The sequence below is a fragment of the Balearica regulorum genome, chromosome 4 (assembly GCF_011004875.1).
Source record: "Balearica regulorum gibbericeps isolate bBalReg1 chromosome 4, bBalReg1.pri, whole genome shotgun sequence".
In the NCBI taxonomy this organism is placed as follows: domain Eukaryota; kingdom Metazoa; phylum Chordata; class Aves; order Gruiformes; family Gruidae; genus Balearica; species Balearica regulorum.
In genome coordinates, this window is record NC_046187.1 from 40,665,748 (window position 1) to 40,737,836 (window position 72,089).

The following is a 72,089-nucleotide window of genomic DNA, read 5'->3' on the forward strand; positions in this document are numbered from 1 at the left end:
AATAGAATTGAGAATGTTGTTATTTTCTTTGATAATGCCTACCATAGATGAACACTGGCATTTTATACTTAGTCCTACAGTGAGCACATTTTACTCCTATAAAACGATAGCATCATTTAATAAGGCAGCCTTTTACCTTAGAGCAAACAGAACTTTGGTATTGCTGATAGTTGTATCTGAACGGCGTAATCAGGAAAGCCTTGTAATCATGTGTCGTGGTTTAACCTGGCCGGCAGCTAAAACAACAACACAGCCACTCGCTCACTCCCCCTCCCTGTAGTGGGATAGGGGAGAGAATTGAAAAGAAAAACATGTAAAACTTGTGGGTTGAGATAAAGACAGTTTAAAAGGAAGAAGAAGATGATGATGATAACAACAACGATAAAAGAATATACAAAACAAGCAATGCTTGCTCACCACCTGGAGTCATTGCTTAGCTAGGTCCTGAGCCACATTGCCTCCTGGCCAACCCTCCCCTTTATGTACTGAGCATGACATCACATGGTATGGAATATCCCGTTGGCCAATTTGGGTCAGCTGTCCTGGCTGTGTCCCCTCCCAGCTTCTTGGGCACCCCCCACCTTCACCGTGGCGGGTGGGTATGGTCCTGGGAACTCCCAAATGTGCTGGACTGGTCTGGGAGGATGTGTCACAGGAGGGCATGGGTGTTCCTACCTTCAACCCGACAACTGAGGTCCAGTTCAAAATACTTTATTTATATATTTAAACCAGCACACATTCTTCCAGCAAGTGAAAAAGGTCACACTTCTTTTGGTACCTGATCAGGGAGAGACCTTGTTTTGTATCAGCCCTTTCAAAAATACCTTACTCTGAATTATGTCCTAGAGCATAACATATAAGCAGGTGGCTTATATCATGGTTTGTGTTTTGTTCTTGTTTCTCCTCCCTAACTTTTGAAATAACTCAAAATAAATTACAAAAGATTAGGCATGAAGCTAGTGATCTTACGGTGTTTTTTATTTTTACCTCATAATATCATGTGGTGATAACTACTTCTCTTCTGCACTTCTGGATTTGTTATTTTCCAGTTTTGTTCGTGGCTCTGTTTTGTACTCTGCAAGTGTATTAATGGGAATGATCGGTTACATTTTATTCCTCCCTATGCCTTATTTTTTCAGGCATGGGGTTACAAAAGTAACTTGTTTTTATACCTTTACTGTGACCTGTCCCTTTGCTCTTCCCAGAGGAGGAAAATTTCTTGTCTTGTTCAGGAAGACTTTCTCTGCAGCGATCCACTTTCATCACTCACTTCTGAGGGAAATTCCTTCCTGAACTATGTCATAGATGCACCATAAATGAAACAAAGCCACTGATAATGTGGTTGCTATATTATCTTACACAAATGCAAATATGATTTTTCTTGAAATTAACAGCATCTCTTTTGGGGCTTCATTTCCTCTTTGAGATTCTCTTGGCTTTACAGTCTAGTCTCCTGATGTAAAGGTCTTTCCCTGCCCTGCAGCATGTATGTGGACAGTGTCTACATGTGCTTTATTTGTGTTGAAAGTATTGTTGCTCAGGCTCTTCAGTGATGTGTGCCACAGAAAGCCTAGCCACATGGCTATGCTAAGCCACGGGCAGATACGTCTGCATAAATTATTGGCAGGTGTGAAGGGAGTGAAACCCACACCTCTTGTGATCTGAAGGGAAAATTCCACAATGAATTCAGAGAAAGCTAGGTTTAGAGGGTTTGGCACCATTGCTTAAAAGTTGCCAAGCTCTTTAGGACATGAAGAAATGACGGAGCTGGTGAAAGCCCCTCTGTACCCATCCCTCCCCCCCACAACTTGCAGAAAAAAAATTCCATGTGTAAGTTGAGGCCAACTGAGAGCACTTCTTACAGATAAAAGAATTTTGGTTCCTTTCTTTTTCTGCACCCCCCACTGCTTTCCTGCCCCTTGATTTCCTATACATTTCCTTCTAACTCCTGAAATCTGGAGAGAGGGTGTTGCTTCAGATGATACTGATGAGGTGAAACTCTAGGCTGGAAATGAAGAGTCGCTGAGCCAGGAGTAGAAGTATCTCGGTTCTCTGTCAAAGCCTAAGAGGGCTTTTGTCTTCAGACAGAAATATTGGATGACAAATGGATTAGTGGGACCCTGGGTGAGCCAAAGGCCTAAGGGTCGAAACAATTGGTTTACAGTTACCTTAATAATGTCAGATGCTTCAGAATCTTTAATTCTTTTCCTTTCTATGCCAAATAATCTTATTTATTTCAACTTTCTATTGTGTGAAACAATGATAATTTCTCTAATCGCCTTTGCTGACCTCTCCTGGCCCATAGCTTCCCAGCTGAGACGGGGCAATAAAAAACAAATCTACACCACTAATTAGCTTTTGAAACATCAGTGTTTACCATTCACTGTATGAACTGACTATCAGACATTATACCACCATGGAAACAATCTACAACTGCATGTCATGAATGTAAAATAATACGAGGCACAGAATACAGTGCTGAATTGCACAAGAATGAGAAGATACTGGGAATGCTGTGTGACCTTCAGCAAGATTCAGTGTTTATGTCAGTGAGAAAGATGAGCCAAATTATTCATGAGGCTGAAAGGGGGAGAAAAGACATGTGATCTTGGAGCAGTTAGAATTATGTTATTCTTGTGAGAAGAAATCAAGATGATCATGTTAATATTACCATTTCTGTTACACTCTCACCAGAGTCAGAATTTTAGGAATGTGTCAAGCTTTGTATTTATTATCCAACTGCAAACTACGATAGGATTTTAAAGCATCAATCGATGCATTTTTTTATTCCTTTTTGGGTTTGTATTTTTATAAAGCAAATGCTTTCAGAAACAAGGTGAATCAATCGGTATGAATCATCAATATGGTGTCTATAGGATGGGGAAACTTTTAAAAAGTGTAATGTAATCACAAATTAATATGTAAAACTAAAAAAATATGACAACAAACTATTAAGGATTTTATGAAATAAAAACAAACCCCAAAACTATTTTCAGTGAGTAGTCCAAAGCTATGTTCTTTAGTGATGCTCTATGCTTATCAGAGGAAGTTGAGTATATTATTGCAGGAAATAATAGGAAATGTGACTTTGAAGATACTGTTTGTCACTTGGAATGAGACTTCTGTTTTTCTGCATGGTCTGCAGATGGGTAGTGCTGCTGAACGGCACTGGAGCAATAAACACAGAATTTGTCCTGACACTGAAGGTGTGCCAGGCTGGGCTTTCTTACTTTTCAGAAACCCTGTGTGTCGTCACTCTATGCATTTTCTTATGAGATCTTCACAAAAGAAAGCAGGTCACCTGTTTTTACAAATAAATCTAGTATTTCCACTAATCCTCTAGTTCCACATTATAATGGTGAAATTAAATATGTGAGTAATTTCAGTGAGGCAAGCCCAATCTGGCACAGAGCAAATAGGAAGCGGAAGTATTGCGTGTCTGATGTCTGAATCTTTTCTGCTAAATAAAACTGTATAAAATGTGGTCTGGTATTTTTTTCCTGCAGCCATTTCAGTTTACCTGCAGTGTACAGAGGTTTGACATTAGTGGTCATTCACAAATATTTTTAGAAAGTGTTGACACAACCAGAATGACCACATTTATATCCACCTCATCAAAGCCCAGCTATCCTTCAGGGAGATGCCCATACAACCTTGGAACACTTAAAAGGGAATTCGCTTAGTAGAGTCATTATAAATGTTTGCGATACAGTGGGGTGCTTCTTACTGCTTTGGCTGGAAAAGCAGATTCAGAGAACGGTAGTTTTAAGAAGCCAAACTCTCTTTCATTTGCAGCCATTTATTATTAAGTTATACTGGGCTGAGCAGTTCAGTTCCCAGCATGTAACAAAACATTCCTGAGATCCTCAGAGTGCGTCAGGCTTTCCTCCCAGGTTCTGATGGGGGTCCCAACCTGTGAAGGTGTTATCCACCTGCTGAGGTCGTGATTTCTCGTATTGATAAAAGTGGTACAGAATTCCCTTTTTGGGGTGCTTTTCTTTTGCTCAGTCCCTAGGAAGAGGCGAACACTACACTGTCCAGCTGAACTGGTTTTGGTCCTGAAAGCCACTTTTGCTGATCACTTTCAGTAATATTTTTGAGGGCTTTTTGCTTTTCCCATGACTTTATTCTACAGCTGGCAACTCCAGTGGATTCTCCCATCGAATACTGTGTTTTCTGTCTTGTCAGTTTTGTGATATAAACAGTTGTCTAAATGTAGCTCATTTTTAACGAAGCTAATTTTTAATACTGTACCGAGGTTAAAGATTTTTCAGTACCTTAAAATATAACTTCTACATTTCCCAGCTTGCATTAGATCAGTTAACCCAGCATGTGTTTATGCCTTTTCAGATATTAATTAATTCTGCTAATTAAATATACTTAATCAGTACTTGAACCTTTATCCAACAGCCCTTGCAACTTGAGACTTCCAGCTTTGTCACAAGGTAACCCTGCCACCTACTGGGATGTCTTTGGTAGTGGTTTTTGGTCTGTAAAATTGGGGTGGGATGCCTGCAGTTTTCACCTACAAGAAAGGCCACTTCTGTTCTGAAAAGCACAGGCTGATTTCCTGTTGTTCAGGGGTGTCCTGGTTTCAGCTGAGATAGATAGCGTTGATTTTCTTCACAGTAGCTAGTATGGGGCTATGTTTTGGATTTATGCTGAAAACAGTGCTGATAATATAGAGATGTTTTTGTTATATGGAGGTGGTTTTTTGTTGCTGCTGAGCAGTGCTTACACAGAGCCAAGGCCTTTTCTGCTTCTCACACCACTCCACCAGTTAGTAGGCTGGGGGTGCACAAGGAGTTGAGGGGACACAGCCGGGACAGCTGACCCCGACTGACCAAAGGGATATTCCATTCCATATGATCTCATGCTCAGCTTGTAAGGAACTTGGGGAAGAGGAAGGATGGGGCGGGTGGGGTGGGGGGTGGGCGGTGGCAGCGTTCAAAGTGATGGTGTTTGTCTTCCCAAGTCACCGTTACGCGTGATGGAGCCCTGCTTTCCTGGGGATGGCTGAACACCTGCCTGCCCATGGGATGTGGGGAATGAATCCCTTGCTTTGCTTTGCTTGCGTGCACATGCTTTACCTATTAGACTGCCTTTATCTCAGCCCACAAGTTTCCTCACTTTCACTCTTCCGATTCTCTCCCCTATCCTGCTGGGGGGGGAGTGAGCGAGCGGCTGCGTGGTGCTTAGTTGCCAACTGGGGCTAAACCATGACAAGGGGAAATATGTATCTGAGATGCACAGATAATGAGTTACCTGGGGAGGGATCAAATATGTAGTAAACAAGGGCTTTTCCTTTCCCTCTTGGGCTGTCAACCTTTTCTCCATCAAAGATTTTCAAATGTCTTATCCTCCCCTCTAGCAACTTTTTGGGTGGTATCTCAGGACTAGGGAGGATTGCTGGGGAGTCTTCTGGCCTCCCAGTTCTCTGCATGGTTGGGAAGGTTGGGAACTCAGTGGGCTGTCGGGGATGCACAACCCTTTTGACGGCTCAGAGATTTCGCACGTGTGGGTCTGATTTCCAGTTGAGCGTGCATCTGGACCCTGGGGATCATGAGGTATTCATCTGGAGAGACAGAAGCAGCAAGCATCTGGATAGACCAGCTGTGGTATAGACCAGCTGTGCTATAGACCAGCTATGCTGAGGAAGCTGTGCATCTCTCTATGTTGCCAGTGTCCGCTTGCAGGTGATGCTGTGGAAGAGGTCTTGGGGCTATCTGGTCCAATATGAGGCTTGTTTGTCCTCTTTTCTGTAAGTTACTTGGCAGCTGGTAGACTGCTGGCGTCTGGCAATACTGGGTCCAGTAAGAGATGGAGACTCTTCTTGGCTTTCTGAGCTCATGTTTTGCATTCCCTGTGTATCTGAGAGGTGCAAAGAAATTCTTGTAGCTCAGACATATACTGTTATGTCTGTGCTTCTGGGAGCATCTTGCCTTGAAGGCATCAGAGCCAGTGTCTCCACTGACCACAGACTCACTCCATGTCATGCTCTTCCTACACCCACTCTTTGTGGGTAAGTTTTTCTTCAGTTATTCTACAAGACTGGTTTTCTGCCTAGAATTAAGCCTGTAACTTTGTATAAAAATCAATCTAAAGAGCAAGAGGAGTTATCTCCTCTGAAAGAGAGTGAAACAAAACCCAACGCCCAAAAAAGTAAAGCAAAGTTTGTCCCATAAAGGTGTGGAAGGAGTTAATAAATCATCTGGAATTGGTTTGCAAGGACTGGAAGCTATGTCCCTGTTTTAGTCAACCATGTGGAGATTCCCAGCTAAATTTGTCTGTAGGGGGTCTGTACCCCTTAGCACAATGCAGGCAGCTTCACCAGCTCCGATACAGCCGTATGTGTTGCAGAATGTTCAGTTCTAGTGAATAAACTCAACAGTGACTTTAGTTGTGCTTAGCAGGACATGGTATTTGATCAGACTTGCATCCAAGCATCTTGGGTGGTGTATCTGTGTGGGGGTCCCTGCTGAAGGAGCTAGGTTACGTGTGCCAGCACCTGGCAATGCAGCTGTGCCCAAGTAGGACTGGCTTAGCAACTGTGACAGCTTCCCGTTAGCACGCAGAAGTTTCTCCAGAATGATTTTTAAGTGTAAACAGCTTTGCAAGTGAAGTATATGAAGCATCTGCTTCAGTTTTGTTTTTAAGACTAGATTAAAAAGCAAGATACAACAGGAGAGTAATTTTAAGGATTATCATGTAATGGCAGATATGTAATCAAAGTCTCATTAGTGCTGTCTTTCCTCCACATACTATTTTTCAAAAGACATGATACTTCTTGGTAGGAAACACTTCTATGAGAGGGGAAATAATGTAACTTACTTTTTGCTAGCACAAAAGACCAAACCTGTTATCTACTCTCTGTTAAAATTGTCATTTTACAGCTCACCTCCTCACAGAAAGACCTTGAATAGGGTTGGTATTACATCCAGATATCAAAAGAAAAAAGTAATTGGTACCAGAACATTGTCTGGATGTTAATAATATTTCACTTTTACCTTTGTTGAAAAAATACTTTATTCCTACCATATATTAGAAGGGAGGAGGCTTGGCACAATCATAGGCTTACTTAAATTTAAGCTCAAAACCATTTAAAGGTATTTAGTCTTATGAAGGATTGTCTCCTACACTATAGTAAACTGCAGTTTTAGATGGCAAAATTTTAAAGCCCCAGATATGGGATATCATTTATCTAGGACTGAAATGGGATGAACTGCAGAAGGTACTGTGCCAGGGATGGGACCAGTGGGGTCAGCCTCTGGGCTTTGCAGAAGAATCTTTGCATTAGGCATAAACAGGGGTAGTTTTGCGTGGAGACGACACAGGAACTCATTGGGCTGCTCACGATCAGAAGACAAAAAAGAAGGATATTTTGAGTGATTGCCAGTGAAATGGGTTCTAATTTTCTGTTTCAGCACTAAACTAGCACTGCTTGTACTTAGCCTGAGAGAAGGGTGGGATGGGGTGGGACAAGGTACTGTGATTCTGCTATGCCCCTGTGAATGCCATGTTTTTTTCATGCAGTCAGCCAACTGATGTGGATTGGGTTATTTTTTTTCCTCCAGCTGCAATACATCTCCACATATTACACTGAAGTATTTCTTGAACAAAAGCGGGATGATTTCAGTCATGGCTAGATCCTAAAGGGAACCAAAAATATTCTGGTTTGACTTCTGTCATCATGATACAGTGTGTGGGCCAGTAGTAGAAAAAATCTCTTCCACCTCCCCTGCATTTCACCTCCTGAAAGACCAGCTGCTGTCTACCTTATGCAGAACATGTTATTTTTTGCCCACATATCCTTTTTTTTTTTTCCTTCTGATAGTTTTTAAAAGCTCATTAAAATGGCTTCTTCCTTTTCACAGATGTCTGATATTTATGTATTATAAAATTTTCCTTTTGTCTACAACACAGGTTGATTTTACTGCCTACTCTCATTGTTCCCAGGCCTACATTAATGAGACACTGTAGGAGAAATCCTAACAGATACTGGCAGATTGCCTAAGAGGGAGAAAGTGGTACCATCTACTAGAATAAATAAAATTGCAAGAAATTCCAAGACTCATAGACTGCCAAAATATTCATTGTTACAAAGTTAAATACGGTAATTCTTGTTTGCAGAAAGCTAGCTATGTACGTTTAAGAATAGATAGATGCATTAAACTTACTTCTTTGAAAAACAGGAAGAACAGAGCAGAGTATCCATCTGCCCAGCCTCCCACCAGTAACCCTTCCTCCTCTGCAGGTGGGAATGGATGCTGTGAACACATTGTGCATGGTCAGGAAAGGGTAACCACGATAACTCCAGCTGTCAGAACAAACAGGGTATGTTTGGTGTTTCTTCTGTGTTCTGTAGAGTTTTATTCTTTTATTTTCATTTGTGCCAAACACCCATCATCTTTAGCACTTGCACTGAGTAGCAGTGAGTTGTCCCTCCACTCTGAAGAGGAGGATGGTCTGTTCTCGTTTACAGTAGAGAAGCTCCAGAAAGAAGCAATGCAGTGGCAGGGGCAGTACATTCTTCACGTGCTTACAAGCCAGGAGTCACCTTAGATAAACCCAGCTGGTGTGAGCCATGTTCAGCCACCTCACAGGTGCAGTGGGGTAAAAATATTCAAGCTGTGCACATGAGGTATTTGGTGAGAGATGTAGCTGAGCATTTCAAGCAAACAGGTAATTCAAGATAATTGATTCCTCACAGCAACAGGAGCACACGGCTTTTCACCACACATGAACTGGTATGTGGGTAATTGGTTTCTCTTTACATGATATATATATAGCTCATGTATTGATGACAAGCAGTTGTTGAAGGTATTTGCAGCTCTGGAAAAATAAAGCACTTCCACTCTTAGTGCTTATTGTTCGATGAAAGATACATAATTTTGCCTGAAGAGTTTATTTCTGGAGTCAAGAGAACAGCTTAATCACTTTAGAAGGCTAATTTATGAAACTGCTGGAAAATATCACAGTCCATAGAGTAACTTAATGTGTGTACAGCATGGCTCATAAAATCAAACAGTATTTAAGTATAAAAAGTGAGAAAACTATTAGTTAGTATATCTATTATTTTAAAAAAATTAGATAGGAAATCAAGATGTATTAGAAAAAATAGTACTCTATTCTTTCTTATTTAATTTTGAAAATACAAATCGGTGGTAAAATGAATTAGCTGTAATATCTATTGATTTTAAAGTCAACTGAGACTTTTAAAAGGTAAAAATTAAATGGTTATTCACTCAAATGTCATTCATTCTCATAAAGATAAAGCAAACTGTCATTTTGCCTGTGTGGGGATTTCCTATTGTTTGTTTGCTTGGAAATAGTTTATGAAGATATTTTCAAAACTAAACCTTTTATTTTGAAACAACATTATTATTAAAAATTACCAGGACGTTAAGGAAAAGGGACTGTGCACCACAAGTGACATTTAACTTTGGTGGCATTTCTTTATGGAAAGTAAGGCCAAGCACATCAGACTTGCTTAGGTCCTTGTCCTGGTTTCAACTGGGATAGGGTTAGTTTTCTTTCGAGTAGCTGGAATAGTGATGTGGTTTGGATTTAGGATGAGAATAATGTTGATACCACACTAATGTTTTTAGTTGTTGCTAGGCAGTTGTAGTCCCTACATTAAGTCAAGGACTTTTCAGGTTCCCAGGCCCTGCCAGGTGCACAAGAAGCTGGGAGAGCACAGCCAGGACAGCTGGCCCAGCCTGGCCAGAGGGATAGTCCATACCATAGCACGTCATGCTCCACATATAACTGGGGAAGAGAGCCGGGAGGTGGGATCGCTGCTTGGAAACAGACTGGGCATTGTTGCTGGTTTTTTTTTTCCCCACAGATGGTGAGCAATTGCATTTGTGCATCACTTGTTTTATACTTATATACTTATATTTATTATCTTCCTTTGTTACCCTATTAAACTGTCTTTATGTCAACGCATGAGTTTTTTTCCATTCTTCTCCCCATCCCCTTGGGGATGGAGGGGTGAGCAAGTGTTTGCATGGTGCTCAGTTACTGGTTGGGGTGAAACCACACCAGTAGTGTGTGGAGGTACACAGAAGTGCTGACTGTGTACACAGCTACAATTCCATTGCTACCACATCTGGAACTGCTGAGATATACAGTGCCTTGCCTCAGCTATTACTGACCACTTTGATTCTCACACCCAAACATCCCCTGGACTTTCTGCCCCATAGCATGAGAACCAGTATTTTCAGAGCATTCCTATGACAGAGGAAAGTAGTATAGGTGTTCATGTGTGCTGTGTCAGCTGCCTGAGCAGTCTTGAGAGTTCAAACCTATGAAGGAGAGCTTCTAGCTTTGTCCTCAGAGGCAGCCAGCCTTGCTAGTATGGTACCATACCAGAGCTACTGACCCTGTACTTTCAGTTTATGCATGTCACCACTCTAAAGTAGCTTCACTGCTAGGAGTGAATAATAATTATGACCCACTCTGGATTTTACTCTCTAAGCTCCCAACTGTAAAATGAAGATTTTACCTACGTAGTAGGCATGTTGTGAAAATATCTACATCATGTATTATCCACCTTCAACAAGCAGAAGCAATGCAGCTTCTGAATTTGTTCAGGATGCCACTTCTTAGGTCTTTGTGACTTTAAGTAATTACTGATATGCAGGACCACATACCAGCTTTAAGCTTTTAAGAGAGTTTTTAATAGCTAATCTTACAACTATCTGGCATCTCTTTCATCTGTCTTAGAGCTACAATGATTCAGGCTCAAAGTGAACAGAATAGGCTATAATGTCATGACAACATCCAATGTGATTCTAGGCTATAAATAACTAACTAAAGGGTTATCACAGACCCTCTAGGCTGATGGACAGAAGAGGTCATGGTTAGCAGGAGCTTGGAAAGAATATAATTTCTTCATTTAAATTGGTAAAATCCAAATAACAAATTTAGAGAAAATGAATGCATTTTGTACAAGCAACTCCAGTGGGGACATACAAACAAAGCTGTTAATTGCATTTCAGTTGCCAGATGATTGGAAAATAGATGTAAATATTTGACAGTGGTGCAGGGCGACCATTGTTAAGTGTCAGTTTATATGACTTGGGCACTCATCAGTGGTTTAAAACAAATCATTTGCATGCAAAGGCAAACAAAAGTAAGGAGGATTTAACAGGATTCAGCAGAATGAAAAATAAGCATCTCACTCATCAGCTTTATTTTTTCTCACAACGTTCTCATATTTTTTTTCAACTAGTTTAGGTGTAAGGGCCATTCCTCCTTTGCCACTTGTGGAGATTATGGCTCCTTGTGTCTGAAGCTTAATCTGAGCTTTACAGAGTTTCACATAAGTAAACACAAGTGTTTTGGGCTAGATTCTGACAAATAACCCATACAATTATTTACAGAAATAAATGAGGTTTTTTCTATTTTGTGGAAATATTATTCCTGTTCAGTAGTGAAGGAAGAGTTAGATGCTGCTTTGGTTATTTTATGAATGTCTCTTGCCAATACAATAGCGAAGGAGAATGTGTAGCAGACCTAGAAACCTCGTGCAAGGACCTTTTGGCTAATTGATCCACAGTGACTGTAGGATTAGGAATGTGTGTCTAGTTTTGTCCTGGAAGTCAGTCAGTCAGTGGCTTGATTACAAGTGTTTCTGATGTTAGAACAAAAAATTAAAGATGGAAAGAAAGCTAAGACTGTTGCAAGGATATTTCTTAGACTTTAGAACATCTGGGGTTTTTTTCTTCACTCTAAAGGGTTTTGTTTCTAGTTTTCTTTTGGTTTTGGCATAATGTTTGTAAATCGCACAATGTTCCCAAGTATTTATAAAGAAAAAGTAATCAATAAATTAATTTTTGGCTTCCAAGAACCAACAAGCTCACACTATTTAAAATTCTCTATAGTATGTGTAAATACATTTTTCATACTTACATCTAAGGTGCTGGCCAGGTTTCACTGGGGCTGAAAGAAGCCAGTGGAAATGCTGTTATTTGAGACAGCATTTTTGAATACGTGGGTGTGGTCACTCTGAAGACTTTCCAGGCTGATAGTGTCCTTATAATATTATATTCATACTTCTTCTAGTGTTCTACATTTTTTAGTGTAGAAACTTTAAAACTGCTAAAAGTTCAGGCCCTAGTCTTGCTAATCTTGTTATCTCTTTGATGATACTTCTTGCTACTTGCTAATCATGTTACCTCTGCAAAGAATCAGGTAAAATAATTGGTAGAACCTTTTTCATCAGTAGGCGAGAGAAACTGGTACAAAGATTCACCCATCCTGGCTTTTATACATGCCTGGGGAGACAAGCATTTTTCTTTGTGGACATTTTCTGTGTCCATCTCATTTAATGTAATTTTATTATATTACATTCCCAGAGGAAATGATGTGCAAATAATGGATCAGATCCAAATCATTAAAACCCATGTGATTTCCCCTTCCCACCCCTTGAAGTTTTATTGTCTTCTGAAAGAAAACAGCACTTGACTCACAGCATATTCAGAACAACAAAAATTCACAATACAGGCAAAACTACTTGCAGAATATTTTTTTCCCCTGAGTGGATGGTTTTTACTTACCCCTGTCTCCATGGCTTCTCCCATGATTGTGGGCTGTTGTGTTTTGGAGGTTTCCTTAATTGTAATCTACAAAACCATTCTAGTGGAATGACAGTTCTACTCTGCCAAGCCTGACAAAAGAAAAGATATAAAATGAATGCTTTATTGATTCCACAGCTCTCCAACACTGTCAAACTGAAAGTAGCTTCAAGATGGGCAAGATTTCGTCTACAATACCGTGGGTAATTTACTACACTTCTTTTTTTACAGCCATGTTTTATGTGATGACCAAGCAATTCTTTTTTTTTCTGGAGCCTGGGCTAGGTTTCCCTTTGTCAATCATTGATCATTCCAAATCAGTGATGTATGCAGTTCGGCATAACTTAATCAATGCTTGTTTTAAATTAAAAGTTTTAAAAAAATAATTTAAAAAGCATAGTTATCCTCCATTACTACCAGATGCATAGTGGCACAAAAGGGTAAAGAAATGCAGGAATGCTGTCTTCATTTGCACTGGTAATGGTCATGCTAATTGGATACTTTTCTGTGCAGCGTATGTGTGTGTATACAAGGGTGCACGCGCAGACCCTCAGGACAAATATTCAGAGCCTGGCAGCTTGGTACATTACCTCTTTCCATCATTTCCTTGGATGATCTGTGCCTTCTGCTAAATCATCATATTTACAGAAAATCATGGTACCGGTTTGCCTTGTATTTGACTGTGAAAGCTGTAACTTTAAAATTATGCATCCTCTTGAAAAAATACTCCTTCTACACAGCCTGTTTGCAGCTAGCACCTTTCAGTGAGAGGCCTGCTAAATTAATGTGCTACTATCTGCTTTTACACAAGTGGTGGGCTGTAGGCTCATTGACGGTGTCAATTTAGGGAGAATTTTAGGTCCCTAGGTTTTTTTCCTAGCAAGGCAATACCTTCTGATGGTCAGCATATATGGCTGTTTGAATAATAATTATTTCTTCAGAGGATTTGTTTCATTCTTGTCTATTTTCTGCTTGTTGTCAAAGAAGATAAACAGTGTTTTGTAGAGGGTCCAGGTCACCAGGTTAATTTTGCGTGGCAATTATTTTTTTAAATGAAACAGCATCACAAAACAACTTCCTGGGAACGTACACAACTGGTATAATTACCTCTGGTTAAACTTATGCCATGAACGTAAATCTCAACTGCAGGGTTGTTTGATACAGTTCGATATCTTTCTAAATAGTATTAATATTTACAGCACAGTTCTTAAAAAGGAAACACCAGCAGTTTTAGTGAGATGTGCCTTGCATATCTTATTTACCCCACAGAGAGAGACTACCTCTACGGTTTAACAGATGAAAAAATATTTCCCTGAAGGAAATGAACCCACTGTGCTCCATGCTATGCAGCTTGTATACAAGCTCATAGCCGGCAAACCAGCACTCGGTTGCCTTAGCAGTGCATTTCAGACACTGCCCATCACACAGACCAACTCTAAGGCAAGCAGTTTGTGTCCCCAAGGCAGTAGGACAAGCACAAAACTTTCCTGTTCTGAGAACAGGCTGCAGGGGTTTGTGAGTTACTGACCATTTCCTCTGCCAAAAGCAGGAATTTGGATTTTTTTTTTTTTTTAAAAAGATCTATTCAGCTTATGTTTTATGCTTTGTCTGGAAGTCAGTACTTACCTAGGGAGAGACAAACGTAGCAGAGTGCAGTCACTTCCCACCACCAGAGTGACTCCAAAGTTAGGTCCCTCCAGGTGCTTCCCTCTCTGTGAGGCTCCCGCTCTCGGCAGAGCTCAGAATATCTTTTAGATCCTCACTAGGCAAAAACTTTCACTGGAACCTCCTCCAGTCGCTGGCCCGTAACAGACAGCAGGACAAGCCTTGGCAGAGCCGAGGGTGATTTGCCTTCGGATCCCCGTGACGCTCCTGCTGCTGATGAGTCTTCTGCTTTGTGAGCGCTGCAGTCTGATGGGCTTACATGCCTAGCTCCTGCCTGTGCATTGCTCTCTGATAGCTTCTGGTAAAACTGCAGGTATCACTTATAATCTGTGATGACCTGGGTGATTTAGGTTCTCTGCTCTTTGCCTCTGTCTATCCCACTGTTTTATGCGAGTAGCTCCCTGAAGACACGTGGCAGGGTGTCCCATTCAGGAGGGGCTCTCTCTCTCTCGCTCTCTCTCATCTGAAATCTCCCTAACTTTCATGATCAGAAAGCTGTGAAAATTGTCCTGGAGTTCATCCATGTGTAGTCCTTAGTGTCTGCCTGCACTTCTGTGTGGAAGTGACTTTGTGCTCCAGGTGAAGAGGGGCTTTTCTGCCAGTGTAATTTCTGGTAGCCTGGCGAGGCATTATAGTGAGTGTGACCTGTAAATTTAAAGCCAGAGATGATTCTGCTAATTTAAACCTTTTCTACGCAGTTTGGCTGTATGTATGTGTAAGTATACATACGCAAACTCTCACTTCCAAAGGCAGAGGCTGCATCACCTCTTTCCCTCCTTTGATTATGTGGCTCACCACTGCTGCTAACGGATTATATTTGCAGTTATTACCAGCTGCTCTTAGTTATAATTTAGTCTTGTTAGATGCTTGGTGTGATGCAGACAGAAAACAAAACAAAACAAGGCAATTTGTTATCAGATCACAATACTCTTTCTTACCTCATAAAACGCTTCTGATTATTACCTTTAAGTTAGTCAATAATCTGTTCTGATGCTATAATGTAAGTGGAAATGTGGCATCCAGAGTAATACGAGACAGTACGCATGCACAGCAGACATTGTCTCATCTCTAAAACATCACTGTAGCCCTACTGCAATAAAAATTAGTTAATTTACATACAAACTCAAAGAAACTCTCTGTTTCTTGTCAAGCTTTGAGAATTTTAATGTGTTTGAAATTCTCTGGGCACTGTTTCTGCCTTAATAAAAGACACAATTTACTGCAAGATAGGCAGATCTGAAAGGCTGGTGCTCCTGACTGTATATTTCCTTCCAAATTAAGGTTACGTGTCCTGGTGAGAGTAAACAGATTTTGCATAGAATTAGAGGTTGTTTATGTAAATTTATAAAGTCATGTAACAATTAACAGTAATTAACAGGGCCTGCTAAACTAAACTGAGAGGTGATGCAATCCAGTGTCATTGTGAAATGAGCTCTGAGACGGCAGGTTGAGTCACTGGGTAACGTAGTGTGGTAAAGTAGGGTTTGACCTCCAGAGACAGATAAAAGAAAAAAGGCAAAGCTTGAGTTCATAGCAGGTTACTAGGGAAGCTTTTCAGAATTCAAGAATAAAGCACTGAGCTGGGTTTATGTGGGGATCCTAAAGCAGTTTTTAGCTTTGTCTGGGATAAAGGTAAGGAGTCAGACTGAGTAAAACCATGATTTAGGCAAACTTAAAAGGTAATCCTAAACTCTACCATAATCCTAGCTGTAATTTCTAGCTGACCTAGAAGAGGTTTGGGGCAAAACCACATCTAGGAAAAAGAATTGGGGTGCAAAGGCTGGAGCTAGAGTTGGGGCTTGAGTTCATGGAGGAAAGTGTCTGCAATGGGAAACAGAGCTGCTGTCCTCTGTTTCAGCTGGCAGGTTGGTTGCAGGCTAGGAAAGTCCACTGTGAAAGGATGGAGATGAGATTGGGACATATGTTGAGTCAAGGCTGAGGTGATGACTTGTTTCAGACTGACTTAAGAAATTATGCTAAATTCGGTTTCTGAGCCACCTTTTGCTCTGAGGCTTAAATGCAAGTTTGGGGAAAGGTTAGTATTAGAGCTGGGGTGTAAACTGGGATTTGCTTCTACTAGTGCCAGTAAGTCTTGCTGACAAGTTGGTTACAGAGGTGGCCAGACTATGTTGGATGTCAGTGCCAGTTTGTGTCACAGTGATGTTCATCCATGGGACTGGATGGTGTCACTAGGTTAGGGGAAATGCTAGGTTGTACTTAAAATGAGTCTGCAAAAGAAAGGGTGGAAAAACTCAGATGCAAGCCTATTTAAACTGAGGTGGACTGTCCTGCACAAATCCACAAATAAAAGTTAGCAATGATGGGTATTTTTCAGGAGGCTGAGCTAAACAGTCTCCAAATATAATTTTCTTATTTGAATTTGCTTGGATCTTGGCAAATATAGCAGCAGCACAGATCCTACCGATGTGCACTGAGCACACTGACCTTTCAGCAATTTGCCTGTGTGTCAAGCATTGTATCCTTCTGGGCCCTGGGGAATCCCAGGATGCTGGAAGCAAACCCAAGTAAAAGTATAAAAAAATCAATGCTCTTGATTTCAAAGAACAACAAAGACATGAATCAGTCACAGAGATGTCATTCCTTACTACCCTCCCTGTCATGTTCAGCCATAATTTCATTGGAAATCAATTTTAAGTGCTATCTTAGATGGAGCTGCTTCTGACTATATTTTCCCCAAGTCCTTTGATTTTTTAATTCATGCAAGCTTTAAAAAAAAGAACAAAGTTGGTGGCTGACCACTGGCAATGATGAGTTAATTGAAGGCCTTGTTTTGGAAGGAAGCAAGCAGGCAAAAAAATGCAGCTGAGATAACTATTGCCTGATCACTGGACAAACTGTCCAGTCTGTTGGCATCTGGCAATGGAGCCGCACAGCCCTTGGGGAATAGCTGTTTCTCATAGTATTATCTAAAACTAAAATAAAAGGCAATGTTAAATTCTGTTGTACATTACATGTGTTCTATAAGTGCAAGTTATGGTAGACTTTGGTCTATAATGCACCGCTGATTACAGGGTGAGGAAGGTCTTGTCACTGTGTCAGAGAACTGAAAATCAAAAGGTCTAGGTTTCCATCTCTGCTACAGGCTTCCTCAGGAACCTTGGACAAATCTTTTTTTTTTTTTTTTTTTTTTCCCACTGTTCCAAACTACAGAACAAAAATATTTCAACTATGAGGTAAATGTACAATTTTTTTTTGTAAAGAGCATCTTCTGCTTTTTCTAGGTCTGCCAACATGTTACATGCCCATATCCATCTGGGCTTATAAGCCCAGACATGAGATAGTTTACTTTCTTGCCTGAAAATACGTACTTTTCCCTACTTTTGCTCTGATGTTGTGCACAGAGAAAAAGAAAAAGCATCAAAACAAATGTATATAATCTACAGCAGTTTATATTATACTGTGGTTTGGCTTCATTAGAATCTGTTAGGTAGATTTCATCACGTTTGGGGAAGCTGATGAGTCACTGCACTTGTGATGAGTGGATCTTTTCGTGTTAAATTATAGTCTCCTATTATGTCATATGCATATTGCACATTACGTGAAGCAGCTCTGCCTTAATTTGCTTTATCATTAATCATTACAAGTAAAAATTAAATATAGAAGGAGTTATCATGCACATGGAGTGTAAGGTTTTGTCGATAGACTGAGGGGTGATGCCTATTTGGTGTTTGCCTTTGCTAAGAAGTATAAAGCCTGCTTGCCAAGGATAAGCCCCAAAAGAATCACAGATCTACAGGTTTGGGTTTTTAAAGTATAATCACTAAGAGACTGTGGTCTCTCATAGGTGGTCACTCTGTGGTCACTCATAGGTGAATTGAGAATGAACAGTACTTGATTCCTCAAGGACTTGTCAGGGAGAAGACTGTTAAAATCAGCCATGCTACTTTGAAGCACTGCAAAGGGCATACTGCTCAGGAGCGTGGCATCAGGGAGAGAAGATGTTCAGATGAAGTACTGAAGTACATCTTCCAGATGAATTACTGCTGCTCCACTGATCTCGACTATGTAACTAGAGGTTTGTTTTATACAGTGCATGACATTCTGGCTTTAAAACATTTTTTCAGCAAAGACTATTGAAGACTTGAAGCTCTCTGTTTATTTCAATAGTGCAGAAACCATTAACATGTTTTTGAAGCTGGTAATAATGAGAAAGTATTTTGAAATTGTGCTTGTCCAGCAGAGATGATTTTGGAAAAAAAAATTAAACTTGACCACTTGACCATCAATATTCACGGAAAGAAAAGATTAGGCTTTTAATATTCATTAAAAAATAGCCTAAATGGCACAAAAATAACATGGATGGCTTTTCTGGGATAGGGTAAGGAGGCAACCTCTTTGACTTTGTATCTCTGTGGAGGGTCAAGTGAAGCTTAAAAGAACCTCACTGTGCTGAGCTAATATCTGTGGGAACAGACCTCCAGGGACGCTGAATTTTAAGGCAAGTTCAGTGATGAGTCTATGGAAATTCTCCTTCTCCAGCTAGTTCGGCTAACTTCACCTGCTGGGATCTTTGAGGAAGGGAGTGGTGCATTCAGCATCCCTTACCGTGCGTGTTACCAACCTCCCACTGTCAAGTGCACTGCCAGGGCTACAGGAAGCCCTCAAGGTGAGTATTGTGTTAATCAATCAGCAGAATTGTCAAGGCAGCCTCATAGAATCAACACCCACCACCTACTTTTCTCTGCACTGGTCCATGCAGCAGTTGCACTTTCCAAACATAAGCACCAGTAAGTTTAAGCTGCTCTTGAGTTTCTATATATAAGATTGTATACATTTCACTCTTGCAATAGTATAAGTGGGTTTTGTGGGCTCAAATTCGACAACTGGTGAATGACAGCTTGGGTGGCCTCTAACTGCCAAATATATGTTTAAAACAAAGGATTCTTTCAATGTTTGACTATTTGCATGTTTTAACTGGGGCAGATGAAAATACATTGCTTCTTCTGAAAGAAAAATTGTTCATGACAGGAATACTAAAAACCACAAGCAAGTACTTACCTATTTCTACTGAAGAATATAATATGGATCATCCTCTGTCATAAGGAAATCAAAGTCTTGCAAGCAAAAAGGAAACTGTATTTTAAAAAGGAGCTATATTCTACATTTTCTTCATATCACTGAAGCATACTGACAGAAAAGAGGTAGTGTGGTCCGTGACAGTGCAACGAGAGCCAGTGGAATTAAATTCTGTTTTATTCCTCTCACCATACAATCACTGGGGAAATTGAGGAATGGTTATGGGCTAGGTGATCTGGGGGGGGGGGGGGGAGGGGCAGGTTTCTAACACATACACGTGTAGAACTAATATTTTTCTCTCTGAGTTATATTCTGGTTGTATTCTCCCCTAGGACAGACAGAAAAGAAACTTAAGTCTGGTCAAAGTTACATTACAAATTTGTCATTGACAAAAGGTGCCTTTCATTTACACGGACTTATCGCTGCAAGTTTTCTGTGACTCAGCAAACTGAGGGGTTTGGCTGTCAGAATAAAATAGTCTCTCATGGCACAACGCCAGAGTTCAGTGTGCTTTCACTTAGCGTTATCAGAATCTAAAGTCAATAAAATTTATAGCAGCAAAATTTTCCAGCACGTCCATGACCTTGCTGGAGAAAGTTGTGCATTCAGCAGTGCCAGCAAATGTCTTTCATTGCTCAGAGGTTGAGTCCTCATTGCGCTTTGTACCTAGACTACCTTTTGTATGGGTGGAAAAGGATGGAGTTTCCTGACATTTTAAATTCTAGTCTTACGACGTGGTGCAATAGATTATATATTATAAAAACACTGAATTGGTCTCTCCATCTTGCTTTATCACAAAGTGCAAGGCAACAGCTCTCTGTAAGAACTTTGAAAAGGGATAATTTTCCTGTCTGCTAGGGGAAGTAAGAAAAAGTTTCAAGGTGCAGAAATCTGGCTTATTTTTCTGGACAGCCTGGGTATTGCTTTCTAGCTGGAATAAGTTCCATTACTTTATTATGAGCCCAGTCCTGAGGTTCGTGAAGGCATTTGCTAAATTTTCTGAAAATATTCTGAAGAATTAATATGTAAATTCAAGAAATCCTATTCACAGGTTGCACAGCCTAGAGAGTGCACACTTTTTCACTTCAACAGACTGATGAAACAGACCCTGCATGACCTCGCTTTAGGCTTCACAACGTTGGCCATGGCTCACTGATGGGGTTTCTAAAGCTTCCCATTATCTGGATGCTCTGTGGTCTCAGTATTCTGTTCTTTTTCTCTCTCTTCTTAATAGGATGATTCCTCTCTCTTCTTAATAGGATGATGATTCCTTTGTTTTCAATAAATCAAATACATTGCTCACAAATCAATTGGTGAAAAACGTCATCCCCATTTTTGCTGTAGAAACACTGCAATGGATGCTAGTGTTCTGCTCTATGTTTTTGGAACCTTTCCCATAAAGCATTGAATTATGTTTTCTCTTTCCCTGATTATCTTCACCCTTATCTCGATCATTTTTTTCAGCTGCTTCATCTGTCTGTATAAACTAGATAGCAAAGCGGCATAATCCTTTGGCTGGCAACAGTGTTCTATGTTGTTAAGGGACCACTTGTTTTGTAAATGTTGAACCTGGGTCCCGAAATACATTCTGATTAGAAACTGTGCTATTAGATGTTAACAGATGATACGTGCCAGAGCTTGGCATCAAACAGCAAAGACAAGAATTTAAAAAGTGCCACCTGTTTGTAAATTCTCTTGAAAAGCCCCTGAAATAAGGTGGTCTCTCAAGTAGATGAGCACAAAATTTCTCTGAATAATAAAGGCAATTAATATTCAAGTGCAAAACCACCTTCCTTAAGTTATACCTATTGCAGCAATTGACCTATTTATCACCTCAGACTGAAGCAAACCAGACCTGGTTTGATACTGTCTGGTGGAGAAAATAAAATCTCATTTTGCAGATAAGATTGAGTGAAAAAATATGGCCTCAGAACACAGTATAAATACAAACATCGTCTTCTGAACGACATTATCAGATGCATCTGTTCACCCAGGGCTATTCATATTCAGCAGCACTGTGCCCACTTGGTCCATGTGGTTTAGAGATGCACTCTGAAGGAAGATTATACAGAATAAATAGGATCTGTGCTACCACTGAATGCACGACCGGAGAACTGCAGTACTTCAGAATTAGATTCTGCAATAGTTTTCTTAAGATCTACCTTAACTTGAGATACTTTGGTCTATAAAATGAGCTATAAAAATAATTTGTGAGCGGTAAAAATAAATTTAAAGGAATTAAAGTGTATCGCTCTTTGACAGCATCAATACATGGAATTATTTTTTCTTACCTGCTGTTCTTTCCAATACCTCTTCAGATCAGACACTTTCTGAAAACTTGAGTTTTCTTCTTACATGAACAGGAACCAAATTATGTGAGAGCAGAATTCTGTATTGCAGTGGGATTGGACAGATTCAAGATAAAGGAAATTTTGAGCCTGTAAGTAAAACTTGCAAGACAAAAAATAAAATAGTGTCAAGCAATTCCCGATGTAATTTTCACTTTCAAATGACAGGTAATGTTCCGAGTGGCAGATGTTTGGAGACCTCCCCATTGGGAAGTTTACATCTACGTCTGTATTTATTGTTACTTTGTCTTTTATCAAACTAATGTCAGTTTCAGCAATGGAAAAGGAAAATGTTATATAGTAATATAAGCACAGCACTTAGCTATGTGCCTCAGGAATCCTCATTTCCATGTCTGAAGAAGCTGGGATAATGGTACCCAAGAAAGAATTATCATTATTAATGCTTCATAATCTGAGTGCTGCTTTGTCAGTTAGTGATCTTCTCTGCGTTTTGAGTGGCAGGACACCAGTTCTGTGGGCTAAGCTCTAGCTAAACATTATCACCTGGAGACTCGCTAAAATGTTTTATCTTTCTGCTTCTTTGCTAGTGTGGTGAATGACACTTTAGTTTGAAACCACTCATTGCTTTCCAGCCCATTTTATCTTTTAATGTGAAGGCTCTATGTATTCATGGTCTTCTAACACAGGCATTATGGACCATACTCTTAATGCTGTAAGACTCAACAGAAAAAGCTTTGCTCCTTTAAAATTTTCCTTTATTGGCACAATATTGTTTCCACATGTCCTTCCCTTTTCACAGCTCTGTAACCCTGCTCCTGTTTAACCTCATGCAAGAAAGCAGAGCTGACATGCATAAAACGGAAAGGCATTTCTTTCTTATTTGCACATTAGTACTCGCATGTGAAAGTGCCAAGATATGCTCTGAGAACTGCACTGATAATAAGAGCTTTGGGATCAGTTAAAAGGCCCAATTTTATTTTTAATAAATCTTAGTTAAGTAGAAAACTGAACTCTTTAAGCCTGATATAAATGGTACCGTTAATTGCAAACATGACTGGTTGAGTGTATGGACTTAACAATGTGACTGGAATGGAGTTACACCTGTGAGAAGAATAATCCAGAGTGCTGGGAAACACAGCTGTCCGCACTCTGTAGAGTTATTTCCTAGTCACTATTCTGGAGCAGTGTTCATCCAGGAGGGAAAATAGCGGACGTATCACGCCCTCAGCTTCCACTAATAGAAATATTGGTGCCTAAGACATGAAGGGGAAAATGAAGTTATAAATGAGCTAGTTGTATTACTACCAAACCCACCATTTCTATCATCTTTCATTAACCAAGAAAACAAAAAAATATTGCAATAATTTCTAAAAACTTTCATTAGGCTGTCACTAATACACATCTCTAACAGGAGATCCAGTGTCACATGGAACAACAAAAATGTAATGTCATGAAAAGAACTATGGAAGATGAGATCCTTCTCACAGAGCTTTTGATAGCTAAGATATAGTCCTCTATAATGAAGTGAGTCACTGTAAGCTCCCCTTAGGGTCTACAGAAGGAAAAGGGAACATTAGGAGTACGATTCATCTGACCGATTTTAAATCTCAGCTAAAAAGAAGATGAATTGCATTGAGTGATGTGAATAATTCAGATGCAGATAAGTACATTGTGGCCTTCATAAATTGACATCTGTGCAGATGGGGTCCCAGAACAGCATCTAGTAAATAAGCCAGTTTAAAAAGCTTTGTAAATATTAATAACTTAATTTTCCTTCATAATTACTGTTAATGTATTGATAATTTTTTTCCCCATTTCCTGCCCTATGCTTCAAATAGAATCGAAACGAAAACACTTTAGGACCAATTCTTGCAACAGCTCTCATCAGGGAGATGTTTTTAGGAGGCGCTTATGAGGGGATCTACAAATGATAGGCACTCTGATTCAGCGACATTGCTGATGCTCTGCCATGGTGAGACTCCTAGAGCAAATGCCGCTTTAAAATGAATCTGCTTAAGAATGTGACAACCATTATGGCCACCTAAAAGGCATGTATACAACCCTGTAGTATCCAACTGCCTCATTTAACACAGGATTAACTCAAGTGCATCTCACTTTCTGCATTCAGAACTGTGCATTATGGGAGGCTGAGTTAGGAGACTGTCTTCATGGGCCCCCATGTACTTGGTGGAGAGAGATGGGATAATTGCTTTCAGGGCAGCTAGAGTGACTCAGAGCAAAGAAGCCTCCTGATCTGGACATGCCTCTCTTTCTCCGTTGCTTTCAGAGTGACTGGAGAGATGACCCTCTCGGCATGGAAGTGATACAAGAACTACTAGTTTAGATTCTTAAAGACAGGGTGTGTATTCTTATCTTTCTGCTCTTCTCTTCCCCTCCCCTGAACACTAGTAAATTCAGAAAAGGACTTTTACCTCTTTGAATTACAAAAGATGATAAGAAATCACAAATTTCCTATAAGAAAATAATATTTTGCAGCTATGAAAAAAATAATCTCAAATAAATCTGCATTCTTCCTCAGGTTCTACTAAGTAATTGGATGATGTAAGTACCTGGGAATGTCAATAATGTCACTGTATATCAAAGTTCTTTATAAAGGATGGTAGCTATTGTTATCCCCATGGGGATGCAGAGAATGAAGGGACTTGTATGAGGTTACTCAGAAAGGAGCAGGAAATCCGGGTCAAACCCTTTTACAATGCTCCGGCCGCTTGGCAACACCACTAGGATTCTTTTCCCTTTTTTTCTTGTAACCAACATGTTGTTCCAATGCAGCTATTCATCCCATCCATACTCAATGGCAGTTAGAAAGGGGAAATAAGAAGTTGTATATAGACTTTGCATGATAATGTAGCCATTGGCTTAAGTTGAGCACACAGAAGCCAAGCCAAGATTGGAAAAAATGTGACCTAAAGAAAAGCTTGAACTTTCTTAGCAGTAAACTGACTTGGTGCCTGTGCAGGAATTGAGGTTTACTTCTAAAGCTTGTCCCTAATTCTCACTGTCACTAACTTCCTACACAATAATCTATCTTGCCTGAATTGTCCTTGCTAAAACCAGAGAGACAAGCTAACATAAACACCTGCATTGCCATACTAGTTTAGACCTATGTTTTTTAGTCCAGTGTAATGTCTCTGACAATGGTCAAAGCAAGAGCATAAGAAACGGGGAAATATTTAGTGATCCTTTGAGCTTCTCCATCATTCAGGCAATCATTGGATTAGGAACTCCTGATCTGGACCGTGCAGATCATGTGTTTAATAGTCTTTTATGGACCTGTTCCCAATTGTGTTTAATCCCTTTTTCAGATCCATTTGTACATTTGGGCTGCACAAAGTCCTGTGTAATGTTATGGTGTATGTAACACTTCCTGTTTTATCAGCATCCACGGATTAATTCCCCCCTACTTCTTCTGCTATGAGAACAGTGCACAACCACTCCCTATGCATTTTGCCTATGCCGTTGGTGCTTTTATAAATTTGTCTTGCATACCTTCAATCTCTTTCCAAACTGCAGTGCCTGGCCCATTTTATACATCTTTAGGGAAGCTGTTTCGTATCCCTGTATGCTTCCTAATGCTGTGATGTTGGCTGCATGTATAAAACAGTTCTGATTTTCTGAATAAAGAATGCTGCATAAGAGCAAGAGAACAGGTTTTGTTGCATGTTTTGGTTTTTGGCGGGGCAAAACATTTGAGTAGCTCATTCATCACAGGATATTGTGTCTTCTGTGCTCTGTGAAACTGTTACTGGTAGCAAGCTGTGGCAGCTATTAAATTTCTAGTTCAGTGGTAAAGATCTTAGCAAAGCTATTAGAAGAATTCTATTACAGCTTGGGGAAAAAACAGAGTAAGCAGTATTTTCAATGAGATTCTTTGAAGTGTCTGTAGTTACATATGATTGTTTTGGCCTGATGTTTATCATCCTTAATATAAAAATAAATTTTAGAGAAAGAAAATATTTTTGTCCCTTGAGAAAGAAGGCCACTTCACAAACAGAAAGTGTGGTTAGCACTGCGAGTGAGTATTAGAAACATCTCTAACAGAGAAGTCTCTTTCAACAATTTGTATGTGGCTTTGGGGAAGATTTCTTGTCTGTTATCACTGGACTTTTCTCATATGCTTTGTCCTACTCCTTTCCTCCTCTGCTCTTGGACTTTTCTCCAGGGTTAACCTCACTTCATTTGTCCTGAGCATCACCAGTACTTTATTTTGATCAGTGAGATAAAGGTCAGAGCATGCTACTAAGCTGTTTGCAAAGATCTTTTCCACTGTCTTTAGACCTCAGAGGCAACATGTGTGTGTACATGCAGTCATGGCATTGTAACATTTCATTCAGGAAGCTCACAAGAATGCTGCTAAGATTTCCTCTTGCCCTTACAATTCCGAGTCATGAAACTTTTCTATGGGATTTAATTAAAGAGGATATCAAAACCACATAATTGTCTTAAGAATTTTTAGTTTCACTTTAAAAACTAACTTGGTCATTCAGGACTCTAATTTACAAAAATAATCAGTAGGACTTCACCTTCCTGAATACTTTACCCACTCTGACAACCAGTTATACTTTTAAAAACACTTAGGGCATGGCAGGAAATTTTTACCCTGGCCCACCTCATGGCTTTGGTACCACAGCTAAGTGCTTCCAAAGAATTTTTCTGAACATCGTTTACAAAATATCCCAAGGCCTAAACTGCCAGGATGCAAAACAGGCATATCCAATGGCCTTTAAAATAAAATGCTACTGACATCAGATGTCTATGTTGTTTATGATAATATGATTATCATAAAAGGCTCAAATGTGATTTTCTTATTTCTGACATCAGACAGCAAAGGGTGATTTGCCAGTACAGAAACTATTTCCATTGGTGTATTTCCTACCCGCTCTCTTACCTACTTTACAAAACCCTCCTGTCTCAAAGGGAAATTTCATGTTTCCCTGCTTAGGATAGGTTTTGAGGAGACTATGGAGACTCTTTTGAAAACTCATTAATTAGGGGAGCAGCTCCAGACTTCTGAAGTATAGCCTTTTTATCCCTTACCTTTGGCTTTAGGGAATTAGCTGAATTCATACAAGTGACATGACTAGAGAGAACCCGATGTAATGAAGGGCTCTTTAATCCGATAGATTATTCTGGTGGGTTTTCCATCATTTTAAGCCTTAAACCCAAGATAGGATTTCTTTCTCAGAGATAATGAAAATGTGTGGCCTTCATTGTAAAGCTGATGATGATCTCCTCTGGCTTTGAAACTCATGTGTCACTGGGATTCTTGTTCACAGCAAACACCACTTGCAAACATGACTGATATTCACAGCGTTCAATCCCTGAATCATTTGTGCATGTTGCTTTCTAAAAGTCCTCTCTGTGGTGATCTATTTTGTGGGAACTAATTTAACATCTAAGGGTTATCGCAAAATTGCTAGGGAGAGAATTAAACGTGGCCATAGAAGATTGCCATTGCAATCGGCTTCATAAAAATACTATTGCTGATAACTTAATTCATCTTGAGAGTAAAAATAAAAAGTTCATAAAGGTATCCAAGAGAAAAGTTTAAACAGAGCAACACAAAGTAGTTAGTTTCCTGATAAATATGTCTAGTTCCTAATTTATATGACTGGTAATAAATAATAGTAACGAGATAGCAAGGAATAAGAAAGATAAAAAATAGGAAACATTTTAGTATGCCAATTATTAGGAATAATACTCTTACTTATTTGGTATAACTGCTGTTACTTGAAGATATAGGCAATATTGTGTTCCTGATAGTTACCCTTCTGAGATACATCTCCCAGAGTCACTGCTGGTCCCCTACAGTGATACTGGCTGCTTTAAATGAAAAAGTGTTTGGGTCAGACTTGCCACCAGCCAGACATTAATTACAGATCAGATTAAGTATGATGTGACCTACAAGAAATGCAGAGAATAAGGTAAAAGCATACTTGGTCATCAAATTAATACAAGATAAAAAAAATGGTGGCAATTGTAAGAAAATAAATAGGCCAGAATCACTGGCTTTGATTATTGAAAAAATACATTACCTGAGGGGCCTGTGGAGAGTATGATTAGAGAGATCCCTAAAAAGAGATGGAAGGTCAGATGAAAAAAAAACACACTGAGATGCAAAAGTGTGGGTTAGGCACTTGGGGTGGAAAAGGTATGAAAAAAATTGGATACTGTAAGAATCATGGCTATTCTCTTTTGGTTTAGGTTTGGGATGAAGTATTTCTTTTCTTATGTATTTCTAAAGGGCCTTTTGCTATTTTCCTTCATGTTTGTGGGATACCTAAAATGTTTACAGTTTCACTGGCTATGCCCTTACAAAGACAGTAACTCAGTCTTTCTCAGAGATGCAGGAACCAGCTTATTTGCTTATTAAATAATGTCTTCCAAGTTCTTGGAACTGTGCTGAAAATGGTATTTTACATAATCTACCAGGAGGGTTTTCAGGCTGGCGTCACAAGCAGGATCTGGTTAGAAATTCCAGCGTGCAACATGCAGGAGACAAAATCCCGAGCCAGGCCAATGGTATTCTACCTCTGTTAATGCCTGATTTTTTTTAAGGAGAATGCAGGGAAATCTTTTTAATCTTTTGAACCTTTTAGGCTCAAAGTTTATTATTAGCCAAATGAAGAGAAAGATACAGTTCAAAGTTCTATGCAAATCAGGAAACCAAAATACCTTCATGTTAATTTTTTCCAGGTCACATAATGGCAAATTCACTTGCTATATCAATCCAGATCTGATTTCATGTAAGTTGAAAATAAAAATAAAATAAAATTTTGAAGGTATTCTCCAAATTCTGTGCAGCTAGTGAGGAACCTTCTAGCAGCAGTCAGATTGGTTAACACATTTCTGGGATATTAATTCCTGAAAAGAATCAGCAAGGCCCTTCTCCCATAGTGATATCCCAGCTTTGCAGGACCACACAATAGCTTCCACAGCCATTATGAGAAAAGTGAGGTACCAGTATTCCTGGGAGCAATGTTGGAAGAATGAAAATGTGTGTTTCTTTGTATTTGCAGAGTCCTTTTCATTCAGAATGATTACAGTTCAAACGCTGCAATCATTCTGTTCCCATCTAAGACACACCCTACAGTGGGCTGCTCAAAAACTGTTATTAAATAATTAAGAAAACAAAACAGATTAGGGCATGCACCAGCACAGCTCAATGGAGTTCTTTTAAGTATTTACCCCAGTGTATCACAATCCAGATTGTAAAGGCGGAACTGAAAGTACTGCAGATCTGTAGGATGCAAGGTTTTAAAATACAAGATTGCACACAGAGCAAACGATTTTTTAAAGGATTAATTTTAAAATGAAACTTGCCTTCAGAATTTAGGGGACTACCCCCAAAAGTAAACCAAGTATTTTCCACAAAAATGCTATAAATTCTTGGACACCACCACTGATGCTCAGGGACTGACATTCAATTAGGTGAAATAATTCTCTGCATGCTCACAATTTAACATAAGAACTGTCATATTGTATATACACATACATTCTCTCTTCCAATGAATTCCCCGTAGAAATCTGTTTTCCTCAATAATTCATTAATCACAGCTGTGGAGAAAAGCTCTTGTTTGGAAGTAAAGGGGGATATTTTCCTTCAGATCAATGACCTGTGTGGACCTAAAATTTGTAAATGTATTTTATGCAAAAGTTCAGGAATTATGTTGAAGTTGTTATAGTTAATATTTCCAGTCTTCCAGGGAAGAACTGCTCCCCCTTGCTACATCTGTACAACTCTCAAAGCAAAAGTGGGATGCATTGTATGATGAGTCTTAATGCGTGCAACAACAGGTGCACACATGATGGATGTAGGATGGGTTGTGATTTATGTCTCTTGTACGGCAGAATTATTCGTGTCATGTACAGTGGCTATTTGCCCAGAATTTCTAGGTGTTTTTTGTTAGCCAAAAGCTTGAAAACCCAGTGGAACCAAAGTGTAGGTACAACAGAAAGGGCAATTAATTGCCACTCAGAAATAAGTCTGGAGACCTAGCCTGCCTGGAGCTGCCCACATCAGGCAGCTTCCTACAGCACTGCTGTAAGCTCTTCTACAGCTGCCCCTGCCTAGGACCAGAGGATGTGCTACCACACTGAGCCCTTTCCTTCCCTGTGTCCTCTCCTCCCCAGTGGTAGCTTGCCTTACTTGCATCAGATGGCTTAAACCCAGCTATGAGTGAGAAAGGTTATTTGCTTTTGGATGGATCAAACAGAAAGGGAAAACCAAACCTTTCGTGTGGCACACCATTCCTTTCTATGTGAACCTGTTGTGTGGCCTTTTCCTTTTGTCTCTAAGTGGCTTCCTCCAGGAACATTTAATCACAGTGAACGCTCTCTCCCAGGAGACCAGACACTGTGCTTTCAGAGGTTCAGGGAAACAGTGTGTGCATATAAGATTTCACTCCTGTTGTTCAATTTGCATTGTTCAGGATATTAATTTAATTTTAGATGCCTCACCAGAGTCAGGGAAAAAACCAAACTCTCTAAAATAGCTGATAGCAAAAGCATCTAATGTGCAGCAAATGGCATTGCATTTTGCTTACATTCAACTAAATTAACATTCAGATCTCTGAAAGTTACGAGGTGTATTATTCAACACATCACCAATATAAAGCTTGCTTAATAATGATATTTTGATTATGTTTTTCTAATTCAGGTCTGGCTGGATGACAATATGAAAATAGTATTTGACAATGACAATAGTATTTGCCTGAGAACTAAAATCTGTCTTAAATCACGTTTACATTTATTCCTCTGTATAAATATATTATTCTAATTAAAGACACACCAATTCATTCTGTTGTATAAAATAATTTTCTAAATTGAACTCAAGATAAAAATTGCTTTACTGATGATAGCAAAGTCAGAGCTTTCAAAATTTCTACATGTGGTTAGGAAACTGAGTTGAAACGTGAAAACTTGGTGTCAAGCAGCATTGCACAGAGGACACTGCTAGTTTAGACCCCCCCCGTTAGCACCATCAAACAGTGTCAAAAGTGACAGGTTTGTCTTCAGAGACACTGTTGGTGCCCTGAGAGCCACTTCGGGACTGCGGGCTCTCCCCACACTATGTCACCTCGTGGTCTTGGCTGCCCAAGGCCAGCCCAACTCCATAGCGGGGCTGACCCCATCCACTGCATCAGCTTGCCTGCTTGCCCACTGGCAGCAGCCCCACTCCTGCTGCTGACAGGGAGGACTGGAGGGGGAACCTGAAGATGCGGGTTGGGCTGCAGATGACCTGCGGTGGGACAACAGACCCAGCCTGGTGTTTGCAGAAGGCAGGCTGGAGTGACAGACAAGTTGGGACCATACCAAGTACCTGGAATGGGTGTGAGAGGAAAGGTGTCATGTACTGGTATCAAATTGGAGAAAATTAGTCTGAAAATCATTGGGACTTGACTAAAAGTCACAGTAATCTGGGAAGAGGGGAAAGGATTGAGCTTGGATATGCTGCTCAAGAAGCTGCAAAGTGCAGAGATGGCTTGGATGTGTGACTAAATTAAAAGGCTTGAGATAAAAGGTGATCCTGGACTGAAGGCATTGGAATGATCCTGATGATAGGAGAGATGCCGGGAAAGGCACGCATCTGTGCTAGTTTGTTACAACACATGGCATTTATAACTAGGGGGAAAAGAGGAAATGGAAATTACTAAAACAATGACTCTTGTGAAACTTCCAGTTAAGCAAGGTTGTGCCTGACCCATATTTGCTTGGGTTATCTGAGCTGCTAAAGGACCGGCTGGATCCTGGAATGTGTATTTTTACTTGAAATTCTGAACACTTGCACATGATGAAACCACCATGTGCTATTGGTGGAAAACTACAGCACTTTCACCCAAGCAGTAAATAAAAGTTCGGTCACTAAGCAAAACAAGAAGCCTTGGAGATCTGTACAGTTAAAACTGTAAAAAAAGATCTGTACATGTTGCCAAGTATCAGATGTTTGGGATGATAATAACCAAGGGACTAGAGATCAAAACATTTCTTTATTTTTTCATTTTGCTTGCTTTGTACATCTGGCAGTGTCAGGGTATTAATAGTCCATTCCGCTACATCCCCTGATCAGTTACTTAATGCTCGCCATTCAAAACCACGTCTGATTAACAAGGAGCAGAGAGCAGTTCTGTTAGCACATCCACATGCCTTTGCATACCAGAGATTTTCTAACAAACACAGCTACAGAAAATTATCCACAGACTTAAGTGAAAGCAATCAGAAAACCTTTTACAAATCAGAGAATGAGCCGCGAAACCCACACAAATTGCAAGGGACCTTTGGCCAAATAGTTTTATTTGTAATCATAGCCTAATTTTGCTGGATGTTTCTATTTTTTTAACATCCTTACATCAGTTTTATCTGTCAAAATTTTAGTAAAACTAAATACTGATATTCAAATCTTCCAAACCAGATGCCATACAGCAGAACGAGGAGGGTGTCACACAAAACCAATTCCAACATAAGGTGTTGGAGGAATGTATCAGTTTGGATTAAGTAATAATGCTTAAGATCACCTCAGGTGCAACTTCCTAAGTAACTGATTTCCCTGTTTCCCAACACAAATGGAAAACAAAAACTAGAAAAAAAAAAAGAATTAAAATCAAACAAAAGCATGGATTTGATGGGAAACAGAACATTATTGTTTTGAGTATTTTAAATGTTTCTGAATTGGAATGAATTCAGTAATGCAATGTCCTGTCAAAAAAAAATAAGTAAATTGTTTTTCAATCTGTCATTTTTGCTTTTTTAGCTGAAATGATCTAAGGAAACATCCACTGTATTGTGCTTGCTTTTAAAGTGTTCTGATGAAATCCAAATATTAGTAAATATTTTCTGGAGATGATTTTGATTGCTGCAAGAGCTCTATTTAGCTTTTTCACAAAGCTTCTTTTATAAGGTCAGCCAGTCTCTTGAAGGCCTGCAATGACACAAATATGGTTCACGTTTATATTCCAGCATTGCTTAAATAGGCAACACATGAAACCTGTAAAGCTACTAAAAACCTACCCTAACCATATACAAACTCAGTATTTTATACTGCGAAAATCTGCTGATATTCTGTTTTCCTTTTACAACAGCGTGTATGGGCTCCGACTGGACAAAGCTTTCACTTCTCTGATAGAAAATAAAAGGCAGACAGACAAATATATATATTGATGTTCAAAGGTTATTCAGAGTTCAGATGCAACTAAGCAGTTGTACTGTTAATACAATAGTGATCCCTTTTAACTTAATATAAGGGCCTACAGGCTCCAAAGGTGAAAGAAAAGGAAGAACAGTTGAGTGGGGAAGCATATAAAAGATACAATTTGACTGTCAATAGTGTGGTTATGAATTACTTTTACAAAGAAGAAGGAAGAAATGGAAGAAATACAGAAGAAGAAATAGAAGGGCAACAGAAGCGCTTATCTGTTACGAACCTTCATGGCTGAATGAAAGTATAGCTACAAATACTGAACTGTTTCAAGCACCTGAATCAAATAAATATTAAATCTGCACAAATAAATGTGTCCTTTCTTCCCACTGTTTATACAGATACAGCCTAATAACATCCAAAATGTTCCTAAAATACATAGAAGATTAGTATCTGAGAAATGAAATGCAACATATATGTAAATTGTATAAAAGAAAACAATAATCTTTCTTATAAAGAAGTGGCAACACACACACAAAAGCAAGCAGGTAATTCAATCTCAGGAATGGAAAGTCTGGTCAATAAAAGATACATGATGCCTGCTAATGCTAAAACAAATAGCAAAACTTAACTGGACTTCAGTAAAGCCTTTATGAATAATGTCTGGGAGGATTAGGTGTGAGATGCTATAAGATACACAGAAAAATTTGAAGTGGTCCTAAAAATTTGGTACCTTTCAGGTCATTTGGATATGAGTACCTTGCCTAAGAAACAGCTAATACTGTTTCAAAAGTACTGCTTAATCACCAAGAACTAAAAAAACTACACTAACATTCAAGAAAACACATAAGGAGAGGTAAAAATAAGGGAGCATTATTATGTGAGAAACTGATTTGATAAGAATGTAAAAAAAATCTCACTTACCAGATCCATCTGGGCTGGAGAAGACAGAGAGAAGGAGGCTCTGACATAAGAACTAGGCTCTGAACTATTGATATTGAACGCTCCTCCAGGAACGAGTAACACCTAAGAAAAATTGATTAGCCACCCAGTTATCACCACTTCTACAGTTTTGAAACACTATGTTAAATTAAATTTGAGAAGGCTCATTGCTGAAACACTGGTATCAGAACATGGCTTAATATATTTCTTCTCTTCAAAATGAGAAGCCAAAAATAAGCAACCTGGAATCAGACTTTTCATAACAAAATCAAAGGGCTCTTTGGTTTTGTTTACCTAGGCTAGTGGGTTACCAGGGCTGGCTTATCATCACAATGTTTAGAAGCACCAGCGAGGTGGGATGTAGTTTACTTGGTACACAGTGCTGGCTCTTATAAACTGCAGAAAGAAAATCTCACGTAATTTCTTTTATCAAAAAGATTTAGTGGACAGCCATCATTCATATATGAACATATATTAATATTATGTTTATAGTATACCTGACATTGTACTATGTATTATAATGGTTTAAAATTAAGTAAGCTCATTAAATACCTACATCTGAATACAGACAATAAAATATTTTATTAGTGAGTCACTATTTGACAATGCCTGACTTGCAGACTCAATGATGGAGCACAGCAACTTCCCTGCTTTTTTATATGCACGCATATGTGTGGATAGATGTGGTAAATATATTTTATTTTTCCCTTATTTCATTTTAATATCATAAGCCATTAAACCATAGGTCATACTTCTTTCTGCAAAGCTTTTTCCATGATCAGCTGCTGTGTATCAGAAACACCCTTAATTTTGATCCATAAGAACATGCCAGCAGCAGGAGGGTACCATTCTGCCAAGTCTGGAGAGAGAGAGAGAGAGAAAAGAAGGGAATCAAGAAAGAAACTTCTGCCCCACCTTTAACTGATACATCATAGATTCAGTGATGTTATACATTTGTTGCTCCAATGAACAAAAAGGGAATGCAGGCCACAGAGCCAGGATGCCACTTGCAAATTTAAAGTACTCCTAATCAAATCTGTGTGGGCTTATTGCACTTGTGTTGGTATCCTCAACACTTTTTGTGAAAGTGATTGCTCTGAATTACAGAAGTCCCAAACATTAACAAACTGTATTTATTGACTACTTTCAGATCAAGTAAACAATCTAAAATAATTTTTCTGATGCAGTTTCTCTGAATATCACATTGGCTATTAATACAATTTGAAGTGTAGCAAAGCACAAAACTGTTTTCCTTTAAGTTACAGTGATTACAGATTTTTCCCCAAAGAAAAGGAGAGCCCAGGAGTTATGAGGAGGATGGGAATGCTTAGAGAAGATTTATGTCTTAAATTATATATGCAAACTTACTGTATACCTTTTGTTTACCTAGAATTATTTATCTCATTTTGGACATATTTTTGAAGAAGCTATTTATTTGACATCTTCTCCAGCACCTTGACGTATTTAACCATTGTGTATCTACAAAATAAAGGTTTTCCATAATACTATAGTACTATAGACCCTATAGTCTTTTACGTGAGTATATTCTCACAATACACTTTAAGGTAGTCCAGTGCTATTATGCTGTTTTGATACTTGGGGAATTGAGACAAAGAGGGCCTACCAAGGTCAACAACCCGTAGTTGTTCAGAGCCATGTAGAAGAAATACTTCATATATAAAAAAATGGAATTAGCAAGAGTAAGTACATTAATGATTGTGTGATGTCCAAGTACCCATGTCCCATGGAAGTATCATCTAAAGTAGGTGGGCAGTTCTTAAGCTGCTATTGCTGATTCCACTTAGACTGACTAAAAGGAGTCACTAACTGTAATCGCATTATTGTTGGTCAAATTCTTTCTATGCTCTGTGACTAACCACAAAAGAGGACATTTGAAATTGATTTCTGACAAAAAAATTATTATCACTACTGCTATATCGATTGTTTATATCTTTTTTTTTAAATTAAGACCACTAAATCTGGTTATTTCAGACAGATATTTTAAACATAGAAAGTGTAAGAACATAGTGGAGTGAAATATATGCTCTCTGTAAAACTGCTTTATACAGTAATGTGGTGAGCTTTTTTCTCATCACCATCTCCTTGTCCCACCAGAAAAGCATGAACACAGCAGCACTAGATAATTTGTCCTAAGCTTAATATTTAATGTCATTGATTTGCTTATAATGCTTATCTGTCACTTCAGTCGAGAGATGAACTTCAGTGATTTTTCTTGAACACAAAGATGACAAATAGCTAGAAAAAAGCCCAAGTAATTAGCTGTGTTGCACTCACTGACCTTTTAACCACCTGTCAGCAGCAATGAGCATTGCATCCCGCTGAGTCCTGTAGAACTCCACCACTCTGAAAGTAAATTACCAATTCAAAGTCATGATCCCATAGCGCTTCAGAGTCCATTTGTTTCCAAAGGCAGAAACAAAGCTTTTCTGCCTGAACAATCTAAGTGCATGTTTAATGGAAATACGAGCATATCCTAGATGAGCACAATAGAGCATAGTGTGTGCATAAAACTTTGTATATGTATCAGGGAAGTCTCAAATGCTTCACCATGTCTCCAGCAAAGCACTGATCAACCAGACAGAGGAAATGTCTGTGTGGCTGCCACTGAAGCTTTACGTATGTCATGGAAACCCTTTATCTATTATAACCTGTTAGCAATATTTACCACACAGACATACCACACAAGCATACTGAAGAAAATGCAGGACTTCTACATATAGACTGGATATTTATGGATTTGGGTTGAATTTGTGTAATAGGTACATATGGAAATATTTCACAAGGTAAAAAGCAAATCATATGATAAACCTGTCACGACTATTTGACAGCTTCCCCATTTCTAAAGTTTTGAACCTGTCTATCTCCTTTCACACTTTGAGTAAAACTTGGAAATAATTCAACCTCTTACTGGGGAAAATGACCCTAACCCAAGTTTCAACATGGACAAGTCTTGTGCAGTGGCTTTTGTTGGTATGAGATAGCTGTGATTCAGCAACAGGAGACATGACAGAAATGGCTGATACGACGCTCATAAATCAGATGCAAATGGGTTCCCTTCTCTGTAGAGAAACTAAGTAATTTGCATAATTTTACATTTTGATTTTTTTTAATACTCTCTGAACCAATAGCTTTGATTTCTGGATCTATTTTGTTACTGATACCAAAGCTGATACCAAAGGCTTATATAGTTTTGGGACTCAGCCTATACCAACTGCTACATTTTGCATGAAATGGTAAATCTCACTTATGTAGTTTTTACCACATCACAAATTCTGTTGCAAGTTTTTTGCCTTTCTGTTATCATTTTACTTTCATGTTGGAATGAAATTGTGTTAGTGAGAAAAGACTTCCACAAAAACATAACTGTTCCAAACAACATGCTAGCTCCTACTCAAAAGCATGACCTAACAAACCTTGATGAACCTTGTTCAAATGAAATCACCTGGAAAAGATTGCAGTCAGCTGTTGGACTTCATCAATAAGTCACCTGACAAGAAAGTCTAGAAGTTTATAAAGGGTTGCAGCTACCCTCCTTTAACACTATTCTCATTAGGAAAGAGGAAGAATAGTCTTCTGGGTTGAACAAGGATACTTTTTTTTTTGTCTACAAGAAGGTAAGTGAAGAGATGTATTTAGCGTATATTTTTCTAACTGCTGAAAGTTGAGCTAAAGTGTGGTCCATGTTTCCTTTTTGCTCCTATTTCTTAAAACAAGGCAAAGCCAGGACTGGTGTGTCTCCTTTTTTTTTTTTTTTTTTTTTTTTTTAAATTCTTGTGTTTACAGTATGGACAACAGGCAGTTGCTCAGGGGACAGAAGTGGCTGTTACAGTGAGATGTAAGAACTTTTTCCATGCTTTGCTCACGTTCCTGTTACAGGCCTCTGCAGAGTGTAGCACATTATCCACTGAAGTAGGAAGTTTGGGGTTCTAATGGCATTCAAGCATGGCTTGGATGGGGTTGGAACTAGATGATTTTTGAGGTCCCTTCCAACCCAAATCATTCTGTGATTCTATGATTGGAAATGAAGCACAGATACTCAAGAGAAACTATATTCCCCCAGCATAATAACTGAAAACTAAATGTGTGTCAGTCAGTATGTAAGACATGCCTTGCTAAGTTAGACCTTAGCCCAGCGCTCTGTCTCCAGGAGTGGTGATAGAGGCAATGTTTAGCAAGTGTAGGTGAACCTCATAGCTCTCTGTAGTTCTTTCCATCAGCATCCACAATCATTAGATTAAGGATGTTAGAGGGTGAATCCCTGCTGAGTTAGTGAGGCAAGAACTTCCTTTATAGAAGCTGTGCTGACTTTTTCTCAATAGATGATGTGCTCAGTGATCTTAGCCTTTCCTACAGACTCTGCCACCTCAGCAGGGATGAAAACTTTATTCATGGACTTAGAGCTCCCAGAATCCTCTTGAGTTCTGTTCAGATGGGAGCTGCATAATGACTGTTCCAGTGGACTGGCAGATTGTCTGTCTGTAGTGGGAGTTTACATGCCCTGACCTCGTGTCTGTGACTTCACACAGAACTCCTTCAGGACTCTTACATGAATACTGTCAGTCTCGGTGACCTGGCTTGTCCAGTTGGCCTAATACTGATGCACCTCCTCTGACTTCTTTACTGCAAAGAATGTTTTGTGTAGGTAACAAGGAGCAGAATGACAGATGATGGGATTCAGCATATGATATGACCCTACCTGTCTATATGCTCCAAGAAACCCTTTTCTCCCCATTGCTGAAGCAGCTGTGATATCATAATCTAAAGAAATAAAACACATAATCAATACCATATTTTAAACAGGACTGTTCTGCAATCATCAAAAGATATGTAGCTGGATGATTTATTCAAAATTCCACCCAGGCAAGAAATTGCATGTGGGGTCTCTTGGAGCCCTTTATAAACAGAAATGGCAACAGCAACAAGCCATTGTAGCCATGTTACTGCTGTCTCCAAGGATCATGGCAGTGTTCGGAAGCTGGAGCAGGGGGAGGGAAGAATGGACGGATTGCTAAACATGGTAATTGGGGAGAAAAAGGAAGGTAATGTTATATTGCTTTACCTTCCTGCCCATACCAGCCTCTCTGCTTTAATGCCGCCTCTATGGCGAACTAATGGAGTTGGAAGATGGAAGCCATATTTAGATGTGCTCAATGTCTCCTTTCCTTATTACTAACTGTAATGGGACTGTAGTTGGCAGCCTAATTTGTAATGTCTGTCAGCTGCCAGTACTGTTCTAATTACAAAGCTGAAGGAAAATATAGAAACAACTTAAGCTCTTCCAATGTGCATTTTACACTGAGGTTTTTCAAGTGAACCTACTAGAAAGAGATACAAAGTATTTTAAATCTGGATTCTTGAAATTAAAAAAAAAAAATTAAAAAAAATCAAGAATTATCAAATTCTTGATATCTTGAAAAAAGGCATATTAGCTGTGCTTTCTGTGCACTGAGACACCCTCTAGCTCTGGTTGTAATTCCTATGGTGGTCTCCCTTCTTTTGCCAGAATTCACAATGCATGTGCTTGTTATAAGCAAAACTGCAAAAGCGTAGAGCTGCTTGATTTTGGTTTCTTAAGACTTGAAATATGTTATCTTCTCTAAATACAATTCAGTTGGCAGTTTGGTACTTGCCTGTGTGAAAGTGCTGGTGTGCATTGTTGAAACCTGAATGTGTAGAATAACTCTGTCGATAAGAGGCTTGGGACCTGTCAGAAAACCTATTCTTAACCTAGAGGAAAAAAAGAAAAAAGTTACTACAGAAATGCAATGTGCTAATACTTTGTGTGTTATGGTTTAACTTATAACTGGGCAAACCTGTAACCATTTCATTGACAGTGTAAGGATCTTTTATGTATTTAAGTTTATCTATATCTTAATACTGCCCTAAGCCCCAGATTTATGCAACTTATGAGCCAAGCACCAAAGTCATGAAATAAAAACATTTAAGGGTTTTTAATGCTTATAGTTGCTCTTAGTTCTGAGACTTCAGGACATATCTCAGTTGTAAGCTTTCCTCTGCAACCATAAAGATTACATGAATCAAAGGGAAGGAAAGATAGGTTTTCACATAATGAAAAGTCATGAATACTCAGGCTTTATGAAAAACAGATGGGAAGTGGCAAACAGCTTTACTCTTTCACTCCCTTTCAGTACTGCAGAATAAATGGAATTTAGACTGATAAACCAGATTCTTATTCGTGTTTCAATGCTTATGACCCATGTTTGCAGACTGGCTGAAGTTCTTTGAAGAAAAATAGAACCAGTAAGCTCATATGTGTCTTTGACAAAGATAAAATTGCATCATGCCTTTTTGCAGTGTCATTTCTGAAAGTGCAATCACGCTTAGTATCATGTTGTCTCCTCCCTTTCTTGGGGATGGGGTTATAATCCACTAGCTGCCAGTGCAGAATTCATATTACTTTCTTATATCTATTAGAATAATAAACAAAGGCAAGTTAAAAATCAAATATGTTGATTTGTGTGAAATGCAAATCAGCCAGCTTAGTTTTACCAGTAGGTGGAAACAGCCTGAAAGAACTGTAAGGCTAGAAAATGAGAGATCAGCATAGCCCTATGAGTAGTTTGTGGAGAATGATGCCACTATTTCTCTTCTGTATTACAAATTCAGGGAGTCTGCAGGAATGGTAAGAGATAGAAGGAGAAATAGGAAAAGACGACAGAAAAGCTCCTAGAAGTTCCAGGAACAGGGCTGGAATCCAGCATCTGTCCTTCTGCCTATATGGTGTCTGCAAGAACAGGCTGCCTGGGGAGAGTGGCTGCACTCTCAGTATCAGAAGAGAAACAAAATCTGGAGTTAAATGACTGCCAAGAGATGACATGAAAAGTGAGGAGACTGAGAAAAGCTGTGGATCCAAAAGTACATTCCAGAAATGGACAGGTATTACATGAAAAAACACTATGACATGTCTGATCATTTTGTATGAAGTATTAGTCTTGTGCCTTAACTGAACAGGCAATGCTGAGCAGTCTGAAGCTGGCCTTACCCAGATGAGAGAATTTTAGAGAAAGAGTCAGTCCTGATAACTCGGCCATCCACATCCATTGAGAGGAAAGTTGGCGCCCATGGCTTGGAAGAAAAATAAAAAATAAAATTCAAGGTGCTAGTAAGGATTAGATGGAATTATTTTCTTTACTATGAAGACATAATTAATTTCTTAAAGAAATATTTTGGTAATAAATATTTTAGAGATGCATATTCCAAGGGAAAAAAATGCAGTAACTTGCTGACAAGTGATTGTTTAGGCTAGCTGTCTGAGGTATGAGTACAATATTCTATGAAAGTCATCAAGAAATCAGCCTTGTTATCTTCTGATGCTTAGCCTATTGTTCAGCATAAAGCGTTCAGTTGAAGGTTTGATATAATGCCATAAGAGAGAAATAATGATTTTGCTGCCAAGACTTTTTTAATGGAATAAACAGAAAGATGCTAATATGTAACTTTTAAGATGGGGCCCTGTAGTTTTTAGCTTTATCTTAAAGGAAATCAGAAGATATGACTAAATTTGATCCGACTTCATGCTTTTTCCTTACCAGGAATTCTACTTTTACACCTTTTCCGCTTATGCACTCTAACAAAGCTATACAATTCAATGAGTAAGTGAAGCAGTTTTATTGCCTCTTCCCATAAAACCATATTTCAAAATAAAAAATATTGAACTTTAGCTTCTACAAAGTTTTACTGCTTTATAAGATCAGCTCTTGTTCCTGAAGTTAGATACTTTTGCAGTCTGCAACTGTAGATCTATATGTGAAGACAGGTCAACACTCAATTGTTACCCATTTGGGGAAAATTTACATGAAGGAGGGAAGCTGCCTGTCAAATAGTATACCATCCTGTGCCATCTGGGAGAACTCTGGTTCTCCAAAAGGCGAAGGGGTAAAAAAGGGATATAGTAGACTGGGAGTAGGCAGTCTTCCACTAAATGAAAGAGATTGGGCTCAAAGGAACATTGAGGCTGCTATTTTCAAGTACTGCTTCAGTGGCATACTTGTTTTGCTCTGGAGGCAAAGTCTGTGCCATGTTCTGACTACTGAAGTAAATTCTGTCCTGTATAAGGCTTGAGGAATTTGAACCAGTGATTAACAGGACTGATGCAATAAAATGCCACAAAGGGGGCAACTGAAAGCTGTAAGGCCTAGCAGTCTATGCTACTACCTTGGTAGGACATGAAGGGGCATGCAGGAAGATGCATGGCTCAAACCTTAGCTCTGTCTTGGACCAGAAAAGAAGGTGTTACTAAGGAGTATGGAAGACAATTACCTTTTCAAACTGAAGAAAGTAGTAAGGGTCATCTTCTATTATGAGGAAATCATATTTTCTTGCAAGCTAAAGAAATGAATAAAAAGTAAAAATTTGTTAAAACATAAAGACGCTGGTAAATTCAGTTCTTCCTATACTCTGGGCCTATTACCAGAACCATATTATGATCCTATGGATTGCTCATTCACGATATACAAGGCCCTACCAAGAGAAGCTTTCAAATGCCCAATTTGGACATCAAGCAATTGTAAGAGTAAACATGGTACCTGCAGTACAAGGACACATGTATATAACTGAATGTCTATTCCATGTAGTGTTCAAACTGTGCAGAAAACGTGCAATATTTCTGGTTTGAAGCCCATGGCAAAGATACCAGCCAGCATGGGCTACTACTGCAAAAACAATTTATCTAATGCATAGTCTGCCTCTGAAGAGTTGCCATGAAAGAGGTCCTGCTAGAAACAAGTTCTAGGAGGAATGTCTTCTGGACCAATAATGGGCCCAAATGCCACACATGGGGTATCCTCAACTGAAATGAGAGTGACATTTATCCATTTCCATCTACAAGGTTCACAAGGCCCCAGTTACATACCTGGTAAATCTCCTTCTTGCGCTCTGTGGTCAGAGAGTTTCCAGTTGGGTTGCAGCCATTTGGAATAGTGTACAGAAATTTCGGGAGGTGGTGGCTACGATTTTTTACATCATCTGGGCTCCAAGTAGATAGAATTTCTTTTAGAGCTTTTGGAATAATGCCGTGTTGGTCACTAGGAACATTAATTATGTTACAACCCAAAGGTCTCAGCTGTTGATAGGAAGGACAAAACTGTCATAATCCCATAATTCAAAGGTTTTCCTTTTGACATTGGCACTGTAAAATTTCAGTGATAGAAAGTCTTTCTGACTTCATAGCTATCACCTCAAACTCCTATTGCTTGTAATTCAAAAGAAAGTTTGCCTGAATTTGTCGTGAAGCTTGTCAAACTTACTGCATTACTCTTATTTGCCCTGTTGAGCCAACTGAGAAGAAATGGGTAGCTCCCATGTTTAACTGCTGCTCTTCTCTAGGAAATCACACATGGTTTTGCAAGCAGAAAGGGATTTTGTGGATTTGAACTATTTTCTCTCAGGACTCCTCATGCTCTCACCACAGATAGTAAGTTCATAGCACCTTCATTTCCTACTCACAATTTACACTCTGCTTTAGTGGAACTGCCAGAACTATAAGCTACTCCTCACTGACAAAGGGCAAAGAATCTGTTCTCAATAGATATATTCAGCAATACAAGGGACAATGAAATGATGCTACTGCAATGACATGTTGACAGTAGTATGAAAAAGTATAGGTAAAATACTAACAAAAAAAGCATGCTGTTTCCCCTCTGTGGAATTTCAATTTGTACCATGTAGTGCCCTGCATTTTTTAAGTAAAAATGCAAGTTGCTGCATTGTCAAAATATGTTTGATTAGACAAGATATACTCAACACAGCAAACAATTTTTTTATGCAAGGAAGACTAGATTGAAATTTTGGTGTATTATCTATCCTAACCCTTCTTACAGTTCTTATGCATTTTGAGCTGACATGTAATTATATACTGATTAAATTGCTTTTCAGAAGTAAACTTAGTTATTTTTCTGTAGTTCTTCCTAATTCACATCTTCATATTCATATATGGATGTATCAGACCTATTCCAATTTTATGCTATTTATAGCTATGGTATAATCAGATCATGAAATACTTCAGGTGAACCTGCTGACATGTTTAAATACCCACTTGTTATAAATTTGTTTCAACCTGACTAGGTTGCGATGGCTTGGCTTTCTGATCCCAAATGTCACCTTAGCCCTTGAATGAACTAGGATTTGGAAAAGGAACTTCTGTCCTGGGAGTAGCTTTTATAGAACTTTCAGTAGAAAAGCTTCTATGAATTAATATTTATCAACTTATCTGGACTAACACTACAAACTTGATTCTTTGATATGTTTTCACAGTAAATACGGACAGTTTATATACACCTGCAGATCAAGTACTAAATTGCTGTTTACTTCAAATCTGATGTTCACAGTGCTTTGCAGCTAAAAAAAAAAAAATACTTACAGCTGCTAGTGTCCCAGAGTATGTAGGTGCATCCAAAAGGATGTTGTCCCCAGGATTAATGAGCATTTCAAACACCTGTGAAAGAAGAGTCTATTTGCTATGCTTGTACACATACTTCATACTTCTGACTTATTAGCAGGATTAAAAATCTTGATTAGGTATTAGTAATTCCCTAGCCATTTAATTATGCTGTCTGGGAGAAAAGCAATGAACAGATGAAAAATCTTCTTTAGAGCCAAATGAAGCTAGGTAATCAGCTAGAGAATACCATTTTGAAACAGAAAGACAGCACTCTGTCATACAATAGAAAAAGTGCTTCGGTTACAGAAAGGATCAACTAAGCAGCTGTGAGACTGGACTAGAAAGGGTAATTATTTAAGGAATTCTAACAGAATTAGAATAGAGTTATGGTAAAGCAAATAATGCACCTCTGTACTTATTACTGCAGTACTTGAGTAACACTTCATGTTACCTTACAGCATATTTTCTGACAGTCTCTTTGGTTTACCCACATATTCATGCAGTCTCGACAGATTAGACTGTTGTGCCAGTTTTATTTCAGTTCTGTTATCTTGTATTGATAATACTGAGACATATATTTAACAAACTACCCTGTATATAGTTATACAGTGGCATTCAATGCTGAGTATAACTGAACTGATGGAAGAATAAACAACTCTCTGAAAGAAATGCTTTTAACATATGGTGCTTTTGGTCTTACTTTACACAAGCCTTCCTGGCTGCCGGTTGTGACACACACTTCCATTTGTCCTTGCTCAGGACTGTAGTTGGCTGTGGGGGGATTATGTAGATTCCGTTGGAAATCCTTTAGCCAAGACAACAGCTCTGGAATCCTGAAACATGGATAAAATAAGGCGTATCTAACATCTTACATAGGCTGAAGCTAGGCTGTTCCTCTAAATCACTGTCAAATCTAGCACACAGTCCTGAGTCTGATTTCAACTGTCATATAGATACACTTAGATGCTGATTTTGACTGTTTTATCAAATGATGAAAATGAGATAAATGTTTCTTATGGAAAAGCAGAGGAGATAGGCCTCTATGGTCCATACACCAAATTATCATACTGAAATCTGGTGTTACTGATTTGCCAAGGATGGAGTAGGGGCGGAGACTGAACAATATCTACTCCTAAGAGTGATCTTGCCACAATCAAATGTGGCAATGACAAAGCTTGCAATACTGCTAGTAATAGGCTGCAGATAATAAGGATTTCTGAAACAGATTTTTAAAATAAGTCTTAAGATCTTGTTGTATGTTCACAAATGGCTGGGTTCATTTAAAAATTAAGAACAGTCTTAACTTCATTGTGTGCCTTTGTAGGCACCTAAATATTTTTGCAAACTTGTCACAAGCCTGACTCAGTCCTGGGGAGTTCATGACTACTAAAGTAATTTAATGATATGCAATCTTTGTACTAAAAATGACAATACTATAAATACCTCCAACTACTACAAGTGGTACATAATGCACATAATAGACTTTAATATATGGTACCAAATGAGAGCAAAACAAATACTCCAGAATGTGGAAACTATTGCAGTGCAGTATCTTTTAATGTGTTGCAAAACACAAAATGATTTCTCCTAGTGATTTGAGATTCTCAGAGCCAGGAAATGCTCCAGCTTGAGAATTACTACTATTAGGGCTTTTAAAATTACTCATCTGCTCAAAACTTTCCACTTCAACTGAAATGTTAATAGTGAGGCATATTAAAAGAAGTTAAACCTGGTTTTGTCAAACAGGTTTTACAAACTAGTTTCAAACACAGGTGGATTAATGGAAAAATAAAGGATTTTATGATCTTTGAAATGCAAGCAGCTGTGGCAGATACCCTGCTGAGGCTGAGTACTGGAGAGCTCTCTTCATCAAGTCTTCCTCAATCTCAACAGCAGTTCCATGTCCAATGGCAACAGTAGCCCTCTTAAATGGGAAAACATTAGGGTTTGGTGCCCCTCCAGCCAGAGAGATGAGAGATGGAGGAGATTTCTGCATCAATTCAGCTAGAGTAAAAGGAAAATACTTTGGTTACAATTTGATTATTGCAACACCGATCATATCCTTTAGTCAGTATATAATAATGGTCCAGAGAAGTTTCATTTTTCACTTTATTTTTTTAACTATCATGAATTTAAAAGGGTGACAATTTTTTTAAAACTGACCTTTCTACTTGGATTAAACAGGTGTTGGGGAGGGAGGCAGACACAGACAGGACAGACAAAGCAAACAAAAAAGCTATTTATAATTTATTTTAAAATAAAGATTTTTTTTTTATCTGGACTGCTCTACTATTACAAAAACATTTTCTGTTGTCTTTTAAGTGTAAAGAATTTAAAATGTTAATGATCTTCTGTTTAGACTGACTTGGAATCATTTGCTTTGTTTCTTACTCAGTGTCACTTCAGCTGATATGGCAGTAGTGCAGCTACACTGATAGTTATGTCTATGATTAGCTTTTTCATAAGAGAGTGGGAATGTTTCTGGCAGCCCAACTTTAGTGGCAGAGGCACTGTGTAAATAATTCGGTATGAAGAAAATTTTAATAGCTCTTGCTTTAAAGTCAGTTTCACAATCATTCAGGCCCAATCTGTGCAGCACAGACTGGACCTTAATCCAGAAAGGGCACTTGATTGCATTAAATCTAAAAGCTCACAATATGGCATTCATGCTGGTTTGACAGTTTTACATCAGATATGAGAGGACAGGTGACACCAGATCTGGCTTAAAGCCTCCTGTTAATGAGTTTATTCTCCACTACTTATTAGCGAACTTGAGCATGGGGGAGTTAATTCTTATCAGTTCAGCAATATGGGTCATGTCTGTGACTTTTGGTCTGGTAGAGAGATTTACTTTGTCATGAAAACTGCGGCCTCAATGTGTGTTGCTGCACAAGGTGTGCTACTTCATATTTGTGTTATGATGCATATCAATGTATCACTTGACAAAACATAGAGACTGACTAGAGCAAATTAGTTGACTTAGCTGTACCTGTATGAAGCATTTCAAGTGGAACAGCAAATGCCAACCCCTCACCAAGAGAGGAAATCGACCCCAGAAGGCTTAACTAGTGATTTATGTCTCATGCTCCGATTGTGTCAGGTCCCTGTAGGTTTCAACTGAGTAAACAAGTAGGCAGTTAACCTTTTCTGTCTGTCACACAGAAGACTATGTAACACAGTAGCCTAAAGATAGTGTAATATAGAAAAGGAAAGTGTAGTAACACTGAGGGTGTGGGTGTAGTGAGGAATTCGTGGACAATGACAGGATATAGGAAAGCTAGGTGGAAAGAAACATTATACTGGGACTGAATTTCAAGTCATTAGCAGTTGCTTGTTCCTGGACAATCAGTGTAATAAATTTCAGTAGCAAACTGTGCCAAAAGCCCTGCTTCAGAGGCAGTAGCAGAGATTTTTCAGACACGTGTTGAAGTGACAATACTATGTCTTCTGTATGGATGGGTTTCTGAAATGGTTCAAGGCTTTATTCTTTATACCTGCCTGGCATCTCAACTTGACAAAAGTCAAACGAGTTAACTGGCCTTGCCTGTCAGCTTACAGCAGGGTTTTCTTTCAAGCTTTTTCAAGTCTGTAACCATGATACCCCAGCAAAGTCCAGAATGATACCCCTCCAAGAGAACCTGTAAAGAACAGATGTATACTCACTCAGAAGTCTTATCGGAGATGCTTTTCTTGCTGCACTCACGGTGGTGATGAACCGGGAGTAATTCATATCTATGGGGAAACAGCAATTAGTTGGACATGAAGCTGGAAAAGAGAATAGGAACCCCTGTGCTTTTGTCATGTGCATCTCTTACAAGTAATGCTTCCAATTGGTCATCTCCATAGATGTGCTCTATTATAAATTAAATGTCGAATTACTTATGTTAAAATCAGTGCTGGAATTTATTTTCCTTTTTGAATTCAGGGAAAAGGTTTCTACTTCATATTCATGGGTTCTGTCTCAGCCTCCCAATGACCCTGGCACAGTGAGATTAGGCCAGATGCTGCTGTTCTGATAAAACACAAATAGCAATACAGCTTGGGTCTGGGGAATTCGTTGGTCTGCAGTGAACAGGAAAAAGCCTTTCTCCCCTCCCTTTACTGCCAGCTGTGGAGTTTTAAAAGCAGATTGGACAGATCTTAAACACACATCAGCTTTCTTTTTAATGAGAATCCAGCTTTATTTAGCTGTATTAAGTACTGCATTTAAAGTGCAAGCCATTTAATGACTGCAAGCCATCATTACATGTTACAATGCTTGTCAAGTTAGATTTTTTTTTTAGAAAGCATAATTAAGAATGTCTTTCAAAACGCTTCAGATGAGCATTCTCCCCCTTCTCCTTGGTGCCCATAGAGATTCAGTGGATGGTGAACCGCAGTCCTGCAGGAAGCCCCAAGGTCTGTTCTCACAGGAAAGCTATCTGCTCCTCCGTAAGGAAAGCACAGGAATCAAATGACGGGAAAGACACCCTGCCATTTTGGCCACTGCTTCCAAGTGTGCTTCTACTGAATTCATAGAAAATAATCCTACAGCAACACGCATGTGCTGGCAGTTATTAAAAATGATCTGTCGAGCAAGACTGCTTAAAAAACGCCCTCAAGCTTTCTAAAAATAACGTTCTTAACTTTCTTCCCCTTCAGGCGCGTTTCCCCCAGCAGAAGCACACCAAGGCCCTGCCGTGGCGGTGCTGGCTACATCCAGCGGCTCGCTGCAGCATTTCGGGCATGGCTTCTGCTGTTCCTCCTACCGCCGCCTCCGGCCGGGGGCCGCCAGGCTGGCTCCGGCCGTGTTTAACGGCGTATCTGAGGCAGCGCCTCGGCCCCCTCCCCGAGGCGATTCCCGAGACACCCCAGTGCCGCCCCCCTTCCCGGAGGGGACACTCTGCGGGGACGGGGCCCGAGGGCCGCCCCGAGGGACGCGACCCAACCCGACCGCCTTCCTCCGCTGGCTGCGGTACCCGCTCCGCCGTGGGCCGCGCGGAGGGGACGGTGGCGGCCGTTGGCCGGGCCGCGCGCGCACCTACCGGCAGGACAGCGCGGAGCCGGCGGCGGCGGCCGGAGAGGGCAGCGGCGGCTGCTGGGCATGGGTGGGCCCGCCCGCTCCGTACCCGCGCAGACGGGCGCCGGGGCGGCCTCTGGGCGCCGGGCGGGGCGGTGAGCGGCCCCCGGTGCGGCTCCCTCGGCGCCGCGGGGCGGCCGCGGCGGTAGGTGCCCTAGGCTGCGGGCCGCGGCCGGGCCTGGCCGGTGCAGCTGGCTGCGAGGGGAGCGGGGCCGGCAGCTGGTCTGGTGGCTGCAGGCAGCGCGGCCGTGAAGGTAGCTCGGCTGCGTTTCGCTGAGCGGGTTCGGACGGCGATCCTGTGTAGATTCGTGCAAAGCTCGTAAAACGCACGGCTCCCCCATCGGTTCCTTCTGTGTAATGCCCTAAAACCAAGGGCTGAAGCTCGATAGGTGCGGGGAGAGGGGAGGTAGCCGGGGTGCAGCGTGGGCCTGCTGCTAGCGACGGGGCATGCAAAGGGGGGTGGTGGGGACACCAGAGGAGAACGTGAGACCTCTTGTTTTGTTAGGACTAGCGGACCTGGCGTGTTTGGTCAATACATAATTTTTAAAATAAAATTATTAGTTTATAAATTGTTAAAAAGAGGCAGCACTGTGGAGCAGGAGAACTGAACCCGGTGGTGTCTTGCAGATCTCACTAGGGCAGTGATAATGGAGCAACCGGGGGTATAATTTTCTTTATGCTCTAAGCTTTATAAAGCAGCAGCATAGTCTGTGCTCCCACCACTTGCTGGGGCTTGCTGTTCTGCAACCAAATGGGATGAAGGAACTGGCTTTGGTTAAAGCACAGCAAAAACATTCTAATTTTTCAACTGAATTATGCTTTAATCCACTTTGTCATGTTTTCACTGAAGCTTCTGCTGACAAAAGGGAACAGGATTTAGATTAAAATTTGAAGTAGCACATCTGAAAGTAAATTCCCCCCCCCGGGGCCCACATCAAGAGGATCAGTGCATGGAAAGCAGGATCAATTGTGTTGTGGCATGTCCCTTCCTCTTTGAGTGTCACATGCTGTTGTTTGTGCAACGTATGTAACTTTAGCTGCTCCTACTTAGAAAGGTCCACAGACAGTGTCATTTTCTAGTCATGGCTTTGGACTTCAGGGCTGGCATAGTCCTTGCCTCTGAGTGTAAAATGGAAGAGATGTGTCTAGGTATAAAGCAGTCTGAAAAAACAATGCAAGGACATGAGGCGTGCTTTGTAACATGTAGGCCTTCCTAGCTAGCTTGGAGGCAGGAGAGTAAAAATGCTGGAAGGGACAAGGACTGGAGCATTTCTAGGCTTTAAATCTGCAAATCACCAGGCTTTAAGGGTCCCAGTGCCACCTTTTAACTGGCACCTTCCAAAACCTGCTCAAGGCAAAGCTGAGATATGAGAGTGAAATGGCCCTAGAATAAAAGAGGAGGCCCATAGCAAGATACCTTTTTTCTTCTCTTACTTGGATGACTTTGTGCAATGTTCAGATCTGCTGAAAGGCTCCATAATTAGATGGAGTGTATCCTTCCTAGTTTTCAGTGTAGGTGAGGAAGGATTGTTTGATTTGTTGGTGTGTGAATGTTGCTACACTGAAAATAAAATTTTGTTACAAACTTTCATAGCCTGAAGAATTTCACATTTAGTCAATTACTTTATAATAACATGATGTACAGACAAAAATAAAAGTTGGATATGTAAATATGAAATAACCTAGAGAATGACACCCTGTAAGAAAACCACCAGGTATATTGACTATGTCCCCAAGCAGCCATAAATGGAGACACACCAAACTTCTGTGGGGAGCTGACTGTTAAAACACCAATTGAATCTGAGCTGGGTTTAGTGTAATCTTGTTTTTTCATTTCCAGGCTCAGTGTTGCAGGTCGTGGCACAGACTGAAGCCTAGAGAAGTCAAAAGAAAGATTTGCATTGACTTCTGTGGGCTTTGGTCTCTTAGCCAATTACAGTGTCATCTTACTGAAACAAATTAAAAAAAAATTAGAAAGTATACAAATGTTTGGATGCTTATACTCACTGGATTCATATGGCAGATCTGTTTATATTCCTTAGCAACCACAAGTTGAGTACTCTGTTTTCCTACTGTGTAAGAATAGTTATTTCCTTGCTGTCTTTGTGTATTATGTCCACACATAGAACAATAGCTATTTGTTGCAAGTCATAGATAATTCATGAAGCATTGTAAAGCCCACATATGGTTGTTTCTAATGAGAAATATCTCCTGTCATCTTAAAATGTACTCTGCGTCTCCCCAAAATCTCTACACGCTGACGTAAGCTAGGTCCAGTTATGTGTTAAAGAAACAACCAACAAACAGAGCAAAAAAACCCGAAAGCGATTTGACTTAAGAGAACAAGGAGATCAGGCAAATAATATTCCTGCACTATTTCCTTCTCCCCTAAAGACTTAAGAAATACCAAAACAGTATTCTTTTTAAGAGGACCAAGAGGAGAGCAAAGAATTGAGACAGTAAACACCAAAATTCAATCGAGATGCTATTTTTGCAACTGTATCAATTTTAGTGTAAAGTGTAAATAACCTTAAGAAGCTGCAATGTAACCTGGGGTACTGTAATTTTTATAGTTTTAAAGCATGTTTATTGTGTAAGATTTGTTGGGTGCCCTATTTGAAGTGATATTTTCGCATCGATTAAATGTAAGTCTATGAAAAAATATGACGCTGTCTACAGAGGACCCTACCAGAAGGGTTAAAACCTCGGTGGTGGTGGTCTGAGCAATGCAAAGGTTGCCTCTGAGCAGCCCGGTGTGTGGGCTCGCACTGGCCCCCGTTGCCCATAAGATGGCGCATCCGCACTTCGTTTCCAGGTAATGAACGCGAACCCAATAAAAATTTCAGATAAAATCATATTGGCATATTTTATTTGACTGTAATCGCTTCACCGCAGGCAGTTTCTGAAACTCTGAAACTCCCACCTGAACAGCCTGGCTATCTGCGTTTCAATTAATGGGTTAAATTTCGGGCAATAATACTTGTTACTAGTAGGAGACAACAGAATTAAAAAGTGGCACTGTCAAAATAGCCTTCGATGTGAAGGTGGAAATGTTAACGTGACGAATTGGAATGGCTGCCCATGAGAAAATCACGTAAGACCAGAAAATGAGTAAGTGTGAGATCAGCCATTTTAAACATCAGAAGCAAATTGTCACTGCCAAGGGCTGCCTTCCGCAAGAAAAATGCTGACTTTGGCAGTACCTTTGTGTTTGCAGAACACCCTGCATGCAGCAAACCATCACAGGTGTGCAGTAGTCAGGAAGATCTCAGCAGTGCAGAACAGTTTGAATCTAGGATGTGAACATCCACTGACATGGTTACTGTAAAGATCAGAGGTACCTCTTTTTCCTGTGGGAAGCTAAAACTGCTAGGAGAGTGCTGGCTCGGTGTCTAGAGAGAATTAGTGGAAAGATGTGAGGTTAGTTGTCCTTTGGCTTGCAGATTACTTGGGTAATTTCCTGACTCTTTGTCTGTCTTCAGTGTAAGCTCTTGGGAAACTAACTCTTCTGTTCTTCCTTTGTGTAGTGCCTTTTTCAGAGAGACCCTGATCTTGCTGGCCCCTAATCAGAGCTACTGCAAAACAAGTAGAATGCTGTTTGCTCCTCTCTCTCTTTTGAAGCAGCTACATAGTAAAACCTGTTTATAGTGTCTTTATCCAGGGTTTTAGAACTTGATGTGTCCCCAAAAATGGTTGAGGATTTAGGGAACAGTGAAGAAAGATTCTCAGTTACAAATCCTGCTGCCTTTCCAAATAAAATTAAACAGCAATCTAGGCTTGCCTATATACTGTTCATGCTTGTTGACCATGGCAGTGTTTGGAGGATGCTGTTATGTCAGTCAGCTTTTTGCTGGTGCTTGTTTTGTTACTTTTTTTTTAGAGGCTGGGTCCTTATTATACTTCAGAGACTGTCAGATGAAAGTATCGGGGCATTCATGGTATTCATAATATTCATAGCAGCTGTCAAATGATACTGTCTTAGAGTGAAAGACTCACGGTTCTGCAGAGTGACAGCTGTGGTTTGTATATGTTTGAAGCTTGAAAGGTGGTTTCACCCAGGTATGTAGCAGTCTTACTCTCTGACAACCTTTTTTCCTTTTTTTTAGCGTACAGGGGCTGTTGTCACTGCTTCCATCTTTACCTTTGTCCAGTCAAGTAGAGAGGAAAGCACGATATCTAGAAAAACACAGTTATCTAGATATTTTAGTAAAACTCTAGAAAAGTGACTTTCACAGTAATGTATTCCTCAAAAGCAGTTGCTTGTTCCAGAATGTGTTCCTTTGATAGGATGTCTAAGACAATGAAATGCTTTCCTTAGACATGCTTCAGACACTCCTGTGCTTTAAAAAAAAAAAAAAAAAGCCAGGAGTGATATTTTTCAGATCACTTTGTCCATGCTATAGAAACTGAAATTGGATGGAGCAAAGATCAATAATGTATCCAGTTAATACACTAACATATCAATGAAATGAATCATAAGAAATGAAATGACTTCTCCTGACAATCTTGAGATAAATGCTGTTCCATAATACCTCAGTCTTGTCAATTTGAATTTATATTATAGGCAAACAGTTGCTGGCATGTGAACTTTATTGTGTAAATCTCCCAGGAAGTGGGTACTCACTACTACTTGCAACAGACGTTATTCCCTGGGCTTAGCCTTTATTACCCATTTTCATTTTGTGCAAGCAAAATAATTTTTCTCCTCAGCTTTGTATGTTGTTCCGTTCCTAGCAAGGTCACATGTTTTAGTCTGACACAAGAGTGGCATGGAATAAGGAACAATCCTAAAGGCAGAATGAGATCATGGAAAAGTGAAATTGTTGCTTCATTCTTGTCATTGCCTGGACAAAAGATGTTTCTCAGGTGTGGTGACAACTGGTACTGGAGATGTTGTGTTTCTTTGTGTATTTTGAAGTTTGTCTATTCTATTCAACATGGAATAATTTGGTAGTTTTGCATCTAGTCTTCTTCAAACTGCTTTTTGTTGTTGTTAATTCTCGATTAGAATTTGGCCTCTTGTCATGAAAGTAAGTTTATCTTGACTTGGGCATTTATCTACTAAATTTTAATTTCTGGGCCTTGTTTCTATAAACATATAAAATAATTCAGACTATTCCTCTGTATCCTACTGCAAGCCAAACTTTACATTCAGCAATTGCGATAGAATTATGCTTCTGTTCCATTAGGTTTTGTTGTTGTTAAGAGATAAGTTTCTTCAGTTCATGTTCAAGTTACATCTGTAGTAAAAGAAAATTATGTCAAGTCTGAGAACAGACGTCTACATGTTTTATCAGAGCAGGGTATGCATAAGCAAGATCTTCATATCAATCAGTCATACGGTGGTTATCTGCCTGCAGTCATTGCATGGTTCCAGAGATGATACAGAATTCCTAAAGCAGCCTGAAGCTGCTTCTGTCACTCTGAATATACAGGGAATCTGGGGAGATTGCCTGATGTAGCTTTATCGCCTTTGAAGCGTGCAAATTCTCTCCTGTGTTATGTACCCCATAATATCCAGTCTTAGCTTGATATGCTTCACAATTATTGCATGTAACTAGGACTCTTAAAAACCTTGGAAAACTTTTGGAAAAGTGTATTTTGTATTTGTAGAGACTTATTGAATGGGCCAACTCCGTCTCCTGCTTAACTTCACTAGTGGCAATATTGTTCTAGTATGTTTGTTTTGACATATTGTAGTACTGTGTTTGGCACATCATGCTTACCTTGCTGTTGGCCAATGCCTTTAAGATTCAAACCTAAAATAGATGAGAAGCTTCAGAAGTTGGAGTCTGTCCTTTGATATAAAAAGTTTCTGTAATGTCGACAAGAAGTTAATCTCTAATGAAGGCTGAATGTTCTTCAACATACTTGAAAAAAGAAAGAAAAAAAAAAGACTAGGCAGGAATGGGGAGAACTGAGAAGGTGAATGCCATCCATTTATAGGGGTGCTTCAGGGATACTCTGTATTATTTTTTCCCTCAGACCATGTGTCATTTTGTCCTCCTTTACTCTGTCATATTTGAGAACATGCTCAAAGCACTGGGTTTCTCCTCTGTGGACAATTGCTACATGTGGCTGCTCCTTTCCTAATGAAATTTCTAAATGCACCATTCTGATAATGCTAATCTGTTAAGGTTGAAGCGAGGTCTGTTTTAATTATGGCATCTTTTTTTGCTCTGTAATCCTTATTCAGAGAAATGCTGAACCCTGCAATTCCAAGAATGAAGAATGTGCATTGTTACTCAGATTCTTGGGTTTCTATCCTTGCAGGTGGTCAAGGTGATCTTTTTGCATGAAGTATATTCATGTCTGCCTGAATTCTGCGGTGCTGCAGGATCTTTGGGCATCATCCTAATTTTTTTCTTCCTTTTCCTTTCAGACTCTTCATTCCTCAGTCCCTTGTTTCTCTGTCCTGCTTTCCTGTTGTACCTATAGCTCTGTCATTGGTTCCTCGAACTTCTCATTCTGCTTTTTTTTTTTGTACTGTGTTCTTTTATACTACATGGAACAGCTCCCTGGTTAAAGCAAACCCAGAATCTTCTCTCATTTCAGAGAAGATACTTAACCAACCTGTTTGGGTTATAACCAGGGTACATTTTGTTGTCTACATGCTACTTGGTACCACATGTGGTGCTTTTTTGATTTTGTTTTTTTTTTGTGTTTTTTAAACTGAACTCTTCCTTAGGCAGTGACAAACTGTTTTGCTGCTGCTATGTCTAATGCTGTAATACATGGTGTAACTTTCACAGGACAATCATTATCTGTTGGAATTACAGAACAGATGGAAGCAAAATCATGACCTTTTCAGGTTTGGTAGACCTGGGAAATGCTCCTTTAGTGGTGATGGATACAGATTGAATAAGGTTATATTAATTCATGATCAAATAATAAAAAGAAAGTTCTAGGAGGGATAGTTTTATCTTGGTTTTAAATAGTACAGTTAGTTTCTTCTGATGTTGAACTCCTCACTCTCACTTTGCAAAACAGCTTTATTCTTGTGTCAAGTGAGTCTTGATTGTGCTATCATTGTTTAATGTATTTTGTACTTCAGTGTTTTTGTCCCAGACAAGTTTCTCATCCTTTTCCCTTCTGGCTTATCTGGGGCATGATTCAATATCCTCAAAGAGACAGCCTCAGCCAAGTTCATTTTTATGATCTTGATTTGTAAAGCACACTAGCTTTCTGTGTGTTTTTTCATACACCACTAAGTTTAAAAAATGATAAACAGTTCTGCAAGCACCAGCAACCCGTGGACTTGTACCTCTCTGTCAGCATATTCAGAGGAAGCAATTGCATTCACAGAAAGAATGATAAAATTGACTGTATCATATAGACTATGAACAGCATTTTAATGGCATTTTAGCATTCATCAAAAGCTCTTAGCTCTGCAGTTGCTTTTGTTTTGCTCCCTGTTTGCATTCATGCTATAAATCACTGCTTTTGAAATGGATTTAGAAAGTGCTTTTCTAACACTGTCAGCAATTAAATTACAAAAGTTAATTCCTGAGGAATTAAGTTATATAAATTAGTTCCATTAATTAGTAAAACTAAGGCAGAGGTTGGTACAAGTAAGATGAACTGTAGAATGATGGAAATAAATGGAATGCAAGAATATTCACAAGGCAAATTCAATAGATGGCATAATAAAACAGTTTATCATCATGTATAGAATATGTCTGAATTTCCTTCATTTCTCTGAAGCACTGAGTATAAATAACTGTTTATATCACCAGGCCACGTTTCTAGTGTAATTATGGCTAATACCATGTCTGTTGTGTCATGGAGCTGGGGGCGAAGATGGAGGGAATAGTCTGTTGCCGATGCTTATAGGTAGATGATCTTGTGCTGCGATATTGCCTATGAATGATTAGCTGTCTTTGTGAGAGTGTCCTTGGGATCCCAGGAATTATGAATCAAAATTCTAAGCCACATGCAAGTTTAGAGAAGTTCCTTGTTTCTGTGGCATGCAGGAATTCTTAGGAGGGATTATCACATGGATGTGAGACTGGTAGTTGGTTGGAAAGATAGATGCATATTCTGGGATTCCCTGAGGTAGCTGGGGTCAGGATCTGAATAAATATGGTTTTGCTTTTAGGATGGCTGCATATTGCCCATGCAGGTACTTCAGGCTGTGATTTGCAGTAAATTTTTAGAAAACTGTATTTGTGTTGGCATGCTTACCATGTGCCTAACTTAACCAGATGCCAGCTTTGCTCTGACTACACCTACCATAGGCAGATGTAGGGATGATAAATACTTAAAAATACTGTTTAGAAAACTAGCTCCTTACTGAGTGTTTTTGGAATTTGCCCATGCATTCTTGGCATCTATCACATTCTACAGTATAGTATATTACCCATGAGTCTTAAGTATTTTTGATTTTTTTCAAGTCAGAAGAAAACTGAACTGACAGACTGAAGGAGCTTTGAAGTTTCCTCCACTTCAGGCTGCAAGAAAACCATGATTCCAAAAGGAAAGTATGTGTCTGATTCCTGGCTATCTGTTTATGAGACTGTTGAGATGCTGTGCTGGATATTTGCTGTTGGACCTTAGACTTGTCAAGCTTGGTAAAATATGAAGATTTTTATTCTTTTTGCTATCTTGATAGACAGCGTTGCAGCTTCTAAAGCTACCAGGGTGGAGGTGTGTTAGACATTTTGAGAATTTCTTATCAGATGGCATACTTGAGCCTTCTCCAGCTGTCAGTCATCTTGATGGTTCTGACTTCTATAACACGAGTCTTGACACTAAAGCATCTAGAGGTGGTGAAATACTCTTGAGAAGGTTCTATAGCTTAGCTTCATTTTTTGGGGAAAGAAGAATGTTATATATACAAGGCTGTGAGCCTGTAAGAGTGGAAGGAGTGAGGCTCAAATGGCAGAGGGAGAGTGTCATAGATGAGGAGCCGTAAACATCTTTTAGACATCTGGGTAGTGGCTGACAGTGAGTGGAAATAAATGTGAATGCTGGAGGTGAGAGGAATGTAATGTATGAGATGTTTTTACATTTGTTTCTTCAGTGAGTGCCACTGTCAATGCTTTCAAATATTTTTCTCTCTCAAAATTAAAATTAACAACAGTTTCAAAATAGGAATATTACCATACATTGATCTGTTTGAGAAGACATTGTATAACCTGTCTTCAAACTTATTTAGATGTTGCTGGAGTTTTCTAAAGGTTTTTTTAATTGCCTACTTGAAACATTGTTATTACTAAACTTCCTCTGTTGATCTAGCAGTATGATGTCAAGTAAAGTCTTTAATTTGGATGAAGCTGCATCAAAATTTTGGACTTTGTTTTGTACCATATGAAACTAGAAATTTTAACATCCCCCACCCCCTAAATCCTACTTCTTGGTTTGATGGCTCTCCATTCTTTAGTATTAAATTACTACAGAATTTGATATATTTGGAGTTTGCTTGCTCTTAGTAGATACATGACAAAATCTTTCCCTTTCATTTAATATTTCAGCATGATTCTAGACATTTATAGGTGCTTGGATATCACAGAGACAACCTGAAAGCCTGACCAGTTCTTGTAATTATTCTTTGTTTCTTGCAGGAGTGATAAGTGTACTCTGTAATTCTGGGACTGCATATAAAGTAAATCTTGCAGAAAGGCCTTGAAATCCATGGGGTATTAAAGTCTGTATGGGCTTAATGAGAGAGTTTAAAGCCTGAAACTGTGCTGTGGAATGCTGGATGGTTCAGAGGGAAGCTGTCCAGCTGAGCATGCCTGCTTACTTAGCAAAAGCTATTGTATTGAAGCAGAGGTGGGAAAAGTCTTAACTTTACTGGCATATTCCTCAGATCCCCATGCATCTTTGGTTATTTCCCAATTTACAGAATACCTGGAAGAATGCAGCATTCCATCATAACCTGTATTTTAAAAAACTTTTTGCATAACTGGTCACTTCAAAAGTTTTTCTTCAGCTTCAAAGGATACCTTTTGAAGCTGTGGAAGGCATAAGCCAATAGGATTTCTACCCCTGCTCTAAGAAACTGATATGACTAGCCTTGGTGGAAGCAGTTCTTTTAGTGTTCCAATTGCCCTTCCTTAAAGGAGTTTCAGGCAGAAGTTTCTTTCCTCAACCTGCAAATAACAGTTTCAAGGCAGAGAACATTGTGGTGCTGAATATTCAGAGAGCTGAGGTCCAATCTGCCCATTTTCTCCCTGTAATTTGTATCTACAGCGTTTCATCCCACTAGAAGAAATTGCAGAAAATGCAAATTCAAGCCTCTTGACTATCTGTATTTCCCACTGCGTAGATGGAAAAGGGTGCTGAGATTTGCATTGGAAACTAAATTTCAAGCTAAAAATCAGCTGTCACTGGAAGAAGCTGCTTTGAAAATTTGATCTGATAACTCATGAAGATTTTTGGTTGCTAAATAGTATGCATACAGACTGTGGGAATAATATATTTTTCTAGGTTTGAGAATCGCTTGTAAACTGATTACAAATCTATGAAGGCACTTGCATCAGGGTGAATCAATTTAAAAATATATTTTGAGCATTTAAGACAAGACTTGCACAACAGTACAGAAAGTGATTTTCCACTATTGCCCTGTGTTGTTTACTTTATTTCTCTATTTTTCAGTATCCCTAGAAGATAGGTCAACTATAATCCTATATATTTTATAAGTCATGTTAGTGTCTCTGCTTTCCACAGAGAAATTCTTATTTGCCTGATTGTCGATTGACTTTTTGCTATCCAGATAGAATCTTGGTTTTACAAGTTCCTGCAAAACTGGCAATAAGCTTTCAATAAATAAAATTGTTAAAATGATGGATTGTTTAATGCCTGTTGCTATGTGGAGAGTCCAATATTATATGAAAGATTTTAAGATTTGAGTTAAGTATAAGAGTATTTTGAAAATTTCCAAAAGAGAGGATAAAATCCCTCATCCTGATTGAAATATTGTTTATAACTCATCTTGAAAACTCTTTCCTATCTGCTCCGAAGATATTTTCAACTTTTCCCCTCAAAAATACACCATTGACAAAACTGATGTTCATTTTGTGAAACTTTAACTTTGATATAACCGTCTCTTCTGACAAAGACCATCTCAAAGTTTTGCCATTTATCTCTATTGCATTTGTGTGCCTTATGGGCTTTCCTAGCAATGTCTTGGTTTAGGAAAAGTCACCTAAGAAGCTGTTGTTCTGATGAGGTTTTGGAATTGTCTGAACAGTTTTCCCTTGTCCTTTTATGCTGATACTAACTTTATCTGGTAGTTTAACACAGCTTGAGTAGCATTTCTTTGCATCCCTCTGGACTGGTTTACATTGCTTTCATTCACTGGCTAATCGTTGGATGTACTGTGGTCATAGGCATGATATTTGTCAACTCCCAGACTAGACTGCACTGGAAGTGCTGAGTTTTCAGGTTTGAAGTTGTCTTGCTATTTTATAAATTGTACTGTAGTTCGTGCAAGAATAAATTTAAAAGGTCCTGTAAGCTGCTTTATCTTCAGAACTTGTCAGAGTTCTGCAGTGAGGGCCTTATGTCACTTCTCTGCTTAGGAGAGAATGGTGTCTGCAGTAGCTAGAACAACAGAGTACTCAGAGTACAAAATATTATTTGGAATGCATACGCTAACTTCTTGTTTTGCATTTGTTGTGGTATCTGAAGTACCAACCACTGATGACTATTGATGACAGCATGCCAGAGGCTGGATGTCAGTTCTTGTGTTCAGGGCATGCTTTGTAATTCATTTTCTATCTAAATGCTTGAGGCCCCCTCCTGTGTTTGAGGTCTTTTGTATAAGACATGAGTAATAATCCTACAAGAATAATTAGAATGTGCCTAAGCTGCAGAAGCTGAATTTCATAGCTGTTTGGACTCCAATGTTTGCTTCCAATTATAAAGCATTAAAATGAGAAGTCTTAGTTTTTAGACTCACGAAATTGGAGTTGTTATTGAGTTCTCTCATTCCTGACTTCAGTGAAGCAGTGTCGTTCAGTGAACAGAAACCAAATAATTTTAAGGTAATCATTGAAACAGATTAACATAGGCTTTAGATGCATATAAAAGCTTCCTCCCTACCACCTTATTTTCTTTTCTAGCTTTTTTGTGAACAGTTAAATTTCTGAGGTAGAACTTGCACAAAAATAGTAAATGGAGGAGAAAACATTCTTTTATTATACTTTACATCCAGATCACACTTCTCTTCATGTCATCTGAAGATGCAGCTGTTCTTTCAGAGAGTTGATTCATGTCACCCACAATTAAAATGTCCTTGCTATTTAAAAAATGCTTCTCAGCATGTCTAAAAAGGTTGTTGAAACAATGGCTTGTTCACAGTGAGAGAAAGGCTCTTAATGCTCTATAGAAGACTGATGCAATGACTTGATTAGGAAAATCTGTTTTTATCCGATTTCAGATGAAGTCATATATTTTATTGTATCTTGACAGTTAGTTTAAAACTGGATCTTCCTGATTTGGAGCCAGAGATGGTAAGTTGCACTGTATTTCTGATTGCTGGGTTATACAACATACTTACTAGTACATTCACACTGATCTCTTTCAACACTGCCATTTCCATCAAATACTACATTTCTTGCATCAAATACATTACTTCACTTGTTATTGGTATTCAGGATTATGCAGTCCAAACTTTCTAAACTCCAGATATTTGATTATTGATAGAGAAAGTTGTGTTCTTTCTGATATTACTAAGTCCTTTGAGGAAAGCAACATCAGGAGGCTTGTTCTTGCTTACTTAGTAATGGTTGGGCATTTATGAAATATTGGAAAAACCCCCCAACACTTCTGTTCATTCAAATTGATGGAAAGATTGAGTTGTCACAACTCTTAACATTGCAATAAAGTATTAGCAACATAATTTTAAACCTCATGCTGCCTTCTGGAATTTGCTATCCCAAATTGGACACGTAGGTATCCTGTACAATGTGCGGGGAGGGTTCCCCTGCTTGCGAGTATGGGATCCTGGTGTACAACCTTCTGACTAAACGCTTGATGGCTATATTTCTGTCCTTGGTACTTGGTAGGATCCTTATGTTGTAGGACTCCCTAGCTCCAGATTGTGGCAGTGTTTTTTGGCTGTAGTTCAAACCCCACACTTCTCTCCAGGAAGCTGCCTGGCAAGCGGCAGTTACACCACTTGTGGAATATTGGAGAACAGAATCCCATTCCCTTTCTCAGTGCAAGTTCCTGACTGCAAAGTTACAGATGTTGTGTGACGTGAGGTTTTTCCAGTATGAAGCTGTTCCTCTCGATAGTATAATTTGGTGTTCACAAGCTGGATGTCTGTTATTGTTTGTGGATGGAGGGTTACAGAGATCCTTGTTTAGTGAAACAAAAGCATGCAGTGAAGCAGAAACTGGAACTCAGCTTGCTGCTGCCTAATCAGTAAGACAGTGGCATGTACTTCTAGGTTTAGGCTCGCAGAAGCTATTATTCCCTTCTGAACTGCAACAGCTTCAACTGGAGAGTTTTGCATTTTGTAGCAATTGGTAGGTAAGAAAGATGCCTGCAAGCTGGACTGTTGTAGCAGTTGAGTGGCTAGACTACTTGCCAGCCAAACTTCATATGAAGAGACTTGCATGTTTGGTTTTTTTTTTGTTTGAACTGTTTTAAAGCATAATTTGCAATTAAAGGTTGTGAATTTCAAGTAGGGGAGGCCATATTTTTTGCAATACAAAAGCAAGATACCCAAATTGCACTGCTAGGTGGGTTTAGGGTAAAGGCATCTATTTTGCTTTTTCTGTGGTCTGGTCGTGTGAAGAGATTTGTTAATCCTTCCTATATATTTGTAATTACCGCCAGTGTTGTTAAAGGAGAAACAGAAAAGCCCTCAGGGCTTGTGTCATTTGTTGCAGTTTCAAGATGCTTAAAAATTAAGTCGCACAGTTCTAAGCATTGCTATGTCTAGGTCCTTTGAAAAGACCAAGGTATGTAAATTCAATTAACACTTGACCCAGAGCACCTATGCCACTTAAGCCTGAAGATTTTTCTCTACTTCGAAAGGGCTAAGCTATTCATTCCTTTCCCATTATCTGTTCTGTGCACAGATGTGCTCAGTGTGATTGTCATCGTATTCCTTAGAGATGTCTGCAAGTCTGTGTGGCAAAGGGTTTATGACATTGATGTGAGTTGTACATGAGGACTTCTAACAGTCGAGTGCTCTTGCTACTCTTTGAATCCCAATGACTCTACCATTTTTATGTTGCCCACGGAAGGAAGTTTATTCCTACAGGCACTACTAGCCACCATTTATCTTTTTCCTTCCCTTCTCCATCTTCTGTTTGTTGATAAATACATCATGTGCATGTAGCTTGACCATTTTTTGAGGCAGGCATTGTGATGATAAAATCCCCACCCCAATGAAACTGCTAAGAATTGGGTTAGGATTTCACACTTAACCCAGCATAGATTTTTAATAATATCTGTTACCTTTGAAAGAATATGCATCTCATCTAGGAAGACCTGTTTACATGTCAATCTTTATGCACATTTCCCACAGCTATTTTCTTACCTCGTTCAAAACCAAGATGCTCATAGCCTCATTATTTTAAATGTCTAAATAGATCACTACCCTGTCTAACTTGTAATGTGCAATAGCAACAAAAACATCCCCGTTCATGCGAGCAGTACTTTGAGGCATAATACAGGTTGCTGCAGGAAAAAGGAATTTGCACTGTAGAGGAGTAAATGTGGTATGGTCATAAAAACATGGAGATGTTTCTCCTCCTTCAGAGTGTACTTTCTATAAAATATAAACCAGCCTGAATTTAGTCAGGCTTGTCTCACCATATCCTGCAGTGGTGGTTTCCCGGTCTCCTGTGCTTCATGCCTGTCAAAGATTAAGGAAGGAATGAAGAATCACAGGAGAAACATAAAATCAACATCTAGCAGGACAATTAGCAATCTATTCAGAGCTCATCACTGTACAAATTAAGATCCATTACATTTTTGCTACTATCTTTAATTTAATGAGGGTAGCAGCTGCTCTGCTACTTATAGGAGTCACAATATTACAAGCTACGCAGAGGGGCTTTGTTTATTTTTATCAGCACAAAGAAGGCAGTATATTCAGCAAGTAGTATTTCAGGGGTAAAAACTGCCTGTATTAAGAGAGTCTTCAATTTTTCCCCTAGCTCCATATGACTTCCTCCCTTATGTCTTCACTAGTCTTCATATTTCAAAAACTCATTTTACCATTAAATTATAAGAAAATATTTTTCACAGATAACGGAATTAAAGAGAAGTCAGGAACAAGTCAATAAACCATTATGAGAATCACAAACATAACAATTTCACAAAAATCATGCATGGCCTGCTCAGAGGTACAGTTGTGTTGCTGTGGTTTGAGAAGACTGATGTTTTAGCAGTTCTCTTATTTTTGGTTTTAGAGGACAGTAACTTAACACTTCCAGTTGATTAAGTCCTCCAAAAGAGGGATTCAGGCTGGTCAGATTAAGTCTAAGGTGACTAGACTTTGTTAATTCTCAGTTGCCAGCAAATAGATGAGTTCCGGTAACAATTTAAAGTGCTTAAATGCAAGTTTTGTTCTGAATTGACTCATAGAGAAGGAGACACTGTCTCTCCATAAACAGAGCCATGTGAGCATTTGTAAATGCTCCACAAGTGAGTTTCGAAACTTAAAGTTTCAGAGCCTCATGTAGCTTAGTGCTGAGATTCCTAACTTTTGGCATGAAGTATATCAGTCTTATCAGAGGAATAACACTAATACAGTGTCACTGGGGGAATAAATGGGTTTTAGGGTTTTGATAATATTGGAATTTGACTGGGGATATTTGGATCAAATGGAAACTTTCCTCCAAAGTTTGAGCAGGTCAGAATGAAAAATAAATTACTGTGTGAAGCTTACTTTAGTGTTTAATTAATGTGCGGTTAAAGGATTTTTTGATGCCAGATATTTCTCAATGTGTATTTTATATATATTAAAATATTATATATGTGTACTTTAAAGGTTAGGGAAGTATGGCACTTTCAAAATGCTGGAATGTTCTTATAAAGGTTTTTATAGTATGAAAATTTCAATGTAACTGACAAATTTGCAAAGCATTTTCTATTCTAGTGCCTGTTTTGCTTAAAAGCTTGGATAATTTATTATTTTACATTGTCTAATGTTTTATTAGGTCTGTGTGTCTCAATCTGTCTTTAGTGTGTATATATAGTGACAGCATAGTGTAGGTATATTTCTATACTGTGAAAGAAAGACATATTCATCTAATATCAACTTATTTCTTTGTATACATGATTGGTTATAAAATGTACCGAGTGAGCCACTTCTGTCTAACATGAAGGTTGTATAGGACATGACTGAGGAGTGAGTTCTTCAAGAAGAGCTGGATCCACAAGCTTAGAATAATAAAAAGAAAGTCCATTTGGCTGGCTGCTGAGAGATGCACTCTGAAATGGGCAGAAATTGTAAAGATAGGAGTTGTAATATTGCATTTGTGTGCCTTAAGACTTTAAGCCTGACACCCCCGCCCTGTTGCAGGTATTGTTTCTGCTTGGAAAGGTTATAATGAATTATTTGAATTCACTCATACGAGTAGTTTCTTACCACACAAGAAGGTAGCTGTGGGGACCGGCTGAAGCGGAAGGGCTGAGGTCTAGGCTATGGTTTGCATGGTCCACAGAAGCCCAGATGCAGGCTGTCTTTGGCAGATGGTTTGAGGCCAAGAGTTTTGTTGCTTTCCCCTGTTTTGTGTACTTTTGTGTACTTGTTGAAGTAAACACCCACAAAAGGAGGTGAATTATCAATTCAACATGGGGTTATTAGACACAGATTCTTCTGTGGCCTAAAATCTATTTCTTTACTTTACAGACCATAGGCAAAGTCCAGCCTGGAGGGGCAGGTTTGTTGGCCACCATGCTTTTCAGTCCTCATTCCCCATGTGTCTCACTTTGGGGATGTGGCTGGTTAATACTGGGGTTTTTTTATCTGCATGCTTGTGTTTCTTTCCTGTGAAAGGGTGAGGGCAGGAGCAGTGAGGTAGGATCGGAGTGCAGAGAAATACTCCCAGGTCCTACCCTAGGACTGTAGTCAGAAGGAAATGAGTGGTGGGTCTGAAGATCCCAGTATGTGTGAAAACTTGTTATTCAATATGTAGGAACTCTGTAATTGCAGATGGGACTGTTTAGCATGAAATTAAGATAGCTAATTGAACATACAGAGGTAAAATACTCTGATGCCTGTCATCAAGGGAAGAAATTGCTTCAATATTAAATGATAAAATGCATACCTAACTTGAATATAATAGGAATTAAATGTTTTTAACTTGATCAAAACTCAAGTGCTGGGTACATTTCCACTTGCTTCTCTTCTGCTAAGCAAGTAGGTGTTTTGATAATTTGCTTAACTGTAGCTTTCTAAGTCTAAAATGGGCAATAAGACAGACCATCTGACCCCTGGAATAGTTTCAATCTCCTCTTGAAAATAAGTCTCTTCTGTTCTATACCATTGTCTTGACCATAATAGCACTTTATTCAGATCATAGTCCTTGTAGCTAATCACGCTATCAAGTGAGTCTTTTCTGTCCCTGAAATTAAAATGCCAGCATAACCCAAGCCCTCTTCTACTTGAATTACAAATGGTTGTTTGAGTCTCAAGTCTGTCCTTTCTCTTTGGAAATCTTTGGGTTTTTAAATGTGGCTTTATGTTGTGAGACCGCACCTCCTGAAAATCAGACTTGAGGCCTATCCTGAAATTTCTCAAGGCAAGTAGTTTACAAAATGTAGGGTAGAGCAACCTTGCTTTTGTAACAGGAAAAAAGTATATAATAACTTTTGAATTAGCGGCATTCTATTTGCCTGTATAATACATACAGTTCTGTTTACATATTTTATATTATGCTCACACTTGCTTGACCACGGAAGGACTTCATGCATGGATTTTGCAAGTCTGAGTTCCTCTTGAATCTTTTGAACTCTCCAAAGATAAGAAGATCATGTACAAAAAGAAGAATATTGCTTATAAAATTTATTTGATGTGACTTAAATATTTTACCTTAAACATGGTTTTCCCTTAAATATTTTTGAAATCATACAGGGATCTGTTTGTTATCCCTTGTTAATTTTGGTTTTAAGAGAATTAAATCATTAAAAACAGGGAGCTTTGCACTGCACTGTTAATGGGAGTTTTGTAGTTTATAGCAATGGGCTTGCAGGATCAGTAGTCACCCAAGTACTTTTAAATAAGGTCCTAATTACAAATAGAAACATATTGACTATGTGTAGAAACCTTCATCTCTGCTGGAGTAGAACATCAGTGCCTATTCATTTTGCTAGAAAACTATCCTCCCACCCTGTCTTTTTATATCAGTGTAATAGCAGTGCAGAGAAGGCTCGCATTTCTGGCCAGTGAAATTCACTAGGGAGTTCCTATCTTTTTAAAGTAATGAAATTAAGGACAAATTTTACTGAAGCAGCAGCTGTAAAAACACTTTTTCTTGGGTGGTGAGAGAGAGAGCACTAGCTTCAGGCATTTTTGTGCCATTCTCTGAAGGCTGCTTATCTGTACAATGCTGTGTCTACTTTCCTGGAGCTGTGAAGAAAATATCTCTTTCAAAGCGTTTGCAATCTAATGCCCTAACCCTGCTTTGGAATTCAAGGAGCAGAAGGGTGCTGACTTGTTTCTTATCACTTTGGTATGTGTCTGTGTAGATGCCTGTATAGGTTAGGCTTTCCACGCTGATCACAGTGTAAGGTGGGAGGTGGGAAACAGAAGAAATATTACTGCTTTGAAATGTGATGGGGTTTTTAGCACTGCAGGTAGCATTGTGACTTTTTGCTTCACAGTTCCTCCCAGTAGACAGAGGGTTCAGTTCCCCCTGAAGGTGGGATGGTTCAAAATTAGGTAAATGGATACAAAATTTGTGACAAATTTCACATCATTGTGTGAAGACACCAGTCTTGAGCATATACTTAATGGTACGTAGTTATCCAGTGACTATAATCGTTGAAATATTGATGCTCCAAGTAGGACCTACCTGTGACCACATGAAGATTCCATGGTTTTGATCAGCTTTACCAAGCAGTTGACATTATTTAGTCCTCAGAGTGACTGCTTAGGATAAGCCGCACTGTGTGCTTTAAACCAGAAATCCATTTTGTGACTTCTTGTCAAAGACTTGCAGCAAAAATGGCTAGTCATTTCATTTTATTTCTTGGCATTAAGTAGTTCCAGAAGTTAAGTGTTAGTGAAATCTGCAGTTTATTTCCAATTACAAGAAATAAAAGCTGTGGTCACAGTGGAAAGAAGTTGTTAAACAGGTTAAGCAAAGTTCTCAAAAGAAGAATTGAAATTGGCTGACATACCAGTGGGAGATGTATTTGGTTCTTCACTTTGGACTTACTGGCATTTTCCTGACTTGTAGGTGAATGAGAATAACATAATAATAATAATAAAATATTTACATTATATGTCAGTGGTATATTTGACTTAGCTGGTTGGAAAGAATTTTTAACCAAAAAAGCAGAAGTCAGTGAAAGATCTTTCTGACATAATGTAATTCTGCTACTGTTCCGTAACATTACTTACTTCAGCTGAGTAGGACTTACTTGCATGAGTATCATACTTGTCGTGAATTTGGGTAACAGAATTGTGCTTTTAAAAAAAAGAGTTAATTTGGTGACATTTAAAATGCTATTCCTGTTATGACTAAGGATTTCGGTGATGGCACTGTGACACTAGTGATTTCCTTGGTATTTTTGTGTAATGCTATTAACAAAATGTTGACTGAATCTTTGAATATGATGTGAAAGGTACTGTAACATGCATGGTGAGACTGTGTATACCCATTATTTGATTTATAGCTGATGTCCCACATATTAGTAACTTTGGCCCTGGAAGGAAAAGTCTGTTTGGCAAGGAGTAGGAAAGATGCTCATTTTTTCCTGTATAACCTTGGAAACCTGCATTTAGGCTGTTGTAACGCAGTGTAATTATTTATGCTTAATGTAAAATTATATGTGAATGTTACTTAGTTTTCAGATACCTGACATTCAAGGTAGATTTTAAAGCTTGTCTGTTATGTTTCAATAAACCTTCTGACCTGCTGCTCTCTATTAGATTTACCCAAGGGCATACTTGCTGCTGCTTTTCTTCTGTTTCTCCTACGTGAACAAATTGGCACAATATATGAATAACCCCAGCCATGCAGAAATAAAGATAGAGACCTGCTTTGCTCTTTACTCTCTCTCCCCTTGGGCAAATCAGATACTGAGATGCTCACCATAATTTTTATATACCTGTAGGGAAAATGCATGAAAAAATCCTGCTAGAAGGATAACAATTCAAGCGTGATAAACCACGAAAAGCCAGACAATTCCAGTGCCACTTGCTTTCTCCTCCCCATTTTCATTTCTGAAGAAGGGATGAAAGGACTATTCTCCTTCCCATATCACATTAACATTGGGGAAGATGGTGTTGGTGTTGTTTTGCCTTTGTGTTCTTTGTAAAACAACTGTAAAGCGTAAGCCCATCAGAAAAGTAAGTAACACACCTTCTCTGATGGACTGTGCTTAACAATTGCTTATTACAGGAGCTTTAGGGGAAAGTGTCTTTACCTGTGATAATTCATTTAGTTGTGTGGTACTTATAATGCAGCTCATAAGGAAAAGGGCATGGATTTCATAAGAAGATTTTGATCTGAGACTTAAAACATCTGATTTAATAGTTCTTGTAACTTCTGTCAACTATGAGTAGACAGTGTTACTCTTGGGCTAAGTGTGTTATCCTTGCACAAGTTTTACAGAGGGTGTCTGTAGACATTTAGTCATTCGTATCCATTTTTCTTGATTTTTGCTAAATTATTTACTTCACTGAACTGCTGCAGCAGTAGGTCTCATAAATTTATTTTACAGGACATAAAAATAAATCACTTTTAGTATCTTTAATATATATGTAGTAATTTTGTCTCACTAATTGAGTTTGTACAATACCCTAGCCGGCCACCATTTACATAGTGAGGGTCAATAGGTTTTCTAGTATTTTCTATTTGTCTGTTAGGGGTGTAGAGTCATTGTTTGGCATCACTGTGGAGCTTAACAAATTTGAAGTAGACATATCTTTTCAGAACAAAGTTTTGTGTGTTTTCCCTTTGGTAAGCTGAAATTTTACATTGTTATGCTTTGATTTTCTTTCTGGTTACAGTTAGTTTCTAAAATAGCTATATTCCGTATATCTTCATAGGCAATCAGTACGTGTTACTGAAATATATTCCAAGATAATACGCATTAATTGTACAGTAAAAATTCTGTCCTAACACAATTTTGGTGTCTATTTTGCAAGCTTACAGAGCTGGAAGCACCATGATATCTGCTTGATATGTGCATGATGAGTGATAAGATTAAACTAGAAAACCCTGTAGCACAGTTAAGGAACTGTCTTGGTTTGAGGCTTAAATCTCAGCATGTGAAATGTGTGTGAATTCTTATACTTCTATAGATTTATCAAGGTCTATGTATCAGTGTACATGAAGGTAGATACATGCCAAAACATACATTTGCTTTAAAATGTTGTTTTTGAGGAAACGATCATCAGCCAGAGGCGAGTTGAACAGCAGTATCATATCTCTAATTGTTTTGCCTTTTAAGTTGCTCAGTTTTTACTTATCTGACCACTTATTTAGGATAACATTTCTTGCAAGTGGACACCCCCCCACACCCCCAAAAAAACCCCAAACAACCCCAAAACATTTTATATACAGATTAGGGAAGATAGAGGCCCAACTGATTAAATTATATTCCAGTTAAGTGATGCTTAAGGGGGCCACATTGGATAAGTCATTTTATAGGCTTTAACTCTTGAATAAGGTGGTTATTCTGGGCAAAAAACCCCAGGCATATTTCAAGATCCATTACAGGTTATCCCTTATTTATCTATCCGTTAACACCAGTTACTCTGATAGAGGGCACAAATCGAAAGACAGTTCTCTTAAGAGTCTCTATGGAACCAGGCTGGTTTTGGAAGCTTTGCTTATATATCATCCTGACATTGTATGTATCAGAAGTGACAAGTCCAGCAATATTGTTTAGACAAATAATATTTTTTGACAGTAAACTTCTATCTTTCCCAAGAACTCCCCTTTCCCAACAAACTTTCAGTGTTCACTTGCCTAAGAATTAAGAGGGTTCCTATGGTCACAAATGGTGTAAAAAGCCTATGATGTTAGGAGGATATATCTATGAACACCAGGCATAGTATCTGCAAATTACATGTGTTGGGCTTGTGACGCACCAGTACTACCAATGATGTCCATCATTAGGGATATAAATATCGAATGATGCACGTTCTGCTCTACATTTGGAGTCCAACTCAGATGGAAATGCACATGGAAGCATCAAAAGCGTGGCAGAAGTGCATTAACTTGGCACCACTTGTCAGTCAGTTCTGTTGATAGGTTCCTTGTAGTCAGCGCTTCTGGCTTCCAGGCAGTAAGGTTTTTTCTGCTCATTCCCCATTTACAAACCTCTGTTACTGCTACTAAGTGATTCTATGCCTGTGCATCAATTTGTGCTGTTCCGCATATTTGTACCAAGTAATGCTTGTGTCTGTTGTTTATAGATCTACGTACGGGGTAGAAGCAGCAGCTGTGTATGTGTTTGTAAAGGGAGTAGGCAAGAAAAGCAGCTGAGGTAGATGGATACATATGTGGGGAGTGAGTGGTTAGGAAAGAAAAGGTAAGACGACAGTGGAATAAGTCATGGCACGCTTGTCCTTGACCCATCAGCTCTTGTCTCTTCAAACTTAAGCAGAGTGATCCAGGGGCCTAGGAGAAATGGCCATATTACCCAGTCTGTATCCCTGCCAAAGTGCACATGCTTGCTGCAAACATACTTTTAAAACTTTTATTGGTGATAGCCTGAAACATGAAGTAGTTTCACAGTACAATTATTTCACTGATGGAACATCTCATTAAGG

The 72,089-nt window shown here is 39.1% G+C and overlaps 1 protein-coding gene across 2 annotated transcripts; it reads right to left on the bottom strand.

The window, feature by feature from the left end:
• Positions 1-31,583: 31,583 nt before the first annotated feature.
• Positions 31,584-49,496, bottom strand: AADAT (aminoadipate aminotransferase). 2 transcript variants are annotated; one of them, XM_075751879.1, is made up of 14 exons: positions 49,134-49,496; positions 47,773-47,841; positions 45,945-46,113; positions 44,810-44,942; positions 44,089-44,163; positions 42,583-42,792; positions 41,991-42,056; positions 40,714-40,796; positions 39,341-39,437; positions 38,407-38,468; positions 35,989-36,053; positions 34,442-34,548; positions 33,672-33,773; positions 31,584-32,531 (listed from the first exon to the last, which is right to left on the bottom strand). In XM_075751879.1, the coding sequence occupies exons 1-14, from the start codon at positions 49,192-49,194 to the stop codon at positions 32,490-32,492; spliced, it is 1,341 nt and encodes a 446-aa protein (XP_075607994.1). In that variant the 5' UTR covers positions 49,195-49,496; the 3' UTR covers positions 31,584-32,489. The 2 variants fall into 2 exon arrangements, with proteins under 2 accessions (XP_075607994.1, XP_075607995.1); XM_075751880.1 differs by lacking the exon at positions 49,134-49,496 and adding an exon at positions 48,745-48,856.
• Positions 49,497-72,089: the final 22,593 nt, after the last annotated feature.

What these genes read in the sequence shown, in the direction of transcription:
- AADAT (XM_075751879.1), bottom strand. Translation starts at nt 49,194, where the DNA reads ATGCCCAGCAGCCGCCGCTGCCCTCTCCGGCCGCCGCCGCCGGCTCCG. An exon ending in GGCTCCGCGCTGTCCTGCCG is followed by an intron (nt 47,842 to 49,133) that starts GTAGGTGCGCGC and finishes GTTTCCCCATAG; the next exon opens with ATATGAATTACTCCCGGTTC. An exon ending in ACTTTCTTCAGTTTGAAAAG is followed by an intron (nt 40,797 to 41,990) that starts GTAATTGTCTTC and finishes TTTTCTTCCAAG; the next exon opens with CCATGGGCGCCAACTTTCCT.